We start from the raw sequence: 72,089 nt of genomic DNA, 5'->3' as shown, positions 1-72,089 counted from the left end.
GATTGTCAATGTCTAGGAGTTCACTTGCACCAACCTATGTTAGATGTCAATATACAGGGGGTGGTGGCAATCAGTCTAAGAGTAAGTGATAAGTGTGATCTACTTTAGAGGGTCCTGAGGTAGGATCTCAGCATTTTTTTCCACCACAGATGCTGCTCAAGCTGCTGACTTCCTCCAGCAGTTTTGCTTTTATTTCTCTCTGTCTCTCTCTCCAGATTCCAGCACCTGTTGTCTCTCTTGTTTCTTTTACTTTAACTAGGGTCCAAGTCCAGCATTAACTGACCCAGGAGTTCCCAGTGATGCCAAGAGTTAACTTGTTCTAAAGTACTGCAGAAAGAAGCTAGCACAGCAAAGGCTGTAATTTGATGTCAAAGTTGATGTCAAAGGTTTCTGCCCGCTTGGATGTTCCTGCTTGAATTTCCAGAGAAATATGAAATAACTCAAAGATAGTCCTCACCGATAGCTTTACTCAAGAGAACTTTATTTACATCAATGAAATAAACAGTTAAGAGGAAACTATAAATCAAAAATGCATAAAAATATTTTAAAACAATTAAAAGAAAAAATCTGAACTTACTGACCGACTTATTATTTTTTAAATTTTTTTTAAATTAGTTTTTCAAAACATTTTACAAATTAAAAACACCAAATCCCAATGAGGAACATTAAAACAGTGCAAAATTAAGCATACAATAACAATATGCTACAAAGGAAGAGAATTTATCAAAAAAAAAAGCACCTAAATTAAAGACAAGTAAGCTTAGTGTCCTCCCCAAGCCCCACAACACAAGAAAAAACAACAGCAAATCCAGACCAACCACAACACAATATAGAGAGTATAAGTCAGGACAGCCAAACTCCCAGACTGTGAATACACTCAGCAACTGAGGATAATAATGCCTTCTACCAGAAAAAAAAAGGAGCTGAAAGCAAGGGACTGAAAAGAAAAAAAACCCTAGTCAAGAGGAAGGTTATGAAAGTACTCGATAGAAGGTCCCCAGACCTTATGGAACTTTAGATCTGAATTGAGAACTGAATAATGAATTTTTCTGAGGTCCAAACAGGCCATGATGTCATTAAGCCATTGAGCATGAGTGGGCGGGGCAGCATCTCTCCATCTGAGGAGGATCAAGCGTCTAGCCAGAAGAGTTCACCGACTTATTGACTTATTCCCCAAGGTACTCAATCCTATCAGAGCTAATGGTGATGTAATTCCTAGTGCCAAGTCCATATTGGTATAGTGATGGATAATGTGGAAGGAGGGAGGTGTGAGCTCTCAACTGCAACATCAGAATCACTTTTCTCATATGCATGTTTGTGAATCCCAAAGAAGCTGACAGATTCATAAGGAAGTATCAAAGCTTTTTATTGTTTTGAATATTTCTGACTATTTGCCCTGTGTCTCACCACACAGATGCTGCCTCGTTTATGGAGTATATCCAACACTTTATATTTTCATCTCACATTTTTCATTACTAGAATATTTTGATTTTGATCAGAATCCAGCTTTAATTTTTTTTGTCAAGTCTGTCACGTCAAATTATCACTAATGTTGCTTGGCTGATTGATTTAGTGGGTAAATATGAACCTGTAGGTAGCTTCCAATAAAGAAACATTCAGATTTACACTTTTTAATCTTGTTACAAATTTTTCCTACAGCATGATTGCCCAAACACTCTTCTAATGACAATAAGACTTAAAAGTTTATAGGAAATAGCATGTGCACCACACTGACTAAATGAATACATGTCATCTGTAGACACATAATCTGTAGACACATAAGCAAAATCAACTGGATTTAGATGAGAGAGAAAACTCATTTTTAAAAGTTTAGCTAAAAGTGAGTCAGATTGAGTACAAAGAGATGATTAGATTTCCACTCATGATTACTGATGACAAAAATTACTTATGGGAGACTCTTCTTGCCTCACTTCAGTGGCTTTCAGAATGTGGACGATGCTGCTCACTTCATTCTTCCGTTACAGAGTTGAATTGATATACATGCTAATGCCCGACCAAAGCCTTGATAATGATTATTACGTTAATGTCTCATGACTGAAACCTTAGGGGAAATGGCTATCATACAGCCTGCAATAGCAGCAAGCATTTGCCTATAATTATTTACTCACTCCTAGGAGAATGCTGTTTTCCCAGTGAGTAATATAATTGACAGTAAGTCAAAACCCTAATTCCATTCTAATACATTGAGAAGGCTTTCAGCAATTTTCATTTAGTCAATCAGGCCCTGAATTGTGGAAAGTTGTGTTAGTAGACATGCCTGATGTTGCTTTATATGTTTTTCAGAAGAAGTAATAATAGGTGTGAAGTACAAAAGCATTGATCGGCTCACTTCATCAACAGTAATTTTGAGCCTCCTATCATTCAATATCAATGAACAAAGAACCCTGATTGCTTCATGGGGAATACAGATAATTGACAATCGGTTACCACATTTGTCTGAAGCTTAATGGTATGAATTTCATCAATACTTAGGCCTGGATATTTAACATTGTTTGTGTGAGCTTTGACCTATTAAGCATTATTCTCCTTAGCTTAAGTCAATACCTGCTACAGAAAAAAAAATCCAACTATGCACTTTGATAAATATTTTCTCTTGTGTACCTCTTACTTCTCATTCTAAGGGGAAATTTTAATTTTGGCTTGATATAAGATTTTCTACAGTGAGTGGTTTTTTGGAAAAGGGTCAAAGGTTTGTCGCACTATTACCTTCATCTAAATTATAAATACTTAATTCATAATTCACATAATTCAGTATTAGAATAGCTGGGAGAACATTTTGCCATGTTTCCAATATTATATTACATAGAAAATGTTGCAAAATTGCTTGATTAATTTAGTGTAAGATGCAAATGTTGCGTATTTATTGTTTCAGTAGTATTTGAGGAATCTTATATATATTGTTTAAAATAAGCATTATTGTTCATTTAAATAATTCATTAGAGGTTATATGTATAACGTGAATTTCAAACATCATCATGCTACACATATTCCATGTATGCCTCGTGTAAAATAAACATGAAGTTAGTCTCACCGTTCGGACCATGTCTTCCTTTGGATTAATTTAATGTTTTGAAGTTACAAAATTTAACAGAGTGACCAGGTATTTTTAAAATGATCCCGAGATGGATATAGAGTGAGAAATTCAATTTTTTAAAAAAGTACAGCGAGAAATGGCAAGTGAAAAAAACACACAACACAGAGTAACTCGTGCAGAGACTGTCTACTTTTTTTTAAAAAGAGCCAGTAAACGGGAAAATTCAGGGTTCATAAATAATGAGTGACAGTTGATAATAATCATTTTAAAAAAGAGCAGAAATAGCTGGCTGCATTGGAAAGATAAACACATTTGATTGCATAACAGATAACAGGATTTTAGAAACTGAGAACATTGTGAAGCAAACAAAATAGCCAATGAAAAACAAGTACAAATTTTGCTGATTGCATTGATTTTAAAGGCATACAGTTTGCTTCAATTTTTATCTTTTCCAAACCAGCCAGAACAAGTTCTGCTGATATTGTGAAAGTAATGTAGAAACATTTAGAAACAAAGCCATTGTTGTTTGCAGAATACTTTAGGTTTCATAAATAGAAACAAAAAGAAAGGGAGTCCATTTACATATATGGCTAAATTGAAGAGATTGTCTGAGCATTGTCAATTACAATGGGTTTAATGATGAATGGAGAGATTATTTGGTTTGCAAAATCTTACAGATCTTAACTGAAGCACAATTACATTTAAAGGATCAGTTGAAATTGCTGTATCAATGGAAACAGCACATAGAGATGCAACTGAGTTGCAGTTAGGAATGAAAGTGAGTGTGAACAAAATTGCAAAGTTGAAACAGAAACTGGTCTGTTTGAACAAGTAGTGTTACCATCGTGGCAGGAGCTCACATATACCTGACAAATGCAAATTTAAAGGCAAAATTTTCAGAAGAAGCAACACAGTAGGATATATAGAAATATTTATTAAAGGCAGACAAAATAAATGGATTGCACAGGGAAGAGAAAAAAGCTAAAAAATCACATTGCAGATTTCAGACGAGCACTAATCTTCATGCTGCTGATGAAAAATCTGATATTGATGAGAAAGACACACGACTGTATAGCCTTGAGATTTACAATGTGGAACCTAACAATAGACAAGCAATATGGTTTACACCAGAAGTGAACAGCAAATTAAATAAAATGCAATTGGCACTAGTTCGGTTGTTTCAGTCATTCCACAAAATTACTTTTAACAACATTTCAAAGATACTAAATTGAAGCCTGTAGATATGTAACTAAGAACATAGAATGGAGAAAAGAAAACTTCTGTGGTAATGACATCTATAACAGTGAACTACAACAACCAACAGGCTACGTTGAACTTGTACATGGTAAAAATGGGTGAATTAGCATTGTGGGGGTGTGATTGGCTGATGCAACTACAAGTTGATTGGAAATCCATCCACTACTTTCATGCCACATTCCCCGCAATAGAGTCAACTGAAAGCTAACATATATTGGTATTAGATAATGCCACAACTGTCTCCATGCTGTGCAACATGAGCTGTTGTCAGACAGGGTGAAAGAAGGTGTTGGTGCCAACTTCTGTGCCTTTGGTTGGAGAGAGTATCAGACAAGGTAGGACCATGCTGTTGAGAAGAATCATGAAAGTAACAAAAGCAGTGGTCTGACAACAGTTTTTGTTGGCAACTTATCTGCGAAAGCTTCTGAGATGATAATCAGGAAGTTACTTGCAAAATATGGCATGGATTTAAGCTGGAAGCATTCGGCTTTCGTGCGTATAAAAAACCAGAATCTACTCTGTGTGCATTAAGGTTATTGCATGAACTGCATGTCGGAGCCAAAAAGATGCTTGTAAAAGTAGATGCAAAGGCCAAAGCCCAGCAGGATGAATGGAAGGCCAAAAAGAAAGGAGTCAATGAAAGCAGAGGATTTATCAGATGATAAACACAAAATGTCTGACGAAGGTTCTCAGCTCGAAATGTCGATTGTGCTTCTCCTTATAGATGCTGCCTGGCTATTTCCAGCATCTGCAGATTTCCTCGTGTTTGCTATTTATCAGATGATGTTGTGGATGCAAAAGTCATGAGGAGAGATTAGATTGTAAAGGGAGCAATAGAAGGATTAATAAGAGAATACTCCAGTGAAATAAATGTGCCTTCCCAAAATCAAGGTGTACAAATGAATAGATGAAAATGGAAGGAGAATAAAGTTGTCCAGAGCTATCAGACCACTTCTTGAAGTCTCAGAATCAACTCCTACAATCATTATGGAGGAGGTGCCAGTACCTGAGATTGTTTACACTGTCAGAAGAGTCGCACCTGCCAAGCAGAGTGATCCCCTTTGTCAGGAAAGATTTCATCCTACCAGAGTAAGAAATCTTCCACAGTGATTAAATCTTTAGACCTGGGAAATGTAAAAATATATTTTGCTGTGGATGTCTGTATGGTAGTTATATTGTATAGTAAATTTTGTTTTTAGTTGAGATGCATTCTCTATTGAGTTGGAGTTTATAGCTAATCAGGGAGGAATGTTTTGTAATATTTGAGTAATCCAATATATATATTGCTTGATTGGAGTGGGAGGATGGTGCTAGAGGTTTTTGCAGAACTGAGTGATTTCTTCAAGTTCATCAGTGAAACAGTTTAACTCTCTTCTTACGTCTCCTTTTTTTTCCTTTTCAGAGTGACTGGGTCCTGTCAGTGACCCTCTCCAACGTTGAGCTTAGACTACGTTCTTCATGGTGGTGGGTTCTCACTCTTGAAACCCGCTGAATGGCCTCGCGTTTCAGTATCTCCAGTGGCAACCTGGAAGACATGCACCTTCAGGATTCAGCCCTGTAGATGACCCAATTCCCTTGCTGAAGTGTTGTGGAAGCTTGAAACATTGAGACAGAGAGTGGTGTGTACAGCAGTCAAAGGCCCCTGCACTTGAGCAATCTCTCTCTCTCCCTCCTCTCTATGGTGAGTGAGAGTCTGTTGGTCTTTGAGTCAGGAGGGATGGCTCAGAGAAGCGATGCAGCAGATTGTAACATCAAAACAGTGAACTGTTGGTCTCCCCTCTCCCTGTGACAAGAGCGATATCTCTCTCTCTCTCCCTTGCTAATGACAGAGAGAGCCTGTCGATGGATATTTGTTTTTGTTGGACTCTAGAATATGGTCTCCTGGGGCTATGCTGTTGCTTGCATGGTAGATGGTGGGAGGTTTGTGCTTTCCTGGAACAAATGGTGGGGGGTGGGGGAGAGGATTGAGGCTTTTGCTGCTGCTTGTGGAGAGGGAGGGGCTTTGGGGCTCTAATGTTTTCTGTCACTCATTCCTTTTTCTCTCTGTTTCAAGGATGTATGCGAAGAGTAAGGATTTCAGGTTGTATACTGTATCCATTCTCTGATATTAAATTGAACCACTGAACTATTGAACCATTGATTAAGTATTCTTGTTAGTTTAACTTATTCATTATGTTTAAATACATGAATTGCTTACTTCATCATGCTAGCGTGTGTAACATGTGTGCCTTGCTTAAAGTAAACATGAAGTTGCACTCTCGTGTCTTCTTATGGATTAGTTTAATGTTTTAAAGTTAAACAATGTAACAGCAACAAAAAAAACTGAAGGAATAAAAAGAGGTTGATTGTTGTTAGGAGTTGTCTATTTGTGTAGAGTGCAAAATATGTAATAACAATTGGGCATCTCATGTTATGTTCTGTTTAGTTCCCTGCTTTAATAAAGTCAAGAAGAAAGGAGATCAGAAGAAGTACAAAGTATAATTCACCTGGGGTCTAACATGCTACTGCCCAGGACAAACATATTATTAGTGACGTTTAAAAGAAAAATAAAAAAAACAATGTTATATATAGCTGTTTCTGTGGCTTACATTCAAATTCAATTTTTTTATTTGGCATGGTTAAAGTCTTTTGGTTGACAGTCATTACATTGTCACAACAACAAAGAATGTGACAACTTAATCTTTGCTTCATATCAATGAGTCATTGATTAAAGAATATCACTGCCAGTTATTATGTTAAAAATTTCTTAACATCCTAACTGACTAAATCATGGTCTGGTATGGCAACTTGAATGCACAGGAATGTAAGGACCTGTAGTGAATGGTACTGTAGACTGCCAATATATCATGGGCATGTCACACCCTGCCATTGGTAGTACCTACTGGAGGTGGTGCCACTAGAAGGCAACATGTATCATAAAAGATGCCACCACCCAGACCATGTAACCTTTTCACAGCTACCATTGGGCACAAGAGACAGATGTCTGAAGACCCAAAGCATCAAGTTCAGGAACAGCTACTTCTCTTCACAGGTTCGATTCTTGAGCTAACCAGCAAAACCCTAATTGCTACAGTTTCATAAGACAGTGCCACTTTAACCACTTTACAATAAAATAAACTTTCCTTTATTTTATTGTAATTGTGTTTTCTTGTAAAAATTGTGTATTATTTATGTTTAATATGTTACATACCCCGTGGGTATCTTGAGACTATCACATAAGCCTAATGCAATTGAGTCTCTGCCAGGCATGATGTAATGGTCTTGTGATGGTGGAATGATGTAATTTTCCCACCAGTCAGAGGTCATGTGATGGCCTGTTCCAACAGATATAAAAGGGGAAACCCTTGCTGTGACACAGGTCAGTTTGTGGTTTAATTCGTCAGTGACTCCGTAATGCTGCGTATTCATCTAATGATGCAGTTTTGTTTTAAAGAGGATTTTTACTTTCTGCCTTAAGTCTCAAAGGTTATTGCCGGCAGTCTAGCCAAACGCTGCCAGTTTAGTTCAGTCGGAGAGTGAAGATTTATGGAAATACGGAGATGCGAAGGATCGAGTAAAGTTGGTGTCATCATTGGTAATACAGGATCGACCTCATTGAATCCTCATTCGGAAGAGACAGTAACCTGCATCTGAGATAGTCCCTGCTATGAGAGCAGAAAAGGCTGGAGCAGGGTTATTCGCCAAGGAGAAGGCCAGTGCCTTTAAGCCGTTTTTATTTCCTTCATTGTAAGTCCTTCGGGCAAGGCATATTTTTCCTGGGATCAGCAGTAACGTCACATCGTCGAGGAATTTGTTACTTCAGGAAAGTCTCTACTAATTGACTGTGTAAATCATTGGACTTTTGCATTTATCGCTTTAAGAACTGTGTTCACATATATTGCTTTAAGAACTGTTTGAGTTGCCGTATAGCAGTTAACTTCCGGTTAAGTTAGTCAGTTGTTTACTTTTGGTTTTTTATTAAGCAGTGTTTAATAAATGTTGTATTTGTTTATAAAAACCTGTCTCAATTCTATATTCATTGATGCTGTATCATAACAAATATATATTTGTTTGTGAATTGTGACTGCTGCTTATATGTGTTTCGCTCATATGATGTTGCTGCAGGTAGGTTCTTTGTTGTTCCTGCACATGCATGTACTTATGCATGTGACAATAAATTCAAATTTGACTTTGATTTACCTCACAATCCTCTATGTCGCAGCATTAAATTTTGCCACCTGGAGTGAGTAGGTGGATATTTGACAAATCCAATAGGTTCATCAGCTTTGGATCAAAATCTCCAGGGCCTTTTCCTGAGATGCTAGGCTTAGAGTCATAGAATCATAAAAGAGTACAGCACCAAAACAGGCCCTTTGGCCCATCTAATCTATGCCAAACCATTAATCTGCCTACTCTCGGACCAGAACACTTCATACCCCTCCCGTCCATGTACTTAACAAAGTTTCTTTTAAATATTCAAATCAAATCCGCATCCACAACTTCCTCTGGTAGATTGTTCCATACGTTTGGCACTCCCTGAGTGAGGAAATTCTCCCTCATGTTCCCCTTCAACTTTTCTCTCTTCATCCTTAACCCATGACTTCTAGTTCTAATCTCAGTGAACTTCAGTACAAAAAGCCTGCTTGTCTATTTGTATTTATCGTATCTATACCCCTCATAACCTTGTATACCTCTGTCACATCTCCCTTCATTCTCCATGCTCTAGGGAATAAAGACCTAACCTATTCAAACCTTTCCTATCACTTAGATTGTCAAATCCTGGCAACATTCTTGTAAATTTTCTCTGCAATCTTTCAATCTTCTTGACAGCTTTCCTGTAGGTAGGTGACCAAAATATTCCAAACTAGGCCACACTGATCTCTTCTATAACTTCAATATAACATCCCAAATCCTGTACTCAGTACTTTGATTAATGAAGGCTAATGTGCCTAAAGATTTCTTTATGACACTACCCACCTGTTATACCACTTTCAAGCAATTATGGATATGTATTTCCAGATCACACTGTTCTATCACACACCTCAGTGCTCTACAGATCGTTGTGTAAACCCTGCCCTGGTTTACCCTCCCAAAATGTGATACCTTATACTTGTCTGGATTAAATTCTATCTGCCATTTTTTCAGCCCATTTTTCTGGTTGGTGAAGATCCCGCTGCGAACATTGATAGTCTTCCTTGCTGTCCACTACATCACAATTTCTGGTGTCATCCACAAATGCGCGGATCCAGTTTACATATTTCCATCCAGATCATTCATATAGATGACAAACAACAATGGACCCAGCAGCACATCATTCATCACAGTCAGAGAAGCAACCATTTACTAACGCTCTCTGGCTCCTCCTACAGAGCCAATGTCTAATCCAATTTACTTCCTCATTTTGAATACCAAGTGACTGAACCTTCTTAACCTTTTGTATGGGACCCAGTCAAAGTCCTCGCTAAAGTTCATATCGAGAACATCTGCAGCATTGTCTTCATCAAATTTCCTGGTAACTTGCTCAAACAATTCTATAAGATTGGTTAAATAAGATCATAAGAAATAGGAGCAGGAGTAGGCCATCTGTCCCGTCGAGCCTACTCTGCCAGTCAATAACATCACGGCTGATCTGCCCATGGACTCATCTCCACCTACTTGCCTTTTCCACATTGCCCTTAATTCCCCTCCTATGCAAAAATGGTTAGCCACAGCCTACCATGAACAAAGCCATGCTGACTATCCCTAATCAGCCCCTCTCTAGACAAATATCCCTGATTATGGAATCTGTCATCATAATCCCTTAAAATAACACATTATAGAAAGAGATGTCCTCCTTCTTCAAAGAAACGGACTTCACTCCCTCTGTCATCAATGCTGCCCTCACCTGCATCTTTTCCATTTTGCACACATCTTCCCTCACCCCATCCTCCCACCACTCCACCGGGGATAGGACTCCTCATGTCCTCACCTACCACCCCACCAGTCTCTGCATCCAGCATATAATTCACCATAGTTTTCACCAACTCCAATGGAATCCCACCACTAAGCACATCTTTCCCTCACCCTACTTTCTACTTTCTGTAGGGATCACTCCCTAAGCAGCTGCCTTGTCCATTCATCCCTCCCCAATGATCTCCCTCCTCGCACTTATCCTTCCAAGTGGAACAAGTGCTACACCTGCCACTACATCTTCACCCTCACTGCCATTCAACATCCCAAACAGTCCTTCCAGGTGAGGCAACACTTCACCTGTGAGTCTGTTGGGGTCTTCTACTGTATCCACTGTTCCCGGTGTGACCTCCTGTATATTGGTGAGACTTGTTATAGACTGGGAGATCACTTTGCTGAGCACCTATGCACAGCCTGTCAGAAGAAACAGGATCTCCCAGTGGCCACCCATTTTAATTCTACTTTCCATTCCCATTCCGACCTGTCAGTCCATGGAATCCTCTGCTGCCATGATGAGGCCACACTTAGGTTGAAGGAGAAACATATTAAATTCTGACTGCATAGCTACCAACCTGATGGCATGAACATTGATTTATTGAAATTCTAGTATTTCTTCTCTCTTCTCCATTCACCTCTCTCACCTTATCTCTTTACCTGTCCATCACTTCCTTTTGTTCTTCCACCCCTTCCTTTTCTTCCATTGTCTTCTGTCCTCTGCTATCAGACTTCCCTTTCTCCAGCCCTTTGTCTTTTTCACATTGTTAAGTACCTTATTTTCTCCTACCTGCCAACACCCTCTCTGCACTGTATACTTTTCTTAACTGGACCTCAATATCTCTTGAAAACCAAGATTCCCTAAACTTGTTATATTTGCTTTTATTCTGACAGGAGAATACAAATTCTGTACTCTCAAAATTTCACTTTTGAAAGCCTTCTACTTATCAAGAATGCTTTTACCAGAAAACAATCTGTCCCAATCCACACTTGCCGGTTCTGTTATCCAATTTAGAATCTCAACCTGTGGACCAGACCTTTCCTTCCCCACAATTATCTTGAAACTAATGGCATTATAATCACTAGATGCACAATGTTCGCCCACATAGACCTTTGTCACCTGCCCTGTCTCATTTCCTAATACCAGACCTGGTATTGCTCTCTGTGTGACCTCTATGTACAGAACACATTTAGCAAACTCTATCCCATCCAGCCTTTTATAGTATGGGATCCAAATCAATATGTGGAAAGTTAAAATCACCTACTAACACAACCTCATGTTTCTTGAAATAGTCAGCGATCTCTCTACAAATTTGCTCCTCTAAGTAAGGAGGCATGGGATTCAAGGAGACTGCTTTGTGAATCCAGAATTGGTTTGCCCACAGAAGGCAAAGGGTGCTTGTAGATGGTTCATATTCTGCATGGAGGTTGGTGACCAGTGTTGTTTCAAAGGGATCTTTTTGTGATTTTTATAAATGAGCTGGATGAAGAAGTAGAAGTGTGGGTTAGTAAGTTTGTTGATGACACAAAAGTTGGGGGTGTTGTGGATAGTCTGGAGGGTTGTCAGAGGTCACAGCGGGACATTGATAGGATGTAGAACTGGGCTGAGAAGTGGCAGATGGAGTTGAACCCAGATAATTGTGAAGTGGTTCATTTTAGTAGGTCCAATTTGATGACAAAATATAGTATGAATGGTAAGACTCTTGGCAGTATGGAGGATCAGAGAGATCCTGGGGTCAGTGTCCATAAGACACTCAAAGCTGCTGTGCAGATTGACAGTGTTGTTAAGAAGGCATATGGTGTGTTGGCATTCATCAACTGTCGGACTGAGTTCAGAGTTGTGAGGTAATGTTAAAGCTATATAAGTCCTTGGTCAGATCCCACTTGGAGTACTATGTTTAGTTCTGATAACCTCACTACAAGAATGTGGATACGATTGAGAAAGTGCAGAGGAGATTTATAACCATATAACAATTACAGCACGGAAACAGGCCATCTCGGCACTTCTAGTTCATGCCGAACACTTACTCACACCTAGTCCCACTGACCCACACTCAGCCCATAACCCTCCATTCCTTTCCTATCCATATACCTATCCAATTTTACTTTAAATGACAATACCAAACCTGCCTCTACCACTTCTACTGGAATCTCGTTCCACATAGCTACCACTCTCTGAGTAAAGAAATTCCCCCTCGTGTTACCCTTAAACTTTTGCCCCCTAACTCTCAACTCATGTCCTCTTGTTTAAATCTCCCCTACTCTCAATGGAAAAAGCCTATCCACGTCAACTCTATCTATCCGCCTCATAATTGTAAATATCTCTATCAAGTCCCCCCTCAACCTTGTACGCTCCAAAGAATAAAGACCTAACTTTTTCAACCTTTCCCTGTAACTTAGGTGCTGAAACCCAGGTAACATTCTAGTAAGTCTTCTCTGTACTCTCTCTATTTTGTTGACATCTTTCCTATAATTCGGTGACCAGAACTGTACACAATACTCCAAATTCAGCCTTACCAATGCCTTGTACAATTTTAACATTACACCCCAACTCCTATACTCAATGCTCTGATTTATAAAGGCCAACATACCAAAAGATTTCTTCACCACCCTATCCACATGAGATTCCACCTTCAGGGAACTATGCACCATTATTCCTAAATCACTGTTCTACTGCATTCTTCAATGCCCTACCATTTACCATGTATGTCCTATTTGGATTATTCCTACCAAAATGTAGCACCTTACACTTATCAGCATTATCAGATTAGAGGAGGTCCTGTCGATCAATCCTGCACCCTCACTAATGATATGGAGTTCATCCAGTTCCAGTGCCAGTTCCTTAACATAGTCTGAAAGAAGTTGCAGCTGAATGTACTTCTTGCAGGTGCAGTAATCAGATACACTGGTGTTTTCCCTGCCTTCCCATATCCTGCTTGGCATTCCAACTGCTCTAACTGGAAGGAAAGAAAGAAAGAAGGGGGGGGGGGTGGAGAGAGAGAGAGAGAGAGAGAGAGAGAGAGAATCAAATGGAAAAAATACAAATACAGCCTCTGCATCTCCTTGCCAAAGCCTGAATTCCCCACTCTAACAATGGCCCACTGACAGTGACTGACCCATTTAAGCCTATCCTTTTATATTGGTGCTCGCCAGGTACCTAATTATACACAATCCAACATCTCCTCAAGAAGTGTGGTGTACAAAATGTCCTGACTACTGTCACTTGCTTCATTTGAACTCTCCCTCCTCTTACATTTCACTGAACTTCTGATTGTGCCTTAAATCCATTAAGTAAAAATCAGGAAAAAAAATTGCTGATACTGGAAACATAAAACAAAACTAGAAAATGCTGGAGATACTCAAAACACTCTGTGGGAAGAGAAACAGAGTCAGTGTTTCAATTTGGAGACCCTTCATCTAATTGACCTTTACTGAAGGGTCTCCAACCCGAAATGTTGGTTCTGTTTCATTATCCATAGATATTTGTAACTGAATTTTATGAAAAACTAAACATAAACAGACAAAGATTAATAGGCAATGAATGTGCAAAGAAGTCAAATTGTGCATATTATAATACTGTGAACATGAGTTGTAAAGTGTCCTGGAAGGTGAGCTGTAGCTTGTAGAATCAATTCAGAGTAGTAGTAATGGAAGATATCCATGCCATTTGTAGGGTAATAACTATTTGTGAACCTGTTCGTGTGGGACTTAAGGCTTCGGCCCAATGCAAGTAGCGAGAAGAGAGCAATGTCTGGATAGACCATATGACCATATGATATAGGAGCAGAAGTAGGCCATTCAGCCCATCGAGTCTGCTCCACCATTCAATCACGGTCTGATCAATACTTCCAGTCATCCCCACTCCCCTGCCTTCACCTCATATCCTTTGATGTCCCGGCTAATCAAGCACCTATCTATCTCTGTCTTAAATACACGCAATGACTTGGCCTCCACAGCCACTCGTGGCAACAAATTCCACAGATTTACCATCCTCTGACTAAAGTAATTTTTCTGCATTTCAGTTCTAACTAGACATCCTTCAATTCTGAAGTCATGGGTGCCCTCTTGTCCTAGAATCCCCTACCATGGGAAATAGCTTTGTCATATCTAATCTATTCAGGCCTTTCAACATTTGGAATGCTTCTAGGAGATCCCCCCCTCATTGTCCTGAACTTCAGGGAATAGAGCTCAAGAGCTGCCAGACATTCCTCAAACAGTAACCCTTTCATTCCTGAAATCATTCTTGTGAATCTTCTCTGAACCCTCTCCAAAGTCAATGTATCCTTTCTAAAATAAGGAGTCCAAATCTGCACAAAATACTCCAGGTGTGGTCTCACGAGTGCCTTATGGAGTGTCTGCTCGATCTTATTTCTTTCATCTGACTCAATCTGGAGGTTAACCTTTAGAGTACTTTGCAGAAGGACTCCTAAGTCCTTTTGCATCTCTGCATTTTGAATTCTCTCCCCATCTAAATAATAGTCTGCCCATTTATTTCTTCCACTAAAGTGCATGACTATACACTTTACAATATTGTATTTCATTTGGCACTTCGTTGCCCATTCCCCTAAACTATCTAAGTCTCTCTGCAGACTCTCTGTATCCTCAACACTACCCACTCCCCCACATATCTCTGTATCACCAGCAAATTTAGCCTCAAATCCATTAATACTGCAGTTCAAATCATTGATATACATCGTAAAAAGCAATGGTCCGAACACCAACTCCTGTGGATCCCCACTGGTAACCGGCAGCCAGCCGGAATAGGATACCTTTATTCCCACTTTCTGTTTTCTGCCAACCAGCCAATGCTCCATCCATGCTAGTAACTTGCCTGTAATTTGAAGAGCTCTTATCTTGCTAAGCAGCCTCATGTACGGCACATTATCAAACGCTTTCTGAAAATCCAAGTAAACCACATTTACTGCATCTGCTTTGTCTACCCTGCTTGTAATTTCCTCAAAGAATTGAAGTAGGCTTGTCAGGCAGGATTTTCCTTTCAGGAAACCATGTTGGCTTTGGCCTATCTTGTCATGTGCCTCCAGGTACTCTGTAATCTCATCCCAAACAATCGATTCCAACATCTTCCCAACCACTGATGTCAGGCTAACAGATCTATAGTTTCTCTTCTGCTGCCTCCCCTCCCACCCCTCTTAAATAGCGGAGTAACTTTTGCAATTTTCCAGTCATCCAGTACAATGCCAGAATCTATTGATTCTTGAAAGATCATGGTTAATGCCTCCACAATCTCTGCAGCTACTTCCTTCAGAACCCGAGGGTGCATTCCATGAGGTCCAGAAGACTTATCCATCCTCAAACCATTAAGCTTCCTGAGCACCTTCTCAGCTGCAATTTTCACTATTCTATTTAGTGGAGATAGTGGAGTCTTTGACGGATGCAGCTTTATTGTGGCCTCATGTAAGTGTGCACAGCTGTAGCCAAGGTATTGTCACTGCCTTTCACTCACAATGCTGATACTATTTACCCTGTCCTACTGTGCAGTTATTTTTCTTATAGAGCTCCTGATCTCAATACTCTTAGAACTTTCAAAAAGTATTTCACTAATTATTAACTTGAAACACTTAGAGTAAAAATGTGTTGGAGACATAGTTATGTGTTGAAACACTGCATGCATTAAATTAAATTTATGATATGAACAGGAATTAAAACAGATATTTTGCATCATAAATAAATTAATCTAATATAACCTGAGTACTTGGTTATTTCAGAGCATTAACATACAACATTATTAACCAGGGAATGTGCCTCAATACATTTTGTGAAGATAGGACAATATTGTTCAACATCCTTGCACGTTTCTGCATGGTTGCAGTTGTTTGGTAGATATATGTGGTAAGTAGGAGGCCTTCAAGAGGTGAAATTTAAAGAGTAGAGAATTTGTCTGTTCCTGTCAGAATAAAAGCATGGATATCAGATTTAGGGAACATTGGTTTCTGAGAGGTATGGAGGCTCTGGTTAAGAAAATAGAAGGAGGTACATGGATGGGAGGGGTATGGAGGACTATAAACTGGGTGCAGGTTGATAGGACTAGGTAGATTAATGGCTTGGCATTGTCCAGATGTGCTGGGGGAGCCTGCTTCTGTACTGTAGCGTTCCATGACTCTTGACTATGTTTTATATATTAATTAATATCTGAAGTGCTTGGTTTGAGTTGAGCTATTATGGTTGGACCAATAATGGTGGCTATTTCCAGTGCTCACATAAGCACATTAGGATATACACATAGGGAATGCTGTGACAGATTGGGGGGGGGGGGAAGGTGGTATGACCTGAACCTAAGTTGGCAGTAGTGTTTACTGCCCACCTGTTGCATGAACTCTTCAACTCATCACAAACTAAACTGGTGCAGTGTGATGTTTCATAAAACTTCCAGCTCTCAAACTGGACAATGTTAGTACCAGGTTAAAAATTGTTCAAGAATGGTTGTCAGCATTCAGATGGGAGGGAGACAGTGGGAAGAAAGCAAGAATTTATTTACAATTATATATTTAAGATACTTTCAATGTTATATCTGATATTTAATGTATGCTTTTCATTATTTTAGATGTGAAATAGAATTATTCAGCAACAATCTGCTGGAAGAACTCAATGGGTCAAGCAACATCTGTGCAAAAAAAGCGATTGTCGACAATTCGTTTGAAAGCTTGGATAAGGCATTTTTCTAAATGTGTGTTGCTGTTTATGCAGATTCCTAGTGCTTGTGAATATTGAATCCTCGGATAAGATTGACAAATTTGACAGCTGGGGCCTGGAGACAGAGCCTTGCCAACAATCAAAGCTGTTGTGCGAGGGCAGCCGGCTGCCAGCATTGGTTAGCCCCTGTGCAACACTCTGTCATGCTGACTTATTGGGAGCTGATATTCCTGTGCAAAACTGATGTGCAAGACCAGCAGTTGGCAGGCCGCGACTTTGGGGCAACAGAAGATCTGTCCCAATGCTGTAACTGATAGGCAAGTAGCAGAAAGGAACATTACTAATAGCAAAATAAACTCTGTGCTGTCTGTGGATGGGGCAACATTTTCTTCCTCCATTCTGTCATTGTTCACTTCTTGTAATGTAGAACTCAATCGTGTGCAGGTTCTCCACTGCAGTGTCTTTTTTACAATGATGTAGTGAGATTGAATCATTCAAATTAATGGATGAAAAGTCGTGAAGGAAAATGGTCTTAAAGACGAAAGTCTTTGTCAGCTTTATGAATCTCCATCTTCACAACTCCAAATTCTGCTGGCTGGAAAGGGCTCTAAGCTTGGTGAACTGTGCTATGGTCTGCACAGACAGCAGATGTTCTCTGGTGGCTGGCAATGTTGGGTGCAATGTCTGGCATTTACTTGCTTCTCATTTGTCTTGATGCTTCAAAATTTAGTAGGATTTGTGGCGCAGTGCTAATGTGCTCAATCTGTGCATACGGCCAATAAATCTGGCAGATTAGACACTTAAAACTGAAGCAGTCGTTATTGTGATGTGAATTCATCAATCATCCAATTGATTCATCTCACTCAAGTGGAACAGCCAGAATGAAATAGACTGTAGTGAGGGAGGTAGAGTCTTTCTTCATTGGCTAAAAATATGTTTCCCATTTTCTAGGTGCTGTGATCATTGCGTTGATAATGTTTAGATTTTCATAGTGTGTTCCTAGGAATTCTAGGAAGAGCAGGGTGTTCTGATCAATGACACACTATTTTTCACAAATATATCCTAAGCAGTAGAAATGTGATGAAAGAAGTTTAGAATCTAAGACAACAAGAGCACGCCCCCCCCCCCCCCTACAAGTCCATTCACTATGATCTTATTTATTTTCCCCTGGCCTCTTGACACGTTTTCAGAGTATTCTTGTACAGGGTATCCACATGACCTTTATAAACCATTTTATCAATGAAGAAGTGAAATGATATCATTCAGATTAAAGGGTAGCTCTGAGCCCTTAATTTCCTGTAAGTTCCAAAACGTATTGAGTGGAGAAGCGTATTGTGTCTTTTGCGAACGTCACCCTAGGCTTTATAAATCACCTTCTCCTCTGGTCCATTTCTGAACTGAGGGCTTGAGGAGTCAGTAGTGCCATTGCACACCCTCAAACAGAAGACATTGCTTTTGTAGCTTAATTTATTAACTAACAGATGTGAAATGACATAATTCTGCATGGTCCAGAGGGTGACTAACAACAGTTGTATGTGCAATGAGGCAAATGATTCAATGGAGTTACAGAGGCCTCAGGTACTGGCACAAGTTCTCTGCACAGCACTGAAGAAGGTTACATACTGTTGCTTCACTGTATATTTTACTGTAATATAGTCTGCCTTCTCTTCTTTTTAGCAGATAAAGTAGGTAGCATGTTAACAGATCCTTCAGCCCACCAAGTCTGTGCTAACCACCAAAGTTCATTCACTTTTATCCATATCCCCATCAATTTGTATTCCTCTACCCCCACATTCTACCACAAGGGGAGATTAGCAGTGGACAATTAACCATCCCTCTTTGGGGAGTAGGAAGAAATTGCAGCATCCCAAGGAAACACATGTGGACACAGCAAAAACAATTCAACTCGAGCAAACAGAGTGAGAGGTCAGGACTGAACACTGATCACTGAAGCTATGAGACAACATTTCTACCTGCTGCACCACTGTGATGTCAATAATTTAGCATCCTGTAACCTTCTTCACAGCACCATTTACCTGTGCTGCCTTAGGGAGCTTCAAAGTTACTTTGTTCCTCAATACTTCCATTTTTGTTATATATCCTACCCTTATATTCTTCGTATTCATCAAGATTATATTTCACATCCCAGCACCCTACCCAGTAGATTAATATTATTGTTCAACCTAAGAGTATCACTTCATCATAAATAATACAATCAATCCACATCTTTTCAAACTCATTAAATTTTCCTCCTACATTCACATCCAAGTTGTTAATACATGTAACAGAAGTCAGGGGTCTCAATATCAATCCCTGTAGTTACACCAATGGCCACAGGATTCCAATCACAAAAAAACAACCTTCCACAATCACTTTCTGTCTGCTTTTACCATCTGAAGTTTGGTTTTAAATGGTTAACTTGCCTTGATTCCCATGGGCTCTAAGTTTTTTGAGCAGCTTTTCTCTGGGGATCTTGCCAAATGCATAACTGAAATCCATATAACCCACATCAACGGCACTGCCCTCATCAATATATTTAGATACCTCTACAAAAAAAACCTCAATTGAATTAGTCAGGCAAGATCTTCCACCAACAAATATAGCTGATTCTCCTTGATCAATCCTTGCCTTTCCAAGTGTAGATTAATTCTATTCCTCAGGATTTGTTTTCAATAGTTTTCATATAACTGACATTAGTCACATGTGATTATTGTTACTTGGTGTATGCGTGCTGCCCTCTTGACAGGAAGGACAGGAAATTAGTTTTCAGAAAATCAGGATCAGTAATATACTCACAATTTATTCCTCAGCTATAAGACCAACAGAGAATTCCAGTTTGCAATCATATCCTTAAAGATGGAACTTCAGTTTACAGAGAGAATGATCTTATGCATTCAGCACATTGGTTGTTTGTCCTTCTCCTGGTGGCAGTCTTTCATTGATTCTATTGTGTTTCTTGTATTCATTGTGAATGCCTGCAAGAAAATAAATATCAGGGTGTATATGGTAACATATGTGTACTTTGATAATAAATTTACCTCGAACTTTTACATTTGAACTGAAGTAGTTTAGCTATGGAGTCCAGGGAGAATTATGGTTTCTTATTCATCTTCAGTGATAAATCCCACATATCAAGTAAATGCATGCTAAAGATCTTATGCGATAATTTGATTTTCAATTCTTTAGATACAATCTATGCAATAAAAAGCTTTATTTGTTGGAATTTTACATAAAAATTAGTAATGACAGTTCACCCAATTGTTAGTGACAGACTCTGTATGCTGTCTGTCAGCGGAGAGGATACATCTCTGGGGTAGGCTGAGACAACATAATGGTGAAGAGAGGAAGCAGCTGATGACAGAGGAACAGGCTGTATAGCTAATCTCAAATACTGATGAATAATCATCAGAGATGCATAAATGTGCCATTCAAGCCTCTTTGCTTCATGTAAGGCACATTGATTTTGGCCTACTTCCCTGAATACAATGGAATGTATGATATACAGTATCTTGGAAATGGAATGAAAACCAACCTGGACATGTAATGGAGCCACCAGCCAAAGGAAATAATGGTTCAATGTTTATGAAGGAAAATGTAATCAATGTCATCTGAATATAATGGAGAGAAATGCTATTGGGAAGTCTAGATGGAATGGATTTGTGTACAATAGATTTGTGCCCTGCTCTATTTTTAATCTTGAAGCTATTTTCTGGCACCTCATTTGTTGAAAATCATACTGAACAGTGAACATTTCATAGTAATTTTATAAAAATGAAATCAAATCCTGAGAAGAAGGTGATGCAGGATCAGAATATGTACAATTCTTGTAGGTAGAGCTAAGAAACTGCAAGGATAAAAAAAGCCCTGAAGGGAGTTACATACAGGTCTCTGGACAGCAGCCAGGATATGGACCACAAATTACAATGGGAGATAGACATGGCATGCCAAAAGGACAATGTTACAATCATCATGGGTGATTTCAATATGCAGATACACTGGGAAAATCAAGTTGGTGGTGGATCCCAGGAGAGGAAATTTGTAGAATGCCTACAAGATTTTAGAACAGAGTTAAGGAAGATTTTTTTCTAGCCAGAGAATGGTGAATCTGTGGAATGCTCTGTCACAGACTGTGGTGGAGGCCAAGTCTGTGGGCATATTTAAGGCAGAAGTTGATCATTTCCTGATCGGACAGGGCATCAAAGGATATGGCAAGAATGCAGATGTATGTGGTTGGGTGGGATCCAGGATCAGATATGGTGGAATGGCAGAGCAGACTTGATGGACTGAATGGCCCAATTCTGCTCCTGTATCTTATGGCCTTATGCTCTAAGGTGGCTTTATAGAGCAGCTTGTAGTTGAGCCTACAAGGGAATCAGTTATTCTGGATTAGGAGTTGTGTAATAAACTGGATTTGATTAGGGAACATAAGGTAAAGGAGCCTTTATAAGGTAGTGATCATAATATGATAGAATTCACCCTATAATTTAAGACTGAAAAGTTAAAGCCAGATGTAATACAACTGTGCTGCTCCAAAGGGTGCTATATGATGTCATTCTTACCCTCAAACATTAGTCTCTATAATGAGTTTATCTATCACCAGGGAAGTGATGACTTCCCTCCTATTAGACTGGTTGTGGTAACTTATTTTTTATTCTTTCTACTTCTCTTCTAATACTTATATCTGTGCATTGGTAATGCTACTGTGACTCTGTTATTTCCTTTAGGGTTAATAAAGTATCTGCCTTTCAGCCTACCTATCAGCATTACAGAGGCAAGATAGAGGAACTGCACAATTAGAATGGTACACTAGCACAGATGATGGCAGATTAGTGTGGCTGGAGTTTCTGTGAGCAAATCGGATGGTGCAGGATAGGTACATCCCAAAGAAGTAGTAGTATTCTAAAGACAGGATGACACAATTGTAGCTGTCAAGGGTAGCTAACATGAAAGCAAAAGAGGGGGCAAATAATAAAACAAAAAATAGTAGGAAGTTGGAAGATTGGGAAAATTTTAAAAACCAATGGAAGGCAACTAAAAAGTCATGGGGGGGGGGTGAATAATGAAATGTGAAGGTAAGCTAGCCAACAGTATCAAAGAGGATATCAAAAGATTTTCAGATATATAAAGAGTAAAAATAAAGCTGAGAGTAAATATTGAACCACTAGAAAATGATGCTGGAAAGGTAGTAATGGGGGACAAAAATGGCAGACAAACTGAATAAAGATTTTGCATCACTCTTCACCATGGCAGACACTAGCAGTATGTTGGAGGTTAGAGAGTGTCAAGGGACTATTGAGTGCAGTTTTAGTACAGTTGCTATTACTAGGGAGAGGTGCTTAGGAGACTGAAAAGTCTGAAGTTAGATACGTCACACGGACTATTCTGGAATGGAAAATTACAGATATCACTATACTTATCAAGAAGGGAGTGAGGCAGAAGAAAGGAAATTATAGGCTACTTAGCCTGACTTCTGTGTTTGGGAAGACATTGGAGTCGATTGTTAAGGATGTGGTTTTGGGGTACTTAGCTGGAGGATGGTGAATCTGTGGAATTTGTTGCCACAGATGGCTGTGGAGGCTATGCCATTTGGTGCACTTAAGGGGGAGGTTGATTGATGCTTGATTAATCAGGGCGTAAAAGCTTACAGGTAAAAGTCATTAGAGTGGGTTTGAGAGGGAAATAGATCAGCCATGATGAAATGGTGTAGCAGCAGACTTGATGGGCTGAATGGCTTAATTCTGCTCCTATGTCTTATGGTGTTTTGGTCTTATGGTCTAATCAACATTGTCATTATATGACTATTACCTGGCTCACTTTTCATGGTGACTGGCCCTAAACATTGATGCAGTCATTAAGAAGGCATGACAATTGCTCTACTTCATTAGGAGTTTGAGGATATTTTGTATGTCACTGAAGACACTTTCAAGTTTCTACGTATTATTTCATGGAGAGAATTCTGACTGATTCCACCACAGTTTACTTTGGAGGCTCCAATGCACAGGATTGGAAGTGTTGGCAGAGGGTTATATACTCAGCCAGGTCCATCACCCCCACCGTCGAGGACAGTTTCATGCGTCAGCATCTCAAGAAGAAGCACCCATCATTAAGAGCCCACACCATCCAGCACATGCCCTCTCTGTACTACTACCACCCACACCATCCAGCACATGCCCTCTCCGTACTACTACCACCCACACCATCCAGCACATGCCCTCTCTGTACTACTACCACCCACACCAACCAGCTCATGCCCTCTCTGTACTACTACCACCCACACCATCCAGCACATGCCCTCTCTGTACTACTACCACCCACACCAACCAGCACATGCCCTCTCTGTACTACTACCACCCACACCATCCAGCACATGCCCTCTCTGTACTACTACCACCCACACCAACCAGCACATGCCCTCTCTGTACTACTACCACCCACACCATCCAGCACATGCCCTCTCTGTACTACTACCACCCACACCAACCAGCACATGCCCTCTCTGTACTACTACCACCCACACCATCCAGCACATGCCCTCTCTGTACTACTACCACCCACACCAACCAGCACATGCCCTCTCTGTACTACTACCACCCACACCATCCAGCACATGCCCTCTCTGTACTACTACCACCCACACCATCCAGCACATGCCCTCTACTACCACCCACACCATCCAGCACATGCCCTCTCTGTACTACTACCACCCACACCATCCAGCACATGCCCTCTACTACCACCCACACCATCCAGCACATGCCCTCTCTGTACTACTACCACCCACACCATCCAGCACATGCCCTCTCTGTACTACTACCACCCACACCAACCAGCACATGCCCTCTCTGTACTACTACCACCCACACCATCCAGCACATGCCCTCTCTGTACTACTACCACCCACACCAACCAGCACATGCCCTCTCTGTACTACTACCACCCACACCATCCAGCACATGCCCTCTACTACCACCCACACCAACCAGCACATGCCCTCTCTGTACTACTACCACCCACACCATCCAGCACATGCCCTCTCTGTACTACTACCACCCACACCATCCAGCACATGCCCTCTCTGTACTACTACCACCCACACCATCCAGCACATGCCCTCTCTGTACTACTACCACCCACACCATCCAGCACATGCCCTCTACTACCACCCACACCATCCAGCACATGCCCTCTACTACCACCCACACCAACCAGCACATGCCCTCTCTGTACTACTACCACCCACACCAACCAGCACATGCCCTCTCTGTACTACTACCACCCACACCAACCAGCACATGCCCTCTCCATACTACTACCACCCACACCATCCAGCACATGCCCTCTCTGTACTACTACCACCCACAGCATCCAGCACATGCCCTCTCCGTAGTACTACCACCCACACCATCCAGCACATGCCCTCTCCGTAGTACTACCACCCACACCAACCAGCACATGCCCTCTCTGTACTACTACCACCCACACCATCCAGCACATGCCCTCTCCGTACTACTACCACCCACACCAACCAGCACATGCCCTCTACTACCACCCACACCATCCAGCACATGCCCTCTACTACCACCCACACCAACCAGCACATGCCCTCTCTGTACTACTACCACCCACACCAACCAGCACATGCCCTCTCCGTACTACTACCACCCACACCAACCAGCACATGCCCTCTCTGTACTACTACCACCCACACCATCCAGCACATGCCCTCTCTGTACTACTACCACCCACACCAACCAGCACATGCCCTCTCCATACTACTACCACCCACACCATCCAGCACATGCCCTCTCTGTACTACTACCACCCACACCATCCAGCACATGCCCTCTCTGTACTACTACCACCCACACCATCCAGCACATGCCCTCTACTACCACCCACACCATCCAGCACATGCCCTCTACTACCACCCACACCAACCAGCACATGCCCTCTCTGTACTACTACCACCCACACCAACCAGCACATGCCCTCTCTGTACTACTACCACCCACACCAACCAGCACATGCCCTCTCCATACTACTACCACCCACACCATCCAGCACATGCCCTCTCTGTACTACTACCACCCACACCATCCAGCACATGCCCTCTCTGTACTACTACCACCCACACCATCCAGCACATGCCCTCTCTGTACTACTACCACCCACACCATCCAGCACATGCCCTCTCTGTACTACTACCACCCACACCATCCAGCACATGCCCTCTACTACCACCCACACCATCCAGCACATGCCCTCTACTACCACCCACACCAACCAGCACATGCCCTCTCTGTACTACTACCACCCACACCAACCAGCACATGCCCTCTCTGTACTACTACCACCCACACCAACCAGCACATGCCCTCTCCATACTACTACCACCCACACCATCCAGCACATGCCCTCTCTGTACTACTACCACCCACAGCATCCAGCACATGCCCTCTCCGTAGTACTACCACCCACACCATCCAGCACATGCCCTCTCCGTAGTACTACCACCCACACCAACCAGCACATGCCCTCTACTACCACCCACACCATCCAGCACATGCCCTCTCCGTACTACTACCACCCACACCAACCAGCACATGCCCTCTACTACCACCCACACCATCCAGCACATGCCCTCTACTACCACCCACACCAACCAGCACATGCCCTCTCTGTACTACTACCACCCACAGCATCCAGCACATGCCCTCTCCGTACTACTACCACCCACACCATCCAGCACATGCCCTCTCTGTACTACTACCACCCACACCAACCAGCACATGCCCTCTCTGTACTACTACCACCCACACCATCCAGCACATTCCCTCTCCGTACTACTACCACCCACACCATCCAGCACATGCCCTCTCCATACTACTACCTCCCACACCAACCAGCACTTGCCCTCTCTGTACTACTACCACCCACACCATCCAGCACATGCCCTCTCCATACTACTACCTCCCACACCAACCAGCACTTGCCCTCTCTGTACTACTACCACCCACACCAACCAGCACATGCCCTCTCTGTAGTACTACCACCCACAGCAACCAGCACATGCCCTCTCTGTACTACTACCACCCACACCAACCAGCACATGCCCTCTCTCTACTACTACCACCCACACCAACCAGCACATGCCCTCTCTGTAGTACTACCACCCACAGCAACCAGCACATGCCCTCTCTGTACTACTACCACCCACACCATCCAGCACATTCCCTGTCCGTACTACTACCACCCACACCATCCAGCACATGCCCTCTCTGTACTACTACCACCCACACCAACCAGCACATGCCCTCTCTGTACTACTACCACCCACAGCAACCAGCACATGCCCTGTCTGTACTACTACCACCCACACCAACCAGCACATGCCCTCTCCATACTACTACCACCCACAGCAACCAGCACATGCCCTCTCTGTACTACTACCACCCACACCATCCAGCACATGCCCTCTCTGTACTACTACCACCCACACCATCCAGCACATGCCCTCTCTGTACTACTACCACCCACACCATCCAGCACATGCCCTCTACTACCACCCACACCATCCAGCACATGCCCTCTCTGTACTACTACCACCCACACCATCCAGCACATGCCCTCTACTACCACCCACACCATCCAGCACATGCCCTCTCTCTACTACTACCACCCACACCATCCAGCACATGCCCTCTACTACCACCCACACCATCCAGCACATGCCCTCTCTCTACTACTACCACCCACACCATCCAGCACATGCCCTCTCTGTACTACTACCACCCACACCATCCAGCACATGCCCTCTACTACCACCCACACCATCCAGCACATGCCCTCTACTACCACCCACACCAACCAGCACATGCCCTCTCTGTACTACTACCACCCACACCAACCAGCACATGCCCTGTCTGTACTACTACCACCCACAGCAACCAGCACATGCCCTCTCTGTACTACAACCACCCACACCAACCAGCACATGCCCTGTCTGTACTACTACCACCCACACCATCCAGCACATGCCCTCTCTGTACTACTACCACCCACACCATCCAGCACATGCCCTCTCTGTACTACTACCACCCACACCATCCAGCACATGCCCTCTACTACCACCCACACCATCCAGCACATGCCCTCTCTGTACTACTACCACCCACACCATCCAGCACATGCCCTCTCTGTACTACTACCACCCACACCATCCAGCACATGCCCTCGCTGTACTACTACCACCCACACCATCCAGCACATGCCCTCTCTGTACTACTACCACCCACACCAACCAGCACATGCCCTCTCTGTACTACTACCACCCACACCATCCAGCACATGCCCTCTCTGTACTACTACCACCCACACCAACCAGCACATGCCCTCTCTGTACTACTACCACCCACGCCATCCAGCACATGCCCTCTCTGTACTACTACCACCCACACCAACCAGCACATGCCCTCTCTGTACTACTACCACCCACACCAACCAGCTCATGCCCTCTCCATACTACTACCACCCACACCAACCAGCACATGCCCTCTCTGTACTACTACCACCCACACCAACCAGCTCATGCCCTCTCTGTACTACTACCACCCACACCAACCAGCACATGCCCTCTCTGTACTACTACCACCCACACCATCCAGCACATTCCCTGTCCGTACTACTACCACCCACACCATCCAGCACATGTCCTCTCTGTACTACTACCACCCACACCAACCAGCTCATGCCCTCTCTGTACTACTACCACCCACACCAACCAGCACATGCCCTCTCTGTACTACTACCACCCACACCAACCAGCTCATGCCCTCTCTGTACTACTACCACCCACACCATCCAGCACATGCCCTCTCTGTACTACTACCACCCACACCAACCAGCTCATGCCCTCTCTGTACTACTACCACCCACACCAACCAGCACATGCCCTCTCTGTACTACTACCACCCACACCATCCAGCACATTCCCTGTCCGTACTACTACCACCCACACCATCCAGCACATGCCCTCTCCATACTACTACCACCCACACCATCCAGCACATGCCCTCTCTGTACTACTACCACCCACACCATCCAGCACATGCCCTCTCTGTACTACTACCACCCACACCAACCAGCACATGCCCTGTCTGTACTACTACCACCCACAGCAACCAGCACATGCCCTCTCTGTACTACTACCACCCACACCATCCAGCACATGCCCTCTCTGTACTACTACCACCCACACCAACCAGCACATGCCCTCTCTGTACTACTACCACCCACACCATCCAGCACATGCCCTCTCTGTACTACTACCACCCACACCAACCAGCACATGCCCTCTCTGTACTACTACCACCCACACCATCCAGCACATGCCCTCTCTGTACTACTACCACCCACACCAACCAGCACATGCCCTCTCTGTACTACTACCACCCACACCATCCAGCACATGCCCTCTACTACCACCCACACCAACCAGCACATGCCCTCTCTGTACTACTACCACCCACACCATCCAGCACATGCCCTCTCTGTACTACTACCACCCACACCATCCAGCACATGCCCTCTCTGTACTACTACCACCCACACCATCCAGCACATGCCCTCTACTACCACCCACACCATCCAGCACATGCCCTCTACTACCACCCACACCAACCAGCACATGCCCTCTCTGTACTACTACCACCCACACCAACCAGCACATGCCCTCTCTGTACTACTACCACCCACACCAACCAGCACATGCCCTCTCCATACTACTACCACCCACACCATCCAGCACATGCCCTCTCTGTACTACTACCACCCACAGCATCCAGCACATGCCCTCTCCGTAGTACTACCACCCACACCATCCAGCACATGCCCTCTCCGTAGTACTACCACCCACACCAACCAGCACATGCCCTCTCTGTACTACTACCACCCACACCATCCAGCACATGCCCTCTCCGTACTACTACCACCCACACCAACCAGCACATGCCCTCTACTACCACCCACACCATCCAGCACATGCCCTCTACTACCACCCACACCAACCAGCACATGCCCTCTCTGTACTACTACCACCCACACCAACCAGCACATGCCCTCTCCGTACTACTACCACCCACACCATCCAGCACATGCCCTCTCTGTACTACTACCACCCACACCAACCAGCACATGCCCTCTCTGTACTACTACCACCCACACCATCCAGCACATGCCCTCTCCGTAGTACTACCACCCACACCAACCAGCACATGCCCTCTACTACCACCCACACCAACCAGCACATGCCCTCTCTGTACTACTACCACCCACACCATCCAGCACATTCCCTCTCCGTACTACTACCACCCACACCATCCAGCACATTCCCTCTCCGTACTACTACCTCCCACACCAACCAGCACTTGCCCTCTCTGTACTACTACCACCCACACCAACCAGCACATGCCCTCTCTGTAGTACTACCACCCACAGCAACCAGCACATGCCCTCTCTGTACTACTACCACCCACACCAACCAGCACATGCCCTCTCTCTACTACTACCACCCACACCAACCAGCACATGCCCTCTCTGTAGTACTACCACCCACAGCAACCAGCACATGCCCTCTCTGTACTACTACCACCCACACCATCCAGCACATGCCCTCTCTGTACTACTACCACCCACACCATCCAGCACATGCCCTGTCTGTACTACTACCACCCACACCATCCAGCACATTCCCTGTCCGTACTACTACCACCCACACCATCCAGCACATTCCCTGTCTGTACTACTACCACCCACACCATCCAGCACATGCCCTCTCTGTACTACTACCACCCACACCAACCAGCACATGCCCTCTCTGTACTACAACCACCCACACCATCCAGCACATGCCCTCTCTGTACTACTACCACCCACACCATCCAGCACATGCCCTCTACTACCACCCACACCATCTATCACATGCCCTCTACTACCACCCACACCAACCAGCACATGCCCTCTCTGTACTACTACCACCCACACCAACCAGCACATGCCCTCTCTGTACTACTACCACCCACACCAACCAGCACATGCCCTCTCCATACTACTACCACCCACACCATCCAGCACATGCCCTCTCTGTACTACTACCACCCACACCATCCAGCACATGCCCTCTCTGTACTACTACCATCAAGGAGGAGATACATGAGCCTGAAGGCACATACTTTCCATTGCAGAAACAGCTTTTTCCCCTCTGCCATCAGATTTCTGAATGGTCCATGAACCCATGAACACTCCCTCTTTATTCCTTTTATGAGCAGCATTGTTTTTTTTTGTCTTTGCTCTGTACTGCTGCCACAAAACAACAAATTTCACATTATAATGCAGTGATAATAAACATGATTCTTAATCTGAAAGCAAAAAAAACTTGCAGTGTTTTGAATTATTTTATCAAAATGACCCAACCTTATATCTAAAGCCTGACCCTATAAATTATTTCTATCATTCCAGAGGTTAGTGGAGATCTTGCAATAAAAGACTGAGACATTTTAAATCTTCCCATTAAAGCAAATTAATATTCATTTCCTTTTGGTCCAAGATCCTGCATTTTTTTACAGTGTCTGATTTTGTAAGATTGGGTGATCATTTTGCAGAAGATCTCCATTTTGTCCACAATTGTGATCCATTTATTATTTATCTTTAATTCTTCATCTCATGCCCACTCTACATCTGTACCTTTTGTTTCCTAATGGACCCCAGTGTTGAAACAACATCTCACTTTTTTGACAATGCATAAAATATCTTCCGTGACCTAACAATTTGAGATCATATGCATCGATGGAGTTTTTATTTCAGAATTTTAAAATGCACTGTGATTTCCTCTTGTTATTTCAGATACTATTCTTTACCTATCCACAAGGTTGTTCTTTTGGTTCCTATCACCTTGTACCATTATCCCCATGAGCATCTATTCTCAAAAATAAATAGAAATTTTAAAATGCAGATGCTGCATCTCTGAAATAAAAACAGAAGTCAGTCAAGTCAAGTCAATTCACTTTTATTGTCATTTTGACCATAACTGCTATGTACAGTACATAGTAAAAATGAGACTTTTTCAGGACCATGGTGTTACATGACACAGTACAAAAACTAGACTGAACTACATAAAAAACAACACAGTGAGGGAAAAAAAAAACAACTACACTAGACTACAGACCTACCCAGGACTGCATAAAGTGCAAAAACAGTGGAGGCCTTACAATAAATAATAAACAGGACAATAGGACAGTAAGGTGTCAGTCCAGTCTCTGGGTATTGAGGAATCCGATAGCTTGGGGGAAGAAACTGTTACATAGTCTGATCGTGAGAGCCCGAATGCTTCGGAGCCTTTTCCCAGACAGCAGGAAGGAGAAAAATTTTTGTATAAGGGGTGCATGGGGTCCTTCAACATGCTGTTTGCTTTGCGGATGCAGCGTGTAGTGTTAATGTCCGTGATGGTGGGAAGAGAGACTCTGATTGATCTTCTCAGCTGACCTCACTATCCGCTGCAGGGTCTTGCGATCTGAGATGGTGCAATTTCCGAACCAGGCAGTGAAGCAGCTGCTAAGGATGCTCTCAATACAACCCCTGTAGAATGTGATGCGGATGGGGGGGGGGGGGGTGGGGTGGGAGATAGACTTTCCTCAGTCTTCGCAGAAAGTAGAGATGCTGCTGGGCTTTCTTTGCGATGGAGTTGGTGCTGAGGGACCAGGTGAGATTCTCTGCCTGGTGAACACCAAGAAATTTGGTACTCGTAACAATCTCTACCAAGGAGCCATCGAAGTTCAGTGGAGACTGGTCATTCCATGACCTCCTGAAGTCAACAACCATTTCTTTTGTTTTGTTCACATTCAGAGACAGTTTGTTCGCTCTGCACCAGTCCGTTAGCCACTGTACCTCCTCTTTGGAAGCTGACTCGTTGTTCTTGCTGATGAGACCCACCATGGTCGTGTCATCGGCAAACTTGATGATATGGTTCGAGCTGTGTGTTGCAGCACAGTTCTGGGTCAGCAGAGTGAACAGCAGTGGACTGAGCACACAGCCCTGGGGTCCCCCATGCTCAGTGTGATGGTGTTAGAGAAGCTGCTCCCGATCCAGACTGAGTGAGGTCTCCCAGTCAGGAAGTCTAGGATCCAGTTGCAGAGGGAGGTGTTCAGGCCCAGTAGGCTCAGCTTTCCAATCAGTTTCTGAGGGATGATTGTGCTGAATGCTGAACCGAAGTCTATGACAGCATTCGAATGTACGTGTCTTTTTTGTCCGGGTGGGTTAGGGCCAGGTGGAGGGTGATGGCAATGGCCTCGTCTGTTGAGCGGTTGGGACAGTATGCAAACTGCAGGGGGTCCAGTGTGGGGGGTAGCAGGGTCTTGCAAAATGCAAAAGGAAAATGCAAAAAAAAAAGCCACTCGGCATATGAGTCTGCACCTGTGCAAAGAAAAACAGGGACAGCTCTTTTTTTTACAGAAACCTGAAATTAAGCTATTTACTTGAGGTGAATCTGATTGCTATGAAAAGTTTATAATTGAGTTGACAAGGTGTCTTCGGCCTAAGATGTTAATTTTGCTTCTCTTTCTGATCTTCTAATAGTTTCTAGCATTTTCTGTTTCTGTTATATAATTTCAACGGCCTTCCACTGTATCACAGACCCATTTTCCATCCCTTATCCTCATTCTCTGCATCTTAAAATTTGTTTGATCTTTATTCCCAGGCGTGGTGAAAGATGATTGACCTGAAACAATAACTCTTTTTGATTTACAGCTGAATTACTAAGTAGTTAATACTCTGTTTTATTTTCATATTGCATGCTTATGACTGAACAATGTCAATACTAAACCTAGAAAATCTAGTAATCCATAAATCATACTTATGACTCATTTTCATGGGTTTGTTTTCCAGTAATGCCATGCTAATTTTGCATCCTTTCATTACACAATGGATCCAACGTCTTAGCTTCCTATCAACAGATAATTATCATCTGAGACGGCAGAAAAATCTTGTGGCTTAGCTATTGATGCATGTAGCTTACAGATCATTACCACAATAAGAGCTTTATCAGAGACATGCAGGATGATTCTCCCCAAAATCTTTGGATGTGCTTCACTGTTTGAAGGAAGCATATTAAGAATAGCTTGTCACTGAACATAAGAAACAACACAGAAAAAACAAGTAAAAGACATCAAAATTTTAAATTACTCTATGGAAGTATATTTTAAATAACATTTTAATTAAGAATATTTGTGGATACAAACAATTGATTTTCACTTTTAAAAACATGGAGTTCAAATTGAATGGAGCTTGACAAGGCAAATATTTTTTTCTTCTCAGCCTAACTTTTTCTTGAGTTTCATGGAGAGGCGTAACTGCTTTTAGTTTTCTGTTTTTACTTGATTCATGTAAGAGATATTTTGTTTTTGGTCTATCTTGCTTTGTCACTTACTTCTGCTGTTGATGCGCAGAGATTACTGTTAAGTACTGCAGAGCAAATAATCAAATGATTGTCTCTGTTCAAATTTGGTTCCTTTTCCCCTATTGCAATAAGAACACATCCTGTTAAGAAATAACAATTTGATTTCTATGCCCTTTTAGAAACAAGCACTTAGAGTGACATCTACTCTCTGAAAAGATAGGGTTGTCTATTCCTGATCAATCTTAGCGACATCCAATTTTTCTGTGGCATAATTACTCTGAGTTCATGCATGTAAGAATGCTTCTAAATGATTGAAATGCAATTGCAGGTTACAAAGGGGGTGTGTTGCAAAATGGAAGGCGAGAGAACTATATGTCACAAAGCAAATTGTTCTCTATAAGGAAGATTACAAAATTTTGATGAAAGAAATAAGAACTGTATTCATATCCCAAATTTAATGACATACAACTTTCAAAAATAACTTACAGCCTTTGTAATCAATATTTTAAGGGCGGAAAACCTGTCAGTCTACTTGCACCCACAGTAACATCCCTTAAACTTAAAGGATACCAATGTCCAATTATCTTTGATGATAATCGAAGGATAAATCTCACGGCCTCTTCATGATAATGCCCCTGAGTGATTTTTAACATCAAAAAGGGCAGATGAAGTCTTCATGTAACGTCTCATCCTGCTTCTATCCATGAACTTCTCCCTGAGCAATATATAGGGATATCAGTCAGGATTATGGGTTCACCATACAAAGAGAGGCTTGATAGAACAGCCAGCAGACCAGTAATATGAATACTATCAATGAATCAAAGACCTAATGGCTTGAATTTTGCAGTTATAAAGGCGGCTAACATTAACATCTCACTCTTATTATACCACAAGGCTGACAAAATCTTTTGAGGTAGCCACATAGAGAGTTAAACAGTTAATCTGGAAATTGCTCTTGCAGCGATTCTTTGCTTTTCCACTGGATACTCTGCTGTGTTGCCTTATGGAGACTAATTTCAAGATTCAGTCATCCATCAAAATTGTGGGTGTTAGCAAATTTTATTTGCACTATTTACGTTTTCTAAAAATGTCAAGACTTATTGTATGTTTGTTAATGGCATACTAAGCTACAACTACTGTTTAGCAAATGGCCTGCCCTAAATGAGAACTAAATGTATGTACAGGGATTATAATTTCTTCAGATAAATAATTTGAAAACAAATGGGTGCTAAAGTAATGACATTTTATTTTATATGGAATCATTTTCATTTCAGTAATAAGCTTGAGTTTTTAAAAATCTTTACCTTGTCCTCTGTCAAATCAGAATATATATGATTAAAATTGGCATTTTCTCCTGAATAAACAAAACACAAATTGGTAGAGGAGCTCAGCAGGTCAAGCAGCATTGATGGAAAAAAATAAAGAATCAATGTTTCAGGCCATCTTGATGAAGGGTCTTGCCCTGAAACATCGATTTTTTATTCCTTTTATAGATGTTGCATGACCTGCTGAATTCCTCCAGCATTTTATGTGTGCTACTCTGGATTTCCAGCATCTGCAGAATCATTTTATCATTTTGTTTATCATTTTCTGTTCAAGCTGTTCTTTGGAAATTCCTTATTGTGATGTTTTCTCAAATCTTGTGACAACTAGACTATGTTGCTGACTGAATTATCTTTAAACAAACCAATGGCACAAACCAGCAAAAGGTGATCACATCAGCTTTATTCAAGGTTAGGCAGAAAGCACTGGAATACCACCATCTATTGATTCCCTTCCAGGTAGCAAACTATTCTCATTCGGAAATACTATATCAGTGTTGCTTCAACACCACCTTATTTACATCCTGGAATACCCTGTCCTTCTATACAATGGGATCTACAGATGGTCTGTTCACATCTATCTTGTACAATTGTAGAGATTCAAGAAGGTGCTCATTGCTATCTTCTCAAGGATGATTCTGAAGAAATACTGGTCTTGATAACCATATGCCTAACCTAAAATATAAACTTTCCAAAACCCATAACTCCTAATAACGTAAGCCCAGACATTGAAATCTTCCCTCCAACTTTCAAACTCACAGAAGTAAACACCACGATTACCTGAGCTAGTCTAACCACATAGACACTGCAGACAAGAAAGTATACCAGCTCTTTTCACTTGCTCAGGATGCTAAGTAAATTTGGCTTGTCCCCATTGGCCCACACTATTGTTTATAGATGCACTATAAAAAAAAATCCTAACTAGATGTACCAACTACTCTGTCTAAGACCGAGTTGTGGACATAGTTTAGCATATCACAAAGAAACAGCCACTCCTCCATTTAAATTGTCTACACTTCTTGCTTCGTCAGTAAAGCAGACAATATAATCAAAGACACTGACCCCCAGACATTCTCTCTCCCGTTTTCCCCCACCTGAACCACTGAGCAGAAGTTACAAAAGCCTGAAAGCACATACACTAACCTTAAGGACGACTTAAGTTGAGTGAAGTTATTCCCTTTGGTCAAGAGCCTGATAGTTGACGAATAATAACTGTTTCTGAACCTGATAGTATGAGTCCCGAGGCTCCTGTACCTTCTTCCTGATGGCAGCAATGAGAAGAGAGCATGAATTGGGTGGTGGGATCCCTGATGATGGATGCAACCTTCCTGCAACAGCACTCTGTGTAAATGTGTTCGGTGGTAGAGAGGGCTTGACCACAAAATCAACTTCATCATGGCCTTGCACATTTTTGTCTATCTGCATTGCACATTTTTTGTAACTATAACACTTCTTCTGCAATCTGCAGTTGCTTTTCCTTTGTATTACCTCAGTATAATGATGAAATGAAATGATCTGCAAAATAACATTTTTCACTGCACCTCAGTACACTTGATAACAATGATAATAACCGAATTTAAACCAACTAAAAGAAATTATGCTAAATTTCCAAGTCATATTTATGTGCAACTTCTGCCATTTTCATAGGGATCCTACCACTAAACATACCTTTACCTCACTCCTCCACCACTTTCCACAGGGATCACTCTCTCTCCAATTCCCTTTTCTATTCTCCCCTCCCCACTAATCTCCCTTCAGGCACTTATCCCTGTCAGTGGCCTAAGTGCTACCTACACCTGCCCGTACACCTCCTCTATTACCTCCATTCAGGCTCCAAACAGTCCTTCCAGATGAAGCAACACCTCACCTGCAAATCTTCTGAGGCTGTCTACTGTATCCAGTGCCTCTGATATGGTTTTCTCCTATTGTCCACTCTCCTCTCCTATCAGATTCCTTCTTCACTGGCCCTTGACCACTCCTACCCATCTGGTTTCACCTATCACCTTTCAGCTAGCCTCCTTCCCCTACCCTCAACATTTTTTATTCTAGTATCCTCCCCCTTCCTTCTGAGTCCTAAAGAAGGGTCTCAGTCTGAAACATCAACATCTATACCTTTCCATGCATGCTGCCTGACTTGCTGAGTTCTTCCAGTATTTTGTGTGGATTGCTTTGGATTCCCAGTATCTGCACCTTTCTCGTGTTTATGAAGTGGTGATACTACCTTCTTTTTTGTAGATGTTATGGGTTTGGGAGATGTAATTGGAAAGCCCTGAGAGCAGTGCATTTTGTAAATGGTACATACTGTGCACTAATGGTGACGATAGCAGATGTATCAGGAGACTAGAGGATGGCTAATGTTGTGCTATTGATTAAGAAGGGTTATAGGACAAGCCAGTGAACTACAGGCTAGTGAGTCTTAAATCAATGGTTGTAAAGTTACTGGAAGTGTTTGAGAAAAAGGACTAATTTTTATTAGGAAGGACAAGTATATTACTTCCTACAAATTAAAACCTAATAGTATGAATGGCAGCAATAGTTCACTACCAGACAAGCTCAACAATTTTTATGCGTGCTTAGAAAGGGAGAACATAAGTACAGCTGTGAAGATCCCTTCTACACCCATTGACTCCGTGATCTCTGTCTCGGCTGTCTTTCAGAAGGGTGAACCCTTGCAAGTTCACAGGCCCCGATGGACTACCTGGTAAAGCTCTGAAAACTTGTGCTAACCAACCGGTGGATATACTAAAGGATGTTTTCAACCTCTCCCTGCTATGGTCAGAAGTTCCCACCTGCTTCAAAAGGGCAACAACTATACCAGTGCCCAAGAAGAGTAGTATAATTTGCCTAAATGACTATCGTCCTGTAGCACAGTGATGAAATGTTTTGAGAGTTTGGTCGTGGCTCGAATCAACTCCTGCCTCTGCAAGGACCTAGACCCATGGTAATTTGCCTATTGTCACAATAGGTCTACAGCAGATGCAATTTCAATGGCTCTTCACACGACCTTAGATCACCTGGACAATAAAAACACCCATGTCAAGATGCTGTTTGGTGATTATAGCTCAGGGTTTAACACCATCATTTCCACAGTCCTGATGAATAAGCTATAAAACCTGGGCTGGTGTACCTCCCTCTGCATCTGGATCCTCGACTTCCTGATTGGGAGACCACAGTTTGTGCAGATTGGCAATAGTATCTCCTCCTTGCTGATGATCAACACTGGTGCACCTCAGGGGTGCATACATAGTGCACTGCTCTACTCTCTCTTTATGCATGATTGTGGGGCTAGGTATAGCTCAAATACTATCTGTAAATTTGTTGATGATATAACCATTGTTGACAGAATCTCAAATAGGGATGGGGGGCATACAGGAGAGAGATATACCAACCATTTGAGTGGTGTCGAAGCAACAACCTTGTACTCAACATCAGTAAGATCAAAGAGCTGATGGTGGACTTCAAAGAGGGATCAGAGGTGGCGAGAGTGAGCAATGTTAAGTTCCTGGATGTCAAGATCTCTGATGATCTAACCTGGTCCCAACATATCGATGCAGCTATAAAGAAAACAAGACAGCAGTTATACTTCTTTTGGAGTTTGAGGAGATTTGGTTTGTCACTTGAAACACAGATGTACTGTGGAGAGCATTCTGACAGGCTGCATCAGTGGCTGGTATGACTGTATGACTGGTATAAACTTCATGACATACACTGGTGATATCAATTTTGATTCTGATTCAGATTAATGAGAGTCAGCATAAGTTTCGCTTTAGGAAATTTTGTTAGGATTGACCAGAGCTCAGCAGTAGACATGGACTTTATGAACTTTAGCAAAGGTCTATGACAAGTTATGACATGTCTATACTGTTCTAGAAGGTTAGAATGCATCAGATCCACAGTGAACTAGCCAAATAGATAGTTTCTACTGCACAGGATAGAAAGAAGCTACAGAAAGTTGTAAAATCAGTCTGCTCCAACTTGTGCACTAGCCTTCGTAGTAACCAAGACATCTTCAAGGAGCTGTGCTTGAAAAAGGTAACATCCATTATTAAGGACCCCCATCAACCAGTACATATCCTCTTCTCACTGTTACCATCAGGAAGGAGGTACAAAAGCCTGAAGGCACAAATTCAGCAATTCAGGAGCAGCTTCTTCCCTTCTCCCATCCAATTCCTAAATGGACATTGAACACATGAATACTACCTCCCTTTTATTATTTCTGTTTTTGCACTATTTTTATTTTAAGTATTTAATATACACATATATAATTACAGTAATTTATTTACTTATCTATTTTTCTCTATATTATCATGTACAGTACTGCATCATACTGCTGCTGTTAAGTTGACAAACTTCGTGACACACACTGGTGATATCAATTTTGATTCTGATTCAGAGTCAGCACAAGTTTTGCTGTAGGAAATTTTGTTAGGATTGACCAGAGCTCAGCAGTAGACGTGAACTTTATGAACTTTAGCAAGGTCTATGACAAGTTATGGCATGTCTATACTGTTCCAGGAGGTTAGAATGCATCAGATCCACAGTGAACTAGCCAAATAGATACAAAATTAACTTGGTGGTTGGAATCAGACAGTGACAGTGGAGGATTCCTTTTCAGATTGGAAGCTAATGACCAAAGTATGCTGCAGGATATTTTGGGGCCCCTGATATTAGCTGCATATTGAACATGCGCTATTAGGCACACATTTGATCTGTACGTGTGTGCCAAGCTCGGTTTCTGCCAGTAAAGGACCATGAAACTTAGCTCCCGTCTCCGGCGTTTTTATTAATAGCATTGTTGTGTAACTAGTCCACATACACAACAAGAATATAGGTGACATGATAGTAAACTTGCAGATAACACGAGAATTGGTGGAGTGGTGGACAGTGAAGGAGCTTGTCCAATTAGGAAAATAAGCAAGAGAATGGCAGACAAGTGTTTTGGAAACTAAACCAGGCCAGGAGTTTCATAGTGAAATGGTAAAACCTGTGAGTAAGTCACAGACCAGAGAACATTGAGGTACAAAAAAAATGGTAGTTTAATACATGAAAGGAGTTGACAGGGTAGCGAAGGCCTATAGAAAGTTTTCCTTCTTTGGCTATAGCAATGAGGACATCATATTATAGATGCACAAAGCACTGCTTAGGCCAAAGTTTGGGTAGTTTGCATAGTTTTGGATGTTACAAGTCAGCAGAATGTGATTAAGCTAGTGAAGGCACAGCAAAGATTTATGAGGAGGGTCTGAATTATAAGGAGATATTAGATAGCTGTGACTGTTTTTGCTGGAGTGAAGGAGGCTAAGCGGTGATATTATAGAGGTTTATAAAACCGTAAGAGGCATAGCTAGGATAGAAAGACTCAGTCTTCATCCCAGTGTAAGGTGTAAGGGAGGGTACAGATTTAAGGTGAGTTAGGAAAGATTTGATGGGGGTCTGAAGGGTAAGATTTTCACATAGAGAGTAATGGGTCTGCGATGCAAGATGTTGGAGGCAGGTGAGGGCAGGATAATTACAATGTTTAAAGTAGATTTGGACAGGTGATTGAATGGGAAAGATTTAGAAGGACGGGGTGCACGCAATTAAACAGGATGTGTGTACCTCACCATATACTTACTTGCAGGCACTTACAGGAAAATAAAGAAATACAATTGAATTTTGAAAAAAAAAACAGGATCATTGAATTTAGCCCACATGGAAAAAAACACTTTAAAATTCCAACCAGGCTTCCCAGTAATTTCCCAATAAAGAGAGATTAATAATTTACTGGTGTCATCGCATTAAGAAATCCAGTTAGTGGCACATTACTAAAAACGTTAGATTATGTTCTCTTCGTTGTCCCTTCAGCAAATGATTTGTACATATTTCACAACTATTCTGCAATAGGGAGTATACTTTCACACCTTATGTATATAATTGATGCCATTAGCGCTTTGCATGTATCCTGCAGCTTGCGCTGTGTCACTGTATATTCTTGAGCACCATCTGTTTGCACCTTCTTTCATCACCTTTTGGGGGAGTTTATGCATACTGAGCTCTTTTCCCTCCTGAGAACCTTCATGCAGCAAGGCTGGGATCACTAACTCTAAACACTTCTTGGATGAGAAATAGGCTGTGGTTTCAACACCAACTCCCTGCCACCTGCAAGGTGCCAGCCTAATTGGAATTAGGAAGTATTTATTAGTTACTGCAGATTTTGCACAGGATGTTGCAAATGCCAGCTGAACTAATTCTTATTAGGCATCTAACTAAATTAAGTTATTTCATAAATCCTGCATCCATATGTGACATAGGATCTTAAATTTCTGCTCTTATCAGATAGTATATGGAGGGAGTTCAGTAAGCCCACTGTGGTGAACTACATATACCTGTCTGGACACGCCCCCCCCCCCCCCCCTCTGCTGACTGCTCCTGTGGCTCCTCCCACAGACCCCGGTATAAAGGCGATTGGGGCCTGAGCCCTGCCCTCAGTCTCCAGGATGCAGTATGGTGGTCAATTGCTGCTTGTTCTTTCTTCCAGCCAATAAAAGCCGATATCTCACCTCACATCTCGGAGAGTTATTGATGGTGCATCACCCACAATCCATTGCTTGAGAATCTATGTATTTCAGTAAAAAAGCAACACATAACATGCTGAAATATGCACTCTGGATGTTTCTCACACTACTGTAATGTCATGCTGTTTCCAGTGAAGTTTCTGTCCACTGATTTGAATTACTACATCCTACTAAATGTACACTTTTGTTGTAAGTGACGAACAAACCTACAAAAATAACATGAAAAATAAGGAGCAGCAACAGGTTACAAGTCTCCCTTTTTCACAGTTAAGTAAGATCATGACTGAAGTAATCGTTGATCTCTGCTCCATTTTTCTTCTCTCTTGAAAGTTTATGAATCTAAAGGAAGGCACAATAAGGCAGGCACAATAACATCTATTAAAGACAATTAGAGAGAAAGGTGGATAGGAAAGATTTAATAAGTTATGGGCCAATTGGTGGCAAATGGTACATCTTTGGGATGGGCATTCTGATCAGCATGAAAAAGTGGGCCAAAAGGCCTGTTTTCCTATCACTACCACTATTATGAACCCTTCGCGCAGGGGTTACTGGGTAGTAGCAGATCTCAATGCACTTAAACATTATTTATTTGGGTTTAATAAAGTTTTTTATTGATTACTTTTATCATTAACTGTGTTTTTCGTGATGCTGGTTATGCGAATATGGTTTCCTTATGCTTCATGCTTGTAGGGGATTCATTTTTGATTTTGACCCACACATGCTTCCTGTGTTTTATGTTCTATATGAGGTGTAACACCCTGGTCAAGCTTTTGCTGCTAATATTGCAAAGCATTTCATTAATAGTTTTCTGTAAAAGCAGTGCATTCTGCTGGTAGTGTTTTCTTTACCACTGAAGATAAGGAATTGTGATGTTCAGATTAAGAATGCTGGGTCAGCCAGTCAGAATGCTCGAATCAGGAAAATGTTCAAGAGCGAACTGGGCAGAGAGGGTTTTTGAAAGACACAAAAGGCGTTGAAGTCACTTTTTTTCAGGGGAAGATTGACAGAACCGGTGGTAAGATTCGATTCAACCAGAATGTGCATTTCAATGGAGTCGAAGATAGAAAGTTCTATCAATGCTTGGTGAATAAATGTTGGTGCCATGAGTACATGGATCTGAGCTGCAACTCTGTGCACACTTGACTGTTTTAATTATAATGGACCTTTTTTTCTTTCTTCTTTAATAACAGATTGATTAAGTGACATTCATAAATACACCTTTTTTATAGTTGTATGTGGTGTATGATCTGTTATTTCTTGCCAATGGGTAATTGCAAGTGAGCAGCATTTACACAGTATTTGCTCAGATTGGGGTGTGAGTAGCTGAAACATGCAGACTCTCCCAGCCTGGTGGGACCCAAGTCTTATCAACCCTAGAGGTACGGAGCTCGAGAAAGGTGGTTTTGTCACCAACTTTGTCTTGTCCATAAGCTTGTTAGCAAAGGGCTAACCAGCCATGTTTCTAGATGCGCCCAGTAAAAGGGGGTTTTCTTATGGGGGTTATCGTCCGCAATCTGATTTGCTAATGCTGTGTATTTGCTATAAGAATTGATGAAGTTGTTTGTGTGTTTAAGCCTGTATTTAAACTAGTGCCCAGGAAAAGATTAAGATACTTGATTACGGATGCTGCAGGGATTAATCATTGGTGTGATTCAAAGAGGTTACTTGTAACTAAGGATTGTATTCTAAGCGGGTGGATACCTGCTCAGATGAATTGTTGTTTAGAGTTTTAAGTTCCGTTCTAGAATCAGGAAAAGTTACGATCATGGGACAGCAGTTTGACCAAATGGTGGGCAAAGATCTTGTTTTAGTTCAGACTAGCAATGATGTGATGGGAGTGGATCTGCTTGGTACCATTGATGTACCTGCCGAGGTGGGACCATGAGCCATTCATACTTTAAGAGAAGAGGGGCATGTAGGTGAGGGTGCAGAATTGGAAGTCTAGTTTCCCATAGCTGAGAGCAGAAACTTTAAAGAGAAGATGCTCTCATTTTTGTGGAGTGAGGGGAAGAAGTTGTCTGATGTGAAAGGTCCACTGAGTTCTTCAGCAGGTGATGAAAGCTCCAAGTTGGTTTCAGCAATGACGTCTCAGGTAGATAAAAGCCAAAGTACATCGCAGAGTGCCAATGTTATTGTAGGCTCAGGATGTTCTTGGGAATGAATCGCACCCCAGAAGGGGAGGAGGAGTATGAGACTTGGGCAGAGCAGGCATCACAATTGGTGGATGAGTGGCAGTGCTCAGATAATATGAAAAGACCGTGATTGGTGGAAAGTCTAAGAGGTCCAACTGCTGAGGTGGTGATGTCCTTAAAGGCAGATAACCCATTTGCAGTCTACATGCAAGCATTAGAAAATATTTTTGGCATGATGGGCAGCCCAGTGGAGCTTATAATGTGGCTCAGGTGCACGTTCCCAGAGAAAGGAGAAAACTTTCTACCTATATTTTTCAGAGAGACTACTGCTTTGCTTGCTCCATAAAGGGGTCATTCCACTTGCTCATATAAATCAATTAAGGATGAACCAAGTGCCAAAGTGTGCACAGTCATATGACATGATTCTTTTAAACCTCCAAATGTTTCACTTGTTGAGCTGATCGGGGAAGTAAGAGAGGAGGAAAATGCAATGGAGGAGCGTGAAGCCTCCGACAGCAGGGTACAGTCTTTTGTACTAAACTCTGTTGCTGAAGCAACCCCTGATGCCACATAGGTGGGAGCTTTGAAGGATTTTGTGAATGATTTGAGAGCCAAGGTATCTCGACTGATTGCAGCTGGTGATGCCACATGACAAGGCCGATAGGGAGCCAGACCTACTGGTGGGATGTACTAAGCAGAAGGCTGCTACTGAGCGAGCTGCCTTGACCAGGGGAGCAACCAGCATTGTCTGTTACAGCTGTGGTGAGGATGGACATTTCAAGCAGGAGTGCAAAAGGATGGGAGAACCTTTGGAAAGTAAACAAATGAAGAGGAAGTTGGGAGATTTTGGAGAGACCCAGTGAGTGAGTGGCCTGGTGTCTCGAGGGAACACATTTCAATCAATATATCAAGGGGCACACCCAAGTGCCAAACCCTATTCCTGAAGGCTTAGTGGGGCCAAGCTCCAATGTATCCATATGGCTTGAGGGTACTTATGCCAGACCTAAATGACACAGATTCTCAGGTTACTCTGCTGTACAGATCTTACTACAAATGCTATTGGACACATTTATCATTTATCCTCCAGTGCCCCAGAAATTTGAGGCTTTAATGTGGAGGACTACCCCATGATGGTTAATTGTCATTGAAGCTGGAGTTTGCAGAGACAGATGTTAGAGTACCTGAGGCTCCTGATACGTTGTTGTTGGTCTGTCTGGATCTGGTTGAGAAGGGTGAAGCTTCCATTCTTTTCGGAAAAAAAAACTCCTATTGTGAGAAGGCTAGAGAGAGCCTGCAGGGAAAGAATTGGAAAGAGTTTTCTGAAAACCTTGTCCATTCACTGCATGTTCTGAGCTGTTTTTGAGAAAGTGCAAGCCCATCCTAGGTCAGGTGATGAGCACAAATGGTTATCTGTGTGATACACCCAGTTTAGGTCTGTTGTGTTATGGCCTGGGGAAGTAGCTAGAGTGACAGGAAACCCCAAATTTCCCAGAATGCCCGATGCTGAGGAGGAGCCGGAAGACCACAAAGAGGAGTCACACTTACCTGCTGGGCCACTGCTGAGGTCCAAACTGCAGAAGCCATCAGTTGTGCAGGTAAACAGGATGACAGTGAATGTTAGGACCACTTTGGAGAGAGAAGTCACTATCAGTTGGGGGATGACGATGACGCATCTTTTCCCAGTGACCATAATGTCTAGCATTCATGTGAGAAAACCAAGAGAGAGACATTCTCCAAGATCAGGAAAGTTGACAACCAAGTCATTCAACTTCAGTCAATCACTGGTGCCTGAGAGCTGGGAAAGTTCGAGGATGTCTTTTCTACTGACGAGGTTGATGAGGCCTGTTCCAAGAGTTCTTGCCACACCATCCAAGTGACAGAGGACAACCCTTCCAGAGAAAAATCTCGGTGATTAGCACCAACAGAAGTGGAAAATGTTTGGCAGCATCTACTGAAACTGAAGGAATCTGGGATTATCACAGAGTATGGTATTAGAAGGGGCGGAGCAAAGTCATGTTGGTGCTAAACGGGGACTCCTTTGCTTGCATCTCGGGAAACAGCTCTATTTCTATCTTTGATATCTCTTCTGTTCATTTAATAGTTTTCTGTAGAAATAGTTTGTTCTGCTCATAGAGTTTGGGTTACCATTGTGGATAGGGATTGTAATGTTCATCTTTGGAATGTCAGGTCAGCTAATCAGGATGCTGAAATTGGGAGACGGGTGAACATCCCCCAACAGTATCCAAAAGTGGTACATTTATTGTTGAGGAGAATGGCTACAGGGGTACTCTGCTCTTGCTATCTATTCCCTTTCTCTTTCCTGACAGTCACCCAGTTACTTACCTTATGCAATTTAGAGGTGACTACTTCCCTATTAGCAAGTAAGGAGAAGAGATGAGAGGCAGAGAGATGGGGAACGAAGAAGAGCAAGAGGGAGGGAAATAAAATTACCTGAAGTTGGAGAAATTGAATTCATGCTGTCAGTTTGGAGACTACCTATATAGAATATAAGGTATCACTCCCCCAACTTGAGATTGGGCTCATCGTGGCAGAAGGAGAGGCCACAGACTGACATGTTGGAACAGGAATGGGAATGATAATTGAAATGGTTGGACACCAGGAAATTCTGCTTTTTGTGAATGAAGCTATCTGCTCAACAAAGTGGTCCTTCAGTCTATGTTGGGTCTCACCAATGTAGAGAAGGCCGCACCAGGAGCACTGGGTACAGTAGATAACCCAAACAGATTTTCATGAGAAGTCTTGCCTCAATTTTCCCCTCCTCTTTTCTCATCTCTCTTCCCTCTTCTTCATTTTCCCACTCTGGCCTTTTGCCTTGTCTCCTCAACTGCCTATCACCTCTCCCTCCTTCTTTCTTTTCTCCCATGGTCCACTCTTCTCTCCTATCAGATTTTTTCTTCAGCCCTTTGTCTTTCCTACTCATCGCCTACCAGCTTCTTACTTTATTGTCCTTCCCCACCCACTTGGTTTCAACGATCATGTGCGAGCTTGGCCTCCTCCCCATCCTCCACCTTCTTATTCTGGCTTCTTCCCCCTTCCTTTCCCATATTGGTGAAGGGTCCTGGCTTGAAATGTCGACTCTTTGTTCATTTTCCTAGATGCTGTTTGTCTGTTGAGTTCCACCCAGTGTTTTCTGTGTTGATAGAGAAGGTGTTTGAAGCTATGATTAAAGATGTTGTAGTAGGGCAGTAGAACAATTCATATTTGGTCATTATTGTGGTTACCTGCCTAATGTTTCCTACTTTAACATCAGCATGTTTTTTTTATGAAACAGAAATTATGTTTGACCAGTCATTGATATTTGAAGAAGTAATATGTGTTGAGGATAAGGGGGAGTTAGTAAATCATTTGTACAAATATTCAGAAAGCTATATTCAGTAAGTTAAGAACCATAGAATCATAAAATTATACAGCATGGAAACAGACCATTTAGCCCATCGTGTTCACACTGGCCAGTGGCCAAGTGCTGATTTATGAGATTAGATCTTCTGTACTAATCTCGTAAATCAGCACTTGGTCCATAGGCTCCCCATGACCCCACACCCCACCTCGCCTGAGCATTTCAAGTGTTCTAATACTTTTAATTGTTGTCATCAACCCAGCTTCATCTGGGCTGTGCGTTCCAGGTACTTGCTTCTTCTCTGTGTAAAGAAGGTCCCTTTGTATTCCCTCTGAATCATTTCCCCCTAACATTCAACCAATGTCCTCTAATTTTGTCTACCTCTGATATGGGGCACTCTCCGTATGATGGCTTAGAAACCTTTCCTGGATGCATTTAACAAGTTCCATCTGAACAAGTTCCCATTGCCTTGACACTCTTGAAAAAAATGCAACATCTCCACTGACTCCTTGAGGTCTCTGGCCCAGGAGCACTTAAATGGAGAAGGAGCTTTCAGGAGGGTATTGGAAACCTGCACATCATGCATCGAGATCACATAGAAGATGGACATGAGCAGACCACCTCACAACTTCTCAGCCACCTACCTCATCTGTGATAAAGTCTGCTGTTTCCACAAAGGCAGCTCTGACCACCGCAGCCCCATCAATACCGGAGGGTAACTAACTCAGCCTCTCTCTTTGGGAATGGACTCTGAAGAAGAAAGAGTGACCTGAGGAACATCACAAAACAGTCACCACATTCAGGGAAGTAAATGAGAAGAAAATAAACATTGGAAGAAGACAGAAAAAGATGAATAATCATTCAAGTCAAGCCACCTACATTGTTGATAGGCTTACAGATTACTGTCTAAATGACTATATTTTAAAATCCACTGTTGTCAAATTTAAAGTAATTATTTTCAACCATTCCTCCAAGGTTGTATAAAATAATCTTCTGGAAACTTTACAATGCAATAAGCGTGACACAATTCTCCTGTCACAAGGCAGAAAAAAATAGATTAGCGCACCATTATATTCATGTTTTCTTTATAGCTACCATCAAGACTGCAGAGTGGAAAAAATAGATTTCGCAGACTAAGTGGCTATCCCTGACTAAAGGTCCTTCTTAAAGTCATTCGGTTTGGACATAGTGAAGCACAGTAAGTGCAATTCATAGCTGTTTGCTGCCAGCTGAAAGGGAAATTGTAGAAACACAGTTCTGCTTTCCTAGCCTCTGGTTTACTCGAATTCCCCAAGCTTCGCACAACAGAAAATGTACTCAGAGCCTGAATGCAATGCAAATTAGTGTTCAAAGCATTGTCCAGAAAGCAACAGTGCCATTATAGTGTAAATGAGATGCAGAATTCAATTCTAGCTTCCCAGTCCAATGATGAGTTTGGGTAATAAAGAAATGTATATAAATAAAGGAAAATATGTAAGTAATTTAGAATATTGTTTTCAGATACCAATTGCAATTTGCTCTACAATTTAACACCGTGCAACAAGCCATCTGGTTTCCATCACCAGAAACTGCAATATATTTTTATTGCATTATGTCAGGATCAAGCATTCACATTGGTTGAAGCCATATATGAATCTTAAATACCATGTTGCCTTAACTTCCCATAATTTTTATTGTTATGGCATGGAACATCCAATTTACAATTTCTAACTGTGACTCTCTTAGCCATGTCATTTCAGGTGGCAATCATTTTGATTTCTGCACTGCTGCAGGAAAACAGCATCTATCATCAAGGACCTCCACAATCCAGGCCATACTTTTTCCTCGCTACTCCCAGCAGGAAGGAAGTGCAGGGGTGTTAGGATGCCAGCCACCAGGAACAGTAATTACCCATCAACCATCAGGCTCTTTAGCCTGAGCGGATAAATTTACTCAACTTCACTTGTCCAATCACTGAACTTTCCCCATGCATTCACTTTCAAGGACTCTTCTACTCATATTCTCGATGTTTATCACTTATTTATTTATTATTAAAATCATTATTTCTGTTTTGTATTTGTAGATTTTGTTGTCTTTTGCATATTGATTACTTATCTGTCTTAGTTTTGTACGATTTTTCATTGTATATACTGTGAATACCCACAAGATATTGAATGTCGGGGTAGTATATGGTGATATATACTGTATGTACTTTGATAATAAATTTACATTTAACTTTGAAATCAGAAGTTTTTTTTAAAATTTTAATACACACTTGACTTTACTCATGTCCACTATCCACAATTGTTGCAGTGTTACAATATCTTTAGGATGGAATATTGAATAGCACAAAGTCAATTGCATTCCTTTATTGAATCTTATAGGAGAACGTGGAAATTGGAAATAACAACTATATTGTCTCAAAATTTGACAAAATCATGGAAAATTTGCATCACTACTCAAATTACAGGATGTACCATTTCATAGAGGTAGCCATATTGGTGAAACACCATCTTCTTCAATCCACCAGCATGACATTCATCCATCTGTGGAAAAGAGTGCATAAAAATCAGATTCCCAGACTTCAAATGGAACATATTACTTACCAGGCAGCAATGATCCCTTTCCCTCCTCTCTGTCTCAGAGTGATGGACAATCAACAGAAAACAATTAGAAGGATCCCACTAATGTTGTCTCTACAGGATCCTCAAAATCAGTTAGCAAGGTAAGTGGACAATAAATATCAGCATCTTCTTCAAGATTAATGCCCCCAGCATTAAAGCCCGAATTATGTCCTATTGCCTCCAACTGTAAGGTTCTAAGGTTCTAATTCTCAATACTGAACTTCAGGAACTGGCAACCTTTTCCAAGCTCTAACACTGCAAAAAATTTCCAAGAAGACAGAAAACCCCTTTCAAGGATATTCTTTCTCAATGTTTCCTTGGGGTGCACCATCTTCACTGTCTGTTTGGAATTTTTGCCCTATATCAGCTCATAATTGAGAAGGAACTCTCAGAATGGCATTGAGAACTGCAGCGGAGCGTGCTGAGAGACCTAGATAGGATGGATCTGGAGAATACATCAGCATTAATGTAATGGGTTTCATTCTGAACACTTTGACTTCTTGAGAAATCAATGCCTACAAGTGTAAAGGTAAAAAGTTTAGCTTTGTCACATGGGCATTAAAACATCAAAACTTAACATGAAATGTGTCATTTGCAGCAAATCATTTCAGTGAGGATTCTGCGGGGAACAGCCCACAAATCTCAATATACGTCTAGCACCAAGTTCACATGCCCACAACTTACTAACCCTAACCATGTATCAGAGGAATCAAAGCACCTCAGGGAAGCCCACACACACATGGGAGTATGTACCAACTCCCATACAGGAAGACCAGGAGATCTTAATCTACCGAGCTCGGGCTAGTTCTGTGGTGTTTGAGCTGATCATCAGGAATTGCACTCACTTCGTACCTACTTCCAGTACTTAACGAATGTGCCACTGAGTGGATATATGTGGTCTTCTGCTGATATAGCCCACCCACTTCAAGGTTTGATACGTGCCTTCAAAGGTTTCAAAAGTTTGAAAGGTACATTTAACATCAGAGAAATGAATACAATATACATTCTGAAAAGCTTATCCTTTGCAACCATCTGCAAAATCAGGGGAGTGCCCCAAAGAATGAACAACAGTTAAATGTTAGAACCCTAATGTGCCCCCCCCCCAGCTCCCCTCCCTTACATGTGTAAGGGACAGCAATAAGCAATCCCCCTCCCCCATAGCTCCCCCACCTCACCACCAAGCATTCAACTGTGAGCAAAGCAACAGTATAAACACAGACTTGCAGTACTCCAAAGACTAAATTGTTCACCCAGCATTCGACATACCACAGGCTCTCTCTCTCTCCCTAATAAGGGAGAAAGAGGTGTCTTTTTTTCACAGCGAGAGAAACTCACAAGCAACTCACTGGTTTATGATGTTAAAAATCCATTGTGTTGTTTTTCTCAAGCTCTGTTGCCAAAGGTCTCAGGTCTCTGGGCAGACAGCCAAAGATGTTGCAGGACACTGACCTTCAATCTGTTCATCCCCAGAGCCTTGAGATTCTAGACTTTCAAAGTCGAGCTGAACTCTTAGACCAAGCCCTTGGCATTTGTGGCCATTTGTGAGACCCGAGAGTGGGTCCCATTCCCACAAAGGACCGTAGTCAGCGTATAACATTCAGAGATGCTCTTCTGCACACCACTACTGTCATGACTGGTTATTTGAGTTACTGTTGCCTTCTTGTCAGCTTGAACCAGTCCTGCTATTCACCTCTAACCTACCCCATTAACAAGGCAATTTCACCCACAGAATTGCTGCTCATTGTATTTTTTTCACATCATTCTCTGTAAATGTTGTGTGCAAAAATCTCAAACCACCCTTCTGGCACCAACAATTATTCTACAGGTGAAGTCACTTCAATCACATTTCTTTCCCATTCTGATGTTTGGTTTGAACAACAAATGAACCTCTTGACAAAGTTTGCATTCTTTTATGCATTGAGGCACTGCCATATAATTGATTAGATATTTGCATTAATGAGCAGGTGTACACTAGTATCCAAAGTGGATACTAAGTATACATAAGAAGTCCAGCTGTGACGTCTGAAAGGCCATTGTGAGTGCAAAGATGCAATTTCAAACTAAACTAAAATTAGTTTAGTTTAGTTACGCTTTGGCAGAGCTTGCACAATACACAATAGCTTCCTGCAAGATGAGACTTGGTAGCACTAATGGCAACAACACATCACTCCCAGATGAGCTCAATGCCTTTCATGCTTGTTTTGATAGGGAGAAATATGATATGTCCCCACAAAACCTGTACCTCTCAATTGACTCTGTAATTTTATTCTCTATGACCAATATTTGGGCATCCTTCAAAAGGGTGAATCTATGAAAAGCATCACATTTAGATGGTATACTTGGCCAAGTACTGAAGATTTGTGTGGACCTGCTGTCTGGAGAATTTATAGGCAAATCAAACCTATCACATCTATAGTCTGAAGCTCTCACCAGCTTTAAATAGGTGTGTACTCAACCAGTGTCCAAGAACACTATAGTGACCTGCCACAATGATTGCCATCCAGTGGCACTTACATCGACTGTAATAAATTGTTTAAGAGGTTGGTTGCGGTGTGAATCAAATCTTTCTGTAGACGTGATCTGGATTTGCTCCAGTTTGCTTACCACCATGGCATGTCAACAGCAGAAGCAATTTTTCTGGCTCTTCACTCTGTTCTGGATCGTCTGGACAGCAGGATTTCATGTCAGGTTGCTGTTCCATGACTACTGTTTGGCATTCAACGCAATCATCCTATCCAATCTCATCACAAGTTTCAAGACCTGAGCTGCTGTACTTCCCTCTACAACTAGATACTATCCCCTCCTCACTGGTAGAACTCAGTCACTGAGGATTGCTAACAATAACTTCTCCTCACTGATCATCAACACATACCAAGACTTCATGCTTAGCCCCATGCTCCTCTCTCAAGGCACACATGGTCGTATGGCAACAGGCAATTATACAATTCATACAATCAACTTAACTCCATAATAGATTCCCATAACTCATATTAACATGTTCTACACTTGGATTTAGAGGCTAGAATTAAGCTATTCTAAAGTTGTCTCATTAACTTGGGATCCAAAAGCAGTGGGATCTGTTCCAGCAATGAATAAGGGGTCACGACTGAGCGGAATTGGAAAAAAAGGAAATCGATCACTAAACACAAGCAGAACTATTATGATTAGGCTCAGGAATTAAAGAACAGGTGTTGGTCAGGTAGTACACCTAAGAATCCTTTTATGTGGGAAAGAAACATAAATGTGGTCCTGTATTCATGTGCATGCCATCTGAATTTGTGAATGAATCAAACTCAATCAAAAATTCAGGATATGATTTAGCCATCTCTCTGTGAGAGGGGTGTAGATAATTTAAGTGTTTTTTTAAAGGATTTTACAAGTGTAGGAAAACTTGAACAATATCAATGAGGAATGTTATGCCTGGAGAAACATACTTCCTAATGTGTTATTTCCATTAGATTGAAGATATTTTCATCTGCATTTTTCAGTAACATTTTCAGGCTTATCTTCTGCATCCTTTCACTTCATAAAATGAAGTCTGACACAGGAGAGTTAAAAGTTCTGAATGTGCCAGAAACAATACATGCTAGTTTAGAAGAACTCACAAATGATAAATAGCATAAACTTTTCTGATATCTATAATATGCAATGAACAATCATGGATTATTACTTTTACAGGTCCTCAAAAGCAATACAATTTATAAAAACAAAATAAAATCATGATTTATGTCGGAGTCAAGACAAGTCACAGTTTCAGAACTTGAAAGAGAAAGAATTACACCCACATACTGTTTAAAAGGCAAATTCTTAGCATTGATTATTGTTCATGATGAGCAAGAATCTTGCATTCCCAGTGTTTTGAGCAGTTTTATATTGGTCAACTTGCAGCAAACTAAGCAGGATATAAAAGGCAAAATCTACATAGAATATTCTGATCAATTTTCCTGGAATATAATGTATTATGTGAATAGGAAAATGCTGAGTTATGAATACAATTCATGAAATAAGACACACCCAGCAGTTACAGGCATTTTATTTGTGAAGAAACTTTATTTACTGAATTGGAGACAACACAGAAGTTCATTAGAAAACCTACCATTTTACCATTTGTCTTCTCTTTTCACTTCATTGCAAATCATGTTTTTTTTAACACAGGGGAATCTGCAGATGCTGGAAATCCAGAGCATCACATACAAAATGCTGGAGGAACTCAACAGTTCAGGCAGCACCTATATAAGGAAGGTAACAGTCAATGTTTCAGGTCAAGGCACTTCATTGGTCCTGGAAGGTAAAGGGAGGACAAGCTAGAATAATAGTGTGGGGCAGGGAGAGGAGATAAAGCTGGCAATTGATAAGTGAAACTAGGTGAGGGAGAAGGTAGGTGGGTTCTGGTGTGTTTTTAACATTTCTGAACATATTTTATAATGTACAGTATAATAAAATGATTGATTAAATTATTGCATTAATATATTTCATATCTTCAACTTTACAGATTAGTTGAGATTTATTTCCTGCTATGTAACAATATTATGAATTGTGATTAGTCTATTGCCAAATACTCTATACAGGTTGTTTGTCCAGGAACCCAGCAACTTCCTTACTCTTCTCAAATGTTTTTGAATAAGACATGGACAGCTTGCTCTATCTACCATCTCCATCCATTCTTTTATTCACATTTGCAGTCTTCCTTCAGATTTTATGTATTAGTCATTATTAGATGAAGACATTCATTTAACTGCCAGCAACACACACACAAAATGCTGGTGGAACACAGCAGGCCAGGCAGCATCTGTAGGGAGAAGCACTGTCGACGTTTCGGGCCGAGACCCTTCATCGGGACTGTGGGTCTGGGTCAAAATATGATCAAAAAGTTGAAGGGCTGAAGAAGTTATAGATGGGGAGCAGTGAGAGAGGGCTTCACTGAACTCCCGTCAAAGAGATTTAAACTTCAGTGTAGGCATCACTGGCAGAGGCTTCACAGTAGCGAATTTAAAAAGCAAACACAAGGAAATCGACAGATGCTGGAAATTCAAGCAGCACATACAAAATGCTAGTGGAAAACAGCAGGCAAGGCAGCATCTATAGGGAGAAGCACTACCAACGTTTTGGACCGAGACCCTTCGTAACCTGTCCTTGTTGAATCTCAGCATCTCTCTCTGTAACTGGACTCTGTAACTAGACTTCTTGAGAGAAAGACCGCAGTTAGTCCATGTTGGCAGCAAAATCTCTAGCTCCATCACATTGGGCACCGTGAACCCTGGGCTACATGCTCAGCCTACTGCTGTTAACACTGCTGATCCATGACTGCATTGTCAGATCCAGTTCAAACTGAAGTATCAAGTTTGCCGATAACGCCATGGTGGTTGGGCTTATCAATGATGATGATGAGATGGTATACAGAGAGGGGGTAGAACGGCTGGTAGAAGGTGTAGGAACAGCAATTTGAGTATCAACATGAACAGGATTAAAGGGATGATTGTAGATTTTAGGAAAGTGCTGACTGATCACTCATCACAAAGCATAAACAGCTTCACTGTAGAGAGAGTTAGGAGCATGAAGTTTCTGGGATTATACATAATGGATGATCTCACCTCGTTCCTCAACACCACCTCTTTGGACAAGAAAGCACAGCAGTGTCTCCACTTTCTATGGCAATTGAGACAAGCAAGGTTTCCCTCCACCCACTGCCCATTTTAATCAGTTTTTACAGGAGAACCATTGAGAGTGTCCTGACCAGCTGCATCACCATCTGGTATGGGAATTGCAAGGCATCTGATCACAGACCCTACATAGGATTGTGAGAACTGCTGAGAGAATCGTTGGGGTCTCTATTCCACCTGTTTGAGATATTTCAAAGTCAAAATAAAGTTTATTATCAGAGTACATACATGTTATCACTTGCAGCTCTGAGATTCTTTTTCTATGGCCAACATTAGAAAATCTATGGAACAGTAACTGTAAACAGGATCTGTAAACTGTAAACATCAGGAATTGTAAATTGTAAGCAAACTGGGCAAAAGCAGATATAAATAAATAGCAATAATTAAACACCAGCAGTGTGCCAGAGGTCTATGAGTGTTAGGGAGCATGAGTGATGCTATTGCTCTTACAAAGGAAATAGTTCTAGGCAAACTCAAAGGTCTTAAAGTAGATACATCACCTGGATCAGATGGACTACATCCCAGAGTCCTGAAAGAGGTTGCTGAAGAGATAATGGTGCATTGGTCATAATCTTTCAAGAATCACTTGATTCTGGCATGGTCCTGGGGGACTGGAAGATTGCAAATGTTACTCCACTCTTTAAGAAGGGAGGAGTACAAAAGAAAGGAAATTATAGGCCAGTTAACCTAACTGCAGTGGTTAGGAATGTGCCAGTGTCTATTATTAAGGATGAAGTTTTGAGGTATTTGGAGACTAATGATAAAATAAGTCAATAACAACATGGCTTCTGTGAAGGGAAATCTTGCCTGACAAATCTGTTAGAATTCTTCGAGAAAGTAACAAACAAGGTGGACAAAGGAGAGGCAGTGGATATAATCTAGTTGGATTTTCAGAAGGTGCGGTACTACATGAGGCTGCTTAACATGATAAAATCCTATGGCGTTACAGGAAAGATACTGAAATGGCTGACAGGCAGGAGACAATGAGTGGAAATAAATGGAGCCTTTTCTGGTTGGCTGCCAGTGACTAGTGATGTCACTCAGGGGTTAGTTTTGGGACCATTACTTTTCATACTACTTGTCAATTATGTAGGTATTGGAATTGATGGCTTTTTGGCAATGTTTGTGGATGATACCTAGATAGGTGGAGGAGTAGGTAGTGCTAAGGAAACAATGTGATTGCAGCAAGACTGAGACAAATTGGAAGTATGGGCAAAAAATGTGGCAGATGGAAGATATATGATAATGTATTTTGATAAAATGAGCAATAGTACAGACTACTATCTAAATAGGGAGAAAATTCAAATATCAAAGGTTCAAGGGGACTTAGGAGTCCTCGTGCAAGACTCTCAGAAGACTGATTTTCAGGTTGAGTCTGTGGTAAAGAAGGCAAATGCAAGGTTGGCATTGATTTCAAGGGAAATAGAATATAAAAGCAAGGAGATAATGCTGAGGCTTTATAAGGCACTAGTCAGGGTGCACTTGGAATACGTCAATGGTTTGGGGCCCCATATCTCAGAAAGGATGTGTTGTCATTGAAGAGAATCCAGAGGAGGTTCACAAGAATGATTCCAGAAATGAAAGGGTTAACATATAAGGAACATTTGGCAGTTTTGGGCCTGAACTCACTGGGATTTAAAAGAATGCAGGGGTATCAAATTGAAAACTATCGAATGTTGAAAGGACTAAATTAGGTGGATGTAGAGAGGCTGGTTCCTATGGTGGGGGTATCCAGAATTAGAGGGCACAGCCTCAAAATTGAGGAATGACCTTTTAGAACAGAGGTAAGGAGGAATTTTTTTAGCCAGAGAGTAGTGAATCTGTGGAATGTTCTGCCACCAATTGGGGTGGAGGCCAAATTCATGGGTATATTTAAAGCAGAAGTTAATAGTTTTCTGATTAGTCAGAGCATCAAAGGATATGGCGAGAAGGCAGGTGTATGGGGTTGAGTGGAATCCGGGATCAGCCATGAAGGAATGGCAGAGCAGACTTGATGGGCTAAATTGTCTAATTCTGCTCCCTTGTCTTATGGTCTTATGGAGTAAACTGAGAGGTGATGCTTTCAATGTGACTAAAATCTTGAGAGACATAGATAGGATGAATGTATTTAGTCTTTTTCTAGGTTTGGGGAATCAAGAACCAGAAAGCATAGGTTTAAGGTGAGAAGAAAAAGATTTAATAGGAACTTAAGGGGAAAATTTATTGGAATGTACGTTGAATGAATTGCCAGAGGAAATGTTTGAGGCAGGTACAATAAAAACTGATGGACATGCATAGAAAAGGTTTAGAAGGTTATGGGCCAAGCACTGCTAAATGCAACTAGCCTGAATGAGCAACTTGGTTGTCTTGGACCATTTGGGCAAAAGGCCTGTTTCATGCTGTATAAATCTATGAACTACATTATTGTAGCCTATTTTGATTATGCCATTGCTGCTTGCATCTCCAACCTTTTTGTAATCCAGCTCATGAATAACTGTGCCACTGGTCCCACTAACAGTTTCCATGTTCAATTCCTCAATAAAATCCTTGATCCTCTCATCAGCAACACTCCCCCTGTAGGTAACTTGTGAGCCTGAGCCCTTTATCTGGAGTTCCAGAGAGTTGGAACTTTGCACAAAGCAGGAGGTAATCTTTTGCAATGTTTCTGCACTTTGGGCATTCTCTGTTGTCGAGTTGGTGACAGAAGGGGAGTGGGTAACAAATCATGATGTATCCTAATTCCAAAGGTGAAAGGAGACATGCAGTGGATGGAGTTTCAAAGATTTGTGAGCTCCCCTTGATGTCGTCCCCGCACCAAGTAGCCAGCTGTTCTATCTATTTTGGATGTAATTGGCTAGGGACGAGGAAGACAGATCAAGATTCTTAAAGAATCTTCCCATCTCATCCTCACTATATTACGGAGTTGATTGCGAAAGGATTGGAATTTTCTGACAAACCAAGAGAAGCAAGCAAAGAATTGGTTTGTCAAGGATGTGCAAAGCAACTGCAAATAATTTGCTGCACAATGGATGACTTAATTGCTTAAGTAAAGAGCAAGCAAGCAAGTGATAGGCAGACACCTCTCAAGCTTTCTTTTTGCCGATGGAAATACAAGAGACTGTGCAGATGCTACAATCTGGGGCAACAAACAATCTTCTGGATGAACTCAGCAGTTTTGAGCAGCAACTAGGGGAGGAAAGGAATAGTCAATGTTTTGGGTCAAAACCGTGTATCAGAAATGAGATAGGCTCAGTGGGCTTAATGGTCACTTTCGATAACATGAAATATGATGAAATATGAAATATCTCCCAATGAAATGGTTTTAACAGCCAAATAAGCCAAATCACACCAAACAGAATTAATGTCTGACATTGATAACCATTCCTGAGATAAAGGAGATTATTAGTGAAAATGTGAATTTTATTACTCTCATTGAATGCTACCTGACCCATTCAGCATCAGCAGCATTCCTGATTTTATTTCAGGAGTCTTTCATCCTCTAGGTTTTGCTTTAAGGATAAACTATAGCTCTTGACTGAGTGAGAATGAACAGACCAAATATTTCTAACATACAAGCACACTAAAGGTGTGACATGAGGGCAATTAACAATTGAAAATGGGTAAAATGTTGTGAAATACAGAGTTCTAGTCTATGACAAGCAGGTCGTGCTATGCTAATGAAGAAAGAAAAATCTGGCCTAATAACACAGAGAAAATGAATTCTGATGAAAAGGTGAGTTACCTGAAATTGTAGAATTGAGTTTTGAGGCCAAAGGGCTTCACATTGTACTCAAGTGGAAGATAAGGTGCTGTTTCTTGTTTTGCTTAGTAGATTTCTGTGAATAAGGTATCAGGCAAAGATAAGCCTTCAGGTTCAATAGTGAAAACAAATTTTTACTACAGCATCTCATTAACTTGCCATAATTATTATAATCTTTCATTAAATGATAAAGTCTTATGTCAAGTTGGTAATCTCAGGATATGTACTATAAAATCTCTGATGACAGGTATGTCTAATTATAAGTAAATGAGGAGTGGTGGGTTAGATGAATTGTGAAATATAACCTAATGGTTCTATGATACTGAACTAATTTTCCTTTGAGCAAGAAGAAAACAATTCTGCCATGACAATCAAACCATTTCAGCTCTTAATTTTTGCCTGATGATAAGTAGATTTTTTTGCTGAATGCTTAGTGCACTGCATTGAACTAGTGATATATAATTGTTTTCCAGATTCAATGCTAGAAAAGTACATTATTCAGCTTTCCTGCTACAAGAGTGGAATGAAATGACCTGAGCATAAATCCTTTATTTTCCAGAATCCTTCTCTGTAGTGGCTCCAGTGAGCTATACGATTTGGTGGAGGCCTAGGAAAAAGTTAAACTGGCACATCAAGTCTTGAGTGGCAAATGTGAGATTACTCTTGATGAAAGTGTTTAAACATTCTGTATGTACTAGCACAGATCTAAAACACGGAAAAGTTCCGATTGAAATATTGGTTTGGTTTTACTGTCAGAAAAGAGAAATGTGAAAATCTTACTTAAAGCCAAAATAGTTCATTAGAACCTTTAATCAATAGATTATGCCTGATCTCTCTTTTTTTGAGAAAAATCCAATGCATAATATGATCTCTCACTTTTTGATCTAACATTTGTTTTTTTTTAAGATATGTTTCACATTTTAGGAATTATGTCAGCTTATTAGCATTCACCAAAGAGTTTTTTACTTATTTATATATTTTATCATTAGTTGTGTCAGATATAACTGGGGTAATTGCAAACAGAATTTCCTACTGAAGTTGAGAGTAGAACTTAGAGAGTGGAACAAGAGTGATGGATGGAGTTTCAGATGCAACATTTAGGAACAGTTTGCATAAGTACATAAATTGGAGGGATATAGAGGGCTAAGGTCCAGGTGCAGATTGAAGGGACTATGCAAGAATTACATTTCATCATGGTCTAGATAGGTCAAAGTGCCTATTTCTATGCTGTAGTGTTCCATGTATCTATGACTTGGTTAAAGATGAACATTATTTTCTTAGCGTCAGAAAGTGATTTTCAATTTAACATAGCAAGTATCCAAAATATACTTTTCAAAGGTTTAATTAGGAATAATTGGAAGGTAAAATAAACAAAAAGCCATTAAAAGGAGTGATCAAAAGCTTGAATCTGGATGATTTGTAAGATTCCTCTTTAAGGAAATTCTCTTTTGGCATATTATGGATAGAAAGTGTGATGGACACACTGCAGTTGAATAACGTAGCTCTAACCAAAGAATTTGAAAATTCAAAATTAATTTACTTGCTGTCAAAAAAAACATTTCATCTAGAAGCAAAGGATTAGATACCAGGATGAAGGGAAGATGTCAGTTTTCAGGATATGGTTTGTAACTCAGAAATATGTTTAGTATTCCTCGATTTCTAGCACCAGAAATTAATCAGAATTTTTTTGTCACATAATTAAATCTAGCAAATGCGAAAACATCATTGGAGGGTCAACTTCTCCATCCTAGGGACAAAACATTAGGTAGTGTTTGAGCTGTGCTTGGCCACAGTCATGAGAGCAGACAGAATGAAGCAGTAGCAACAATAACCTCATACTCAATGTCAGCAAGATTAAGGAATTTTTCTGTGAACTTCAAGAAGGGGAATTTAGGAGAACACACCCCAGTCCTCATTGACACTTCAGTGGTAGGAAGGGTGAACAGCTTGAGGTGTGGGACATTCACATCTTGGAAGATCTACCCTAGGCCCAAAACATTTATGTAATCACAAAAAAAACATGCTAGTGACAGTTCTCCATTAGGAGTTTGAGGACATTTGGCTGTCCCCAAAGACTCTTATAAATTACTATTAATGTACAGTGAAGAGCATTTCGACTGGTTGCATCATTATGGAAGCTCCAAAGTGCAGTATCTCAAGTGACAACAAAGGGTTGTAGGTTCTGCCAACTCAATCATGAGTACAACCATCCTCACTCTTGAAGAATCTTCTGAAATTCTTTGAGGAAATACTAACAGGATAGACAACGGAGAGTCAGTGAATGTTGCTGCTGATATTTTCAGGCCTTTGACAAGGTGCCAAACTGAGACTGCTAAACACAGCCCATACTATTACAGGAGAGATACTAGCAGGGACAGGAGATTGGTGGATCGGCAGAAGGCAGCTTGGGAATAAAGGGGGCCTTTTCTGTTGGTGACTTGTGGAGTCCTACAGATGCTGGGTCCATTACTTTTTATGCTATATTAATGACCTGGGAGACAGAATTGATGGCAAGGTTTGCAGATGATACAAAATGGGTGGAGGATTGAGAATTGTATGATCATGTACTTTGGTAGAAGGAATAAAGGTGTAGTCTATTTTCTAAATGGAGAGCAAATTCAGAAATTAGAGGTGCAAAGGGACTTGGAGGTCTGAGTGCAGGATTCCCTATAGGTTAACTTGCAGACTGAGTTGGTAGTAAGAAATGCAAATACAATGTTGACATTTATTTTGAGATGGATAGAATAAAAGAGCAAGGATGTACTGCTGTGACTCTATAAGACATCGGTCAGACCAGATTTTGAATATTGTGAACAGTTTTGGGTCCCATACATAAGAAAGGATGTGCTGTCAGTGGAGAGGGTACAGAGGAGATTGATTCCAGAAATAAAAGGATTAACATATGAGGAGCAATCAATGGTACCAGGCGGATGGCTGGAGTTTAGAAGAATGGTGGTATTGGGGGGGGGGGGGATCTCATTGAAACCTTTTGAATATTGGAAGGCCTAGACTGAATGAATGTGGAGGGGATATTTCCAATAGTAGGAGGGTCTAGGTCCAGAGGGAATAGTTTCAGAATGTCCCCTTAGAACAAAGCTGAGGAAGAATTCTTTAGCCAGAAGGTGGCGACTCTGTGGCATTCATTGGTACATATGGCAGTGGTGGCTAAGTCACTGGGTATATTTAAAGTGTAAATTAATAAGTTCTTCATTAGTAAAGGCGTCAAAGGTTATGCGGAGAAGGCAGGAAAATGGGGTTGAGAGAGATAATGAATTAGATGGAATGGCAGAGAAGACTTGATGGGCCAGATGTCCTAATTCTGCTCCTATGTCTTATTGTCTGATGTACGAAGGCAGATTCATCACTAAAGAGCCACAGTACTTGGGATGTACCTTCTTCTTGTTACTACCGTTGGGAAGGAGGAGGTGCAGCAGCCCCTTCCCTACTGCAATCAGCTTTCCAAACTGTCCTTGAACATAAACACTACCTTGTTTTTCCATTTTTACTCCATTTATTCATTCTGTAATATAGGGCAATTTTTATATCTTTGCACTGTACTGTTGCTGTAAAACAACAACCTTTATGTGATATAAGTCAGTGATAATAAACGATTCTTGTTCTGTTTCTGATCTTTGAAATATATACTACTCCCACTTTAATATTCCTTATGATCGAACAGTTACAAGCTTGAAAATTCCAGGGATGCACCACCACAACTGCCAGAAAAAAGACAGACTTTGTGCATTAGGACATTTTATTTTAAGTGTACACAGCTCTTCAGTGTATAGAATAAATAAAAAGCTTTAACTGAAAGAGTCACAGATGCTTCTTATGACATCCTACTGGCAACTAAAATTTACATAATAAAAGATGACAGTTTAGATATGAGATTGTTAAGGGTACTTGGACAGAATGTGAAGGGTGAGCTTCATGCCCAATTACTGTTTAAGCATTGACACAATTTCCCACTTTTCTATGTCTTGATTTTCTACCAGCTGTAACTCTAAGCATCCAATTGAATCGTATCTGTCATCAAGAAAGTTAATCAGCTTAACAACAGGAAATGAACCACTTAACCTTTAGTAATGAATCAGATTTACTTCTGCTGCCAAAAGCCAAGGAGAAAGGAAAGCAAAATGTCATTGAGACATAAGGCACATTTTAATGTGTCCTTGGCCTATTGGCTGCAGTTTATCTGGCACTTTCTTCCAATAATGAGACAGTTGTTTTCACCCTGCAACAATTCGAGTATCTGTGACCAGTGGAGTAGCAGTATGATAAAGTTATTGGACCAGCATCTAGTGGTATAGCTGGATTATTGACTACAGGAGGAAGAAGCCAGATGTCCTAGAGCCAATCCTCATTAGGGGATCAGAAATGGAGAAGGTCAGCAACTTTAAATTTCTTGGTGCTATTATGTTGGGGGATCTGTTCTGGGACCTGCAGATAAGTGCTATCATAAATAAAGCATGACATTATCTGTACCATGTTAGAAGATTGTGCAGAATTAACATTTCATCTAAGACTTTGGCAAACTTCTATAGATTCACAATGGAGAGTTTCCTGTCTGGTTGCATTGTGGCCTGGTATGGAAATGCCAATGCCCTGGAATGGAAAATTCTAAAAAAAGTGATGGACTCGCCCGGTCTATCACAGGCGAAGCCCCACCTACCATTTAGCACATCTGTAGGAACTACTGCCTAAAGAAAACAGCTTCTGTCATCAAGAACCCCACTCTTTAGACCATGCTCTTGTCTCACTGTTGCCATTGGGAAATAGGTTCTGCAGCCTTGGTTTCTACACCAAGAAGATCAGGAACAATTATTACTCTATAACCATCAGGCTTGTGAACCAGCATAGAAACTTCATTTACCTCAATTCTGTTTTCATAACTTATAGACTCACTTTCAAGGATTGTACAACCTGTATTCTCAATTTATGTGGTACTTGTACATATGGTGACATAGGTACTTTGATAATAAATTAACTGTGAGCCATGACTGCTGAAGAATTCAAACACAAGTAATCAAATAGAACAGAAATACAAAGCTAATGTCACGTATGTCCATTAATCTGCTTCAGAGAAGGTGGTCTCAGCTGCTCATTTAACCAGACCCATACATGATACCAGGTTTCAGCTCGTAGTGCAGTATCTCCTTGCCATTGGCATCATGGTAGAGGATACTAATGTGCATAAGGTTATAGATGGGGCACCAAAATAGACTGAATTCATTTATTACAGCTGTTGTTGGCAGTGAAGAATTGTACAACTGAAAAGAATCAGGAAAATAACATAGAATACTATAGTGCAATAAAGGCCTCTCAGCCCATGATATCGTGCCTATCTTTTAACCGACTTCATGATCAATGTTTCCCTCCCATATAGCCCCACATTTTTCTTTCATCAGAGTCAAACATAAAGCAGTGTTAAGAGGAATGCTAGTTAACTGGGAGGACCTATATTGGCTCAATGATGCTGATCATGGAAATGGAAAGTGAACAATTTTTGAGTATAACCATTGAATAGTAGAGGGTAGAATGAGCTTGTAGCTGAATCAGATCAGAATCGGGTTTGTTGTCAGTGACGTGCTCTTTCACAGAAGTAATCCTGTTAACTCCTATCCTTGACTCTTCCCAAAATCCCTTTTAATTTATGTCCTTAGCTTTTTATCTAATTCCTTCTTTTAAAACCTATCAGGCAGCACATTCCAAACCCACTTGCCACAAAAGAAGAGTATTCTCCTGTCACCTGCATCCTTTGGCTATTTCAGATCTCTGTCCTTTGGTTATCAAACTTTTAGACTGGAATCAACTTCTGTTTTATACAAATCTTTCATGATTTACAATCCTATTACATACCAAAGGGGTAATGTTACAATAGTCATGGGGATTTCAATATGCAGATAAGTTGGAAAAATCAGGTTGATGCTAGATTCCAAGAGGGGGACTTTCTAGAAAGCTCATGAGATGGCTTTTTAGAGCAGCTCATGTTTGAGCCTATGAGGGGATCAACTATTCCGGATTGGCTGATGTGCAATTAACTGCAAATGATTAGAGAGCTGAAGGTAGCAGAACCTTTATGGGAATGTGATCATAATATAATTAAATTCACCCTGAAATTTGAGAAGGAAAAGCTGAAGTCAGATGTATCTGTATTACAGTGTAGTAAAGGGAATTACAGAGGCATGAGAGAGGAGTGGGCCAGAATTGATTGGAAAAGAACATTGGTAGGGATAATGGCAGAACAGCAATTGCTGGAATTTCTAGAAGCAATTTGAAATGTATATATCCCAAAGAGGAAGAAGTAATCTAAAGGCAAGATGGCACAACTGTTGCAATGAGGCTATACTTTGGTTGGAGGAATAACACCTTGTATTCTGTTTGGGTAGCCTCCAACCTGATGGCATGAACATTGATTTCTCAAACTTCAGGTAATGCCCCCTTCTCCCACCCTCCCCCCATTTACCATCTCCTTTTTCTGTCTCTCACCTTATCTCAATGGGCCAAATGGCTTTATTCTACTCCAATATCCTATGGTCTTAAAAATTCTCCTTTAAGACTTCTCTGTTCTAAATAAATTGGTAGCAACTACCCTAGTTTATCCCCAGAACTACTCCAGTAATGTTTATTTTTTCTCTTCTCTAAAGTCTACATACTCTCCCTGAGGTGCAGCATGAAGAGCTAGGTCTGACTTTGACAAACAAAATTCTAAGAGGGGATGCCAGAGAGGAACACTGGTCATCCAGTTCCTAAACTGGAGAGTTAAGAACGTGGGAGCTTAGTCTTAGTATAAAATGTCAGCCAATTTTTTTGCACTGATCTGACAAAACATTTCTTTATGCCATGGGTTGCAAATCTTCAGCATTAAGAGTTAGTTTTCACAGTCTCTACATACAATCACACTGAGATAATGCATTTGTTTTTGGAATGAAAGGGATTAGGAAGGTGAAAACCTGGTAGGGAGGTGAGTTTGGTACGCATATTCACCTATAATCTTTTTAAATAGGGAAAACATTTTCAACAGTAAGTTTAGCCTACTTCCACTCCTTCTTAGCATATTGTTACATTCTATAATAAAATTTGATTTAATCCCATGCTTCCATCAAGATCTTTAATTTCCCTTTCTTTTTGAAGACTTCTGCATATTTACCTCAGACCTCGCCATTCACATCTTTAACACAGCCCATTCTATCATGTTCCCCAGGTCACACTGATGCTTGCTGTCCCAGTACTATCCTCATTTGTTTGATTTAATGCAAGTGAAGCATTTCACTGCGTATTTCAATGTATATGTGACAAATAAAGCAGATCTAAATTTTGTTCTGCAAGTCATTAATTTACAGCAGAAGTAACAGTGACCCTATTACTGAACCGTAAGGATCGATAGATTTCTCATTCTTCAGGCCCAAAAACAGCTATCCAACATGATTTATTTTGTCACCAACCTTTTAATATTGTCGCCATTTGTTTTAATATCTAAATGTCTATGTTCATCTTTCTTAAAAATCATTTCGAAGTGCGGCAGGTTACTGAGGTAAACAGTTTTACTATAGTTGAGAATATTTAACATGGAAATGAAAAGTACCTTTTTTAATTTGCATTTGCTTCCAAATTTCTCCTTTCATCGCAGAAACAAATTTCTTCCTGTTGGCAACAGATCCATGCTACCAACTTGTACTTTGTGGAAATTCTTTATTTTCCATCTGCTGAAACATAAAATAGTGGACACACTCAGTAGGTCAGTCATCCTCTGTGGAAAGGGTCATTAACCTGAAATGTTATTTATGTTTTTGTTGCTGCGCATATCACTGACCTGTTTTCCCCGCACCTTTATGGTTTTACTTTGAATTTCCAGCATCTGAAGTGTTTTTGATTTCTCATAATTCTCCATGTCTGGGTTTGCATCAGAAATGCTGTTTGATTGAGAAGAGAAAAATGGAGCATAGAATATAGAAATGTATAGCACAGGAGCAGACATTCTGGCTCCCACTGCAGTGCATTACTATTACAGTTGTAATCAAATACCCAACCATACTAATCCTTTCTGTCTGCACAATATCCCTACCCTTCTATTTTCTGCATGAACACCATCATATTTGCCTCAGTCTCAACCCCCAGCTACACATTCCAAGTATCCTCTCTGTGTAAGTACTTGCCCCGCATACCTCCTTTGAATTTAACGTAACATCTCATCTCCTGTACTCCATATATTGATTCATGAAGGCCAATGTACCTAAAGCTTTTTTTTTAAATGACCTTCCAAACAATTATGGGCCTGTTTTCCCAGATCCCTTTGTTCTACCACACTTCTCAGTGCCCTACTATTTACTATGTAAGACCTACCCTGGTTGGTCTTACCAAAGTGTAAAATGTTGCACTTGTCTATATTAAATTCCATTTGCCATTTCTCAGCCCATTTTTCCAACTGATGCGAAGCCCTCTGCAAGCCATCATAGCTTTCCTCACTATCCACTACACCCCAAATTTTGGTGTAATTCACAAATTTGTTGATCACATTATCATCCAGATCATTGACTTAGATGACAAACAGCAAAGGACCCTGCACCAATCCCTGTTGCACACCACTAGTCATAGGCTTCCAGTCAGAGATGCAACCTTCCACTACCACTCTCCGGATTCTCTAACTACCCGATGTCTAGTCCAATTTACTACCTCATCCCGAATGCTGAGTAACTGAACCTTCTTGACCAGCCTTCCCTGTGGGACCTTGTTAAATGCTTTATTAAAGGCAACATCCACTGTCTTGCCTTCATCCACTTTCCTGATTACTTCCTTGAGAATCTCTATAAGATTGGTTAGACATGACTTACCACACACAAAGCCATATTGACTATCATTAATCAGTCTATATCTTTCCAAGTACTTATATATTTGGTCCCTTGGAGTACTTTCCAATAAATCCCCCACAACTGATGGCAGACTCACTGGCTGATAATTTCCCGGTTTATGTTTGGAGCCTTTTTTAAACAGTAGAAAAACATTGGCTATCCTCCAATCCTCTGATACCTCCTCTGCCATTAAGGATGCTTTATGTAGATCTGCTAGAGCCACAGCAATTTCTGCACTTGCCTTCCATGTGGTCCAATGGAACAACTTGTCGGGCCCCGGGGATTTATCCGCCCTGACACCTCCTCTTCTGTAATCTCTACAGGGTTCAAGAAGTTGACACAGCTTTGCCACACATCTGTAGATTCTGTGTTCATCTTCTGAGTAAATACAGATTCAAAGAATTCATTTAACATGACCCCCCCCCCCCCAATCTGTTTTAGCTCCACACATAGTTTGCCAGTCTGGTCTTCCAGAGGACCAATTCTGTCTCTTGCAATTCTTTTGTTCTTAACGTATCTGTAGAATCCCTTGGGATTCTCCTCGTCTGTTCTAGCAACCTCATGCCTTATAGCCTACCTGATTTCTTTCTTAAGTGGTTTTCTTGCATTTCTTGTACTCCATTAGTACCTCATTTGTTCCCACCTGCCTATATCTGCTATGCACCTGATTTTTTTTTCTCTCTTAACCAAGGCCTCAGTATCTCTTGAAAACCAAGGTTCCCTACAATTGTTATCTTTACCCTTCATTCTGGCAGGCACATACAAGCTTTGTCCTCAAAATTTCATTTTTGAAAGCCTCCCACTTACCAAGAAAACAACCAGTCCCAATCCACATGTGTCAGATCACGGTGCTTCTCCAATTCACCAACTCAACCCACGGTCCAGACCTATCTTTTTGCATATTTACTTTGAAACTAATGGCATTGTGGACTCTGGATGCAAAGTATTCCCCTACGCAAACTTTTGTCATCTGCCCTGTCTCGTTCCCTAACAGCAGATCCAGTATTGCATGCTCTCTCAATGGGACTTGTACATACTGATGAAGGAAACTGTCCTGAACAAATTTAACAAGCTCTATCCCATCTAGTTCTTTTACACTAAGGATTTCCAAGCCAACATGTAGAAAATTAAAATCACCTACTATAACAGCATTATGTTTCTTGCAACAGTCTGCAAACTTACTAACCCACCTATTTATATTTTCATTCAGGTCATTTATATATCTTCCTTCATTAATTATCATTGTCACTTCCTTGAAAATTTCATTCAAGTTAGTCAGGCATGTCTTGCCCCACACAAAGCCATGCTAATTATCCTCAATTCAATCTTGATTCTTCAAGTGTTCAAAAATTCTATCACCAAGAATCCTTTCCAGTAACTTCCCTATCATGGTCATGAGACTCACTGATCTGTATTTTTCAGGAATATCCCCATTATTATTCAGGAATGATCTTTAAGAAATGCTACACGACCTTTTCTTTCTCTTGAAATGCCCCAGCATATTAGCACACCCTCTCTGATCTCCCTATTCTCCACATCTCTCTCCTTGGTAAATACTGATGCAAAGTACTCATGTGGAACCTCACCCCATATAGTGCATCCTCAAGCACATGTTTCCTCCTTTGTCCTTGAGTGTTCCTACCAGCTCCATACTTATCCTCTTGCTCTTGATGTAAATATTAAATGCCTTGATTCTCTTTAATCCTACGTGTCAAAGGCTTTCAGGGCTCCTCCTGGCTCCTTCCTGAGTTCTGGCTCTTCCAACATTCTCAAGCACCCTGTTTGATTCTTAAACCAGAATCATCAAAGCTTAATCAATTCCATTCAGAGCCCACACAGAGGAAGGCATTTCATGCAGCAGAGATGGGAGTTGAGGCATTAAAAACCTGACTTTTTAATCGGGATTATGACCCAGCTCAAATGTACCATGTGCATTTAACTGAGGGCACTTGAAACCAACTCTCAAATAGCTGATTTGATAGCTGCTATGTTGTCATTAATTCTGAGGCATTAATGAGCTTTCTGCAAAATCTTTCAGATCAGTTAACAGGATAGGTGAACCAATGTCATCATCCTCTCCTTGGCCACTATCTCCAGCATCAAAAGGCTCTGAGCAGGCTCTTGTCCTTGAGCAAGCTAAAGCATGAATAACACCAGCATCTCTAAGAGGCAATCTTGTTTGAGGTCCTCATAGAATGAGAAATCATTTTCAGGGTGTTCAGAGTTGTCATTAGTTTGTGGGATCCCTGGCTCACACGAAATGGAGAAGGAATATTAGAAAAGTCATTGAGATTATTGAGAATTTTTTTGCAAAAATCATGAGGAGGCCATGCACAAACGGCAGAAGGATCATGCACCATTCTAACCTACACTCTCATTGCTCCCTCCTGTCTCACCTCCAGCAGAATTGGCTGATCTTGCAGAAGACCTTTCAGCCACTTCCATAGACACAGAAATGAAATGGAAGCAGGTTGTTTTTAACTGCAAGGGAATGCTTCGGAACAAACAGTGTGAGAGCTTGCACATGACTTAGTTTGAATTTCAAGATGTCCAGCATGATTTTACTGGGGTTTAGAAAATTGACAGGAAATAAAAGTCAAAATGAACTGATTTTCAGGTTGGTACTAAAACTAGCCATTCCTCTACTCTCCAATCTGATTAATCAGGCTCCCTCCAGATTGAAATTACTATTTGGAAATGGCAGAATATTTTTGGTGGAACAGCTAGTGGTAAAATCTTTTGTGCCATTCTCAGAGTTCTGAAATTTGGAGGGCTTTAGACTCTATGATCAAGTTGGGAATTGAAATAGATGTGTCTGAAAACATTAAAAGAAGCAGACCATCTGAAGAGAAGAGAGCAGAGGTAAGCAGGAGATGGATTGCTTAAGAGGCTAAGGTATGTGTACAAGAGGGAGGTGCAGAAGAAAATTCACAGAATGGAGATGCATGAGAGGAGGCTTTATGGTAAAAACAAATAATATTCACAAGTGTACAGGGAAGGAGTCAAGAGGGAGATGCAGAATATAGAGGGAGAGAAGAGAGGATTTAAAGAGGCAGAGCAGAAAGTAAGAAGAGTATGAATGGGAGAATCAGATAGGGGAGTTATGAAAATGTGTGGATTCACACAAGACAGGCATATTGGAGAGGAGCAGGGTAGCATGTAATGGGTTTTTAGATACCAAATCCACCCAAAAAGTCAGAACACTTTAGCACAGAAACAGACTTTATAGCACATCCAATCTATGCTGTTTATTCCCTTCAACCTGTACCTAGGCTATAACCCTCCATGCCTTTCCCATCCATTTAATCATCAAAACGTGAAGAGACTCAAACTCTAGTACTTCTAGGAGATCAACATTACCACTGAGTGAAGTGTTAGGTTAGGTGCATATATGCTGATTACCATTGAATAGGAAGCACAGTCCCTATTTATTTTTGTCTTTGTTGTTTACTAGGAGTTTAGGAGGAGGATGGCACTTAACGGTGACCCCTTTGCCTGCAACTTTGGAAACAGCTCTGTTTCTATCTTTGGCATCTCTTTTTTTTTACCCTTTTGAAAACCCAGACCTGGAATTGCATGCTGACTTTGGTTCTTTGCAGAATGCGAGCTGCTCCTGGGGCCTCGTTACCAGCCGCTTTTCAATATGCCAAGCATGTAGTCTGGAAGACTGGCGCATGTTCAGGATGCCATATTTTCATGGCTCTGGAAACGGTCTGATCCAAGGCTGGTGCTGTTGCCTGGTGTGTTGTGGGGGTACACGGAAGATTGAAAGCAGTGAGTTGACTGCTGGCTGTGCAGAGATCCAAGTTCTTTGGGTACAGAGCTTGAAAAAAGTGACGCAGCAGTCTTTTAACACCATAAATCAGCGAATTGTTTTGTCTCCCCTCTGACTGTGAAAAGGGGACACCACTTTTTCCATTATTAAGGGGAGAGAGAGAGCATCTGTGGTATGTTGAATTACCAGATGAACAAGTAGTCTTTGGGGTACTTCAAGTCTTTGCCTTTATTGATGCTTTGCTGCACGCTTCAGTCCTCGGAGGGGGGTTGCTGATGCTTTTGCTGGTAGAGGAGGAGGGGTCATTGCTTTACTGTTGCTTATGCTTGGGGGGTGTTGGGGGGGTTGGGTTCTAATATTTAACTGTTATTCATTTTTCTGGGCACTCCTCTGATTTTGTGAATGTTTGCAAAGAAAAAAAGAATTTCAGGATGTATGTTGTATACATTTCTCTGACATTAAATGTACCTATTGAAACCCATTGGAAACTCCTGAAGACATCTTAAGATGTACAAAAAAAGCTGGATGAACTCAGCAGGTCAGGCAGCATCCGTTGAAAGAAGCAGTCAACGTTTAGGGTCGAGACCATTCGTCAGGACTGCTTCTTTCAATGGATGCTGCCTGACCTGAGTTCATTCAGCTTTTTTGTACGTTTTGACCACAGCATCTGCAGTGTACTTTGTGAAGATATCTTGCAGTCCACTGAACTAAGCCCCATGAGGCTGATGATTGATGCATTATTTGTTGGTGTTGGGAGTTCAGCTAATT

This window comes from Hypanus sabinus, chromosome 10 (genome assembly GCF_030144855.1).
Source record: "Hypanus sabinus isolate sHypSab1 chromosome 10, sHypSab1.hap1, whole genome shotgun sequence".
Classification (NCBI taxonomy): domain Eukaryota; kingdom Metazoa; phylum Chordata; class Chondrichthyes; order Myliobatiformes; family Dasyatidae; genus Hypanus; species Hypanus sabinus.
Note: the sequence above shows the minus strand (reverse complement) of the source record.